This window comes from Diachasma alloeum, unplaced genomic scaffold (genome assembly GCF_001412515.2).
Source record: "Diachasma alloeum isolate Michigan unplaced genomic scaffold, Dall2.0 Dall_scaffold_00674, whole genome shotgun sequence".
NCBI lineage: Eukaryota > Metazoa > Arthropoda > Insecta > Hymenoptera > Braconidae > Diachasma > Diachasma alloeum.
In genome coordinates, this window is record NW_021680806.1 from 100,531 (window position 1) to 171,295 (window position 70,765).

Consider the following 70,765-nt stretch of genomic DNA (forward strand, 5'->3'; position numbering starts at 1 on the left):
CAAAATATCGTTATTTTTACTTTTGTGATTCTCTCAGGGTCAACAGTATAACGCGTTTATCAGACAAACCCTCCCGGAATTATTGGACGAGATACCACTGCAACGTAGTCCAACTAAAAATTTCATATTTAAATTTGGTCTTTGGGTTTTTAAGAATGATTCGGTGGGCGAGGGGATGATAATGAAGCGTTTTAATGTCAACAGGTTGGTAGCGTGGTAACAGACCCAACAGAGCACGTAAAAAAAAACAGAAGAAAAACAAAATAAAAAATAATATTTCATTTTCTAATTCCCAATCGGGATTTTGAAAATTATTTGGCGGGCGAGGGGGTGATAATGGAGCGTTTTAAAGTCGATAGATTGGTAACAGACTTGATAGGCAACATAACGAGATGGAAAAACATTTTCAAGTATTTTTTTTTGGAATTTTCAAAATTATTTGCCGGGTGAGGGGCTGATTATAGAGCGTTTTAATTTTGACAGGTTGGTAGCGTGGCAATAGACCCAACAGACCACGTCAAAAAAAAGAAGAAAAACAAAAAAAAATAATATTTCATTTTCTAATTTCCAATCGGGATTTTGAAAATGATTTAGCGGGCGAGAGGGCATTGGGGGAGCGTTTTAAAGTCGATAGGTTGGTAACAGACTTGATAGGCAACATAACGAGATGAAAAAACATTTTCAAATATTTTTTTTGGAATTTTCAAAATTATTTGCCGGGTGAGGGGCTGCTTATGGAGCGTTTTAATTTTGACAGGCTGGTAGGTTGGTAACAGACCCTACAGACCACGTAAAAAAAATGCAAGAAAAACGAAAAAAAAAATAATATTTCATTTTCTAATTCCCAAATAAAATTATTTGGTCGGCGAGGGGGTGATAATGAAGCGTTTGAATGTCAACCGCATGAAAAAAATTCCCAAAAAACAAAAAATTATAATATCTCATTTTCTCATTTCCTTTTTAGATTTTCAAAATAATTTTGGGCGCGAGAGGGCAATAAGCGGAGTGTGGTTGATGTGAGTCAATATTCCACCCAAAAAAATGGGTAAAAAAAATTAGGACCCCTTTTTTAAAAATAAAATTCGGCCCTGAAACAATAGTCACATCCAAAATAAAAAAAAGAGTTAGACAAGAAAAAAAATTGTCTGATTCAAAAACTGAAGAGGAACTTTCCTCTTCAAAAAGCTCCCTCTTCAACACCTTTTCAGGATTATGGTCGGTTGTGGGACACCCTGTTTTGAAAAAAATCTCTTTAGATATAAAGTTGAATATCTGCAAAACTAATCATCCGATTCAGCCCATCTTCAATACGGAACATTATAGTGATAAGAGGAAACTTTGTGGAAAATTTCAAGTTGATATGTTCATTTCTTCAAAAATGAGAGCTCGTACAAGGATTTTCAGCGGAAAACCGAAAAAAACATTGTATGAAGACATAGATATATTTTGATTGATTGGGATAGACGCCATCAAGACAGATATTTTGAAAAAAGAAAGTTGAAATCGGTTGGATAGTTTCCGAGATATTTGCGAAAAACGAAACAAACGTCGATTTCTTCAAAACGGCTGGACCGATCGGGCTGAACTTAAACACAGAGTTAGTCCTTATTAATCCCTATAATCTGACAAAATTTCAGATTTTTTGGAATTATTTTAGCAGTTTATTTGTTTAATTTTCTAAAAGTTGACCATCAAGTTGACCGATTCGACCACCCGCACATACACACATGGTCCTCAAATTTTGTATTTTTACATTTCAGACCATTCTACATCATTTCCAAGCAAAATTAGAAAATCGAAAAATTGAACGATTTCAATGCTTCCATTCGGAAGCAATATCAAAAGTAATTAATATTATTATTTAGCTTTAACCTCTTTCCCCCCCTGCTCCAAAAGAGAGAAAAAATGATTAATGTTATTATTTGGCTCTACCCGCTCCCCCTCCACCCACTACTCCAAAAAAAAATATCAAAAATAATTAATATTATCATTTGTCTCTAACCCTTTCCCCCCACCCCACTGCTCCAAATAAAAAATAATCAAAAATAATTAATATTATTATTTGTCTCTAAACCCTCCCCCCCTGCCCCAAAAAAGAAAAAAAATATTAAAAGTAATTAATATTAGTATTTAGCTCTAACCCCTCCCCCCCCCTGCTCCAAAAAAGAAAAAAAGGTATCAAAAATAATTAATATTATTATTTGTCTCCAACCCCTTCCCCCCTGCCCGAAAAAAGAGAAAAAAGTATCAAAAATAATTAATATTATTATTTGCCTTTAACCCCTTCACCCCCCTGCACCAGAAAAGAAAAAAAAATATCAAAAATAATTAATATTATTATTCAGCTCTAACCCCTCCCCCCCTTCTGCCCCAAAAAAGAGAAAAAAGTATAAAAAATAATTAATATCATTATTTGTCTCTAACCCCTTCCCCCACCCCACTGCTCAAAAAATAAAAAATAAATAAAAAATAATTAATATTATCATTTTTCTTTAACCCTTTCCCCCCACCCCACTGCTCCGAAAAAGAAAAAAAAAGTATCAAAAATAATTAATATTATTATTTGTCTCTAAACCCTCCCCCCCCCCTTCCCCAAAAAATATCAAAAGTAATTAATATTATCATTTGTCTCTAACCCCTTCGCCCCCCTTCCCCTCCTCTTCAGTTACCCTGAGAAACCCCACTAGATTTATCCCACCCCCTCACCTTTACCGCCCTTCCTTTTAACCCCCCGCCCCTCCCTCCCTTTCTACCGCCCTAAAAGGTACCAATAATGACAAAAGAAAAAAAAAGAAAAAAATAATTTTGAAAAATTAAGATTCGTAAAGTATCTTAATCATAAGATACATGTGCTGTCTGAAATTCAGTCACATTTGTCTACTTAAAAACTGTGACATTTCCTACTTAAAAAATGGGACAAATGTATCTTAAATTTAGTAAGGACTTTTTGTAGTGTATACTGGGAAAAATAATTTTTTTAGAAAATTACGACTTTACTAATATCAAGAAACTCGTGGCTTGAAAATTTTCAAGTGCAAAATATCTTGCACTAAGAAAAAAAAATTCCTCAAGAAATTTTGTGCTTGTCCTAAAGACGAGAACAATTTCTTGATGACAAGAAAGCAATTTCCCATACCAAGTTAAATTGAATGAATTCATTTACTAGTTTTTTAGCCTCAATTAAAATATTTTAAGGCAAATACCGCTTCAATTGATTTCAGTAGCGAAGTGGTAAAAGGAGATAAGTCAATTTTGACTATTGACCAGTTTTCAATCAATATCGCGGAATCTCAGGGAGATAGCAAAATTTTTGTTATACTCTTTTTTATGGAGCAGATTGAGTGCTACAACAAATGTAATACGAAAATTTCGCTATCTCCCTTAGATTCGGAAATATTCCACAAAAACTCAACTGGGAGATAAGTCGACTTATCTCCGTTTACCACTTCACTACTGATTTGAGAATTCTTTTTCTTGATATGAACCAATTGCGCTCATCGTTCGGACAAGTATAAAATTTTTTGACGTAAGATTTTTTTTTCTCAGTGTGAAATATTATGCGTTTGGTAATTTTCGAGCCATGAATTTGTTGATATAAGTAAAGACGTACTTCTCACAAAACCCTTCTCTTCTTGGTGTAGGACCACTGGCGATTCGGGAGGATTGGACCAGACAGATTGTCTCTCTCCGCTCCTTTTTTTCCTCAGTCAAACCGTCAATGCTGCAACGAAGTGGTAAACTAGGATAAGTACAATTTTTTTGAAAATTTTTCTGACGCTTGAATCGAAAATGCACGGACGAAAAAATTTAATAGAAAAACCTATCGAATTCGTTAGAAAATTCTATTGAATTTCTATTGAACTGTTCTATTAGTTTTTGGCCGATTCTATTGAAATGTTCAATAGAAAATATTCACTAGAAAAAGTCAATAGAATTCAATTTTTCTATATAAATTATTCTATTGAGATATTTTCTATAGAATTTCCTCGGCTCAAATTTTCCAAGTTTTTTCGTTTGATTTTCTTGATGAGAAGAAAAGAAAAATAGAATGAAAAAAACTTAGGAAATTTGAGTCGAGCAAATTCTATAGAAAATATATGAAAAGAATCAGTTATATAGAAAAATCACCCGGTGGCTTGGCGCAGTGGTTCATTGTTCATTGCCTTCTCATGCAAAAGGTTCCGAGTTCAAATCCCGGCCGGGTAGAATGGTGCGATCTAAAGTCTTGATCATCATCGCAGTATACCCTAACCGGGTCGAAGCGATGTAAGATAACGATAAAAAAAATATATATATATAGAAAAATCTGTTGACTTTTTATATTGAATGTTTTCTACTGAACATGTCAATTGAATCAGCCAAAAACTAATGGAAAGTTTAATAGAAATTCAATAGAATCTTTTTACGAATTCGATAGGTTTTTCTATTAAATTTTTTCGTGCGTGTGCTCTCAAACGTGGTCAAATTTTTTAGCTCTCCTGAAAAAGTTCCATTTTTGGACTTATCCTAGTTTACCACTTCGCTACAGAATGTATGAATCGAGGCTTTCCGATCACTTAAATTCGTGGAATTCGTACCCCCGGAGATAACCCCATGGTTTCATGATGATAAAGCATTTTGTGAATTACCGAACACATACAATCAATGTATTCAACCCCTAGATATCCCCCTATCACGCAGCCCTCTGTTGCTCACAAACTTCCTTTCATGCTGCCCTTTTTTTTCTTGTGTTACTATTATGTTGATACGCTATGAAAAATTTGTGTCTCAATTTTTCGTGCCAAATTCCGGAAATTTTTATCGTGTTCAAGGTCCACTGAAATGTCAGAAAACCTTGTCATTGAAAAACCAGATATTCCATTAATTTTTTGTTCAAATGACCTAATAATCAATGAAATACTTGATTTTTCAGTTCCATTATTCTGTGAAAATTCAGGGAAAATTTGAAAATTCATGTCATTGTTTCTCTGAATATTCAGGTGCCACTGAAAATTCAATCAAGTTGTGAAATTTCCATTTCACTCCCGCTAAAAACTCATGAATTTCCGTAAATTCTACTTAAAACTTGAAATTTCATAAAATTTCTAACAGTGTAGTATGACTTTTCTCTCTCTTTTAGTCTCATTATTCCTTTCCGTTCTTTTTCTTATTGTAAGCCCTGCGTACACATTATTTTCAATTTCCTACTGTTCTACTTCAGTTATTTACGGCCTCTGCTGGTGCCTTATTATTTACTTTTATTTTTCTGCTGTATAACTGTCATCATTTTTTTTGTGCAACACAATGTACAGTGAATAACATTTCTATCAATTATATTCAAAAGAATAAATGAATGTACGAATTATTACCAAATTTGACGAAATTTTACCACTGAAAAATTCATGACTGTCAATTTATATTTAGCTAGTTGGTTCGAAATAGCGGAGGAAAGTATCACCGAAATTATGACATGAGAAAAATGGACATCACGTGATCACGGTATGACGGTCATTTTTTCTAACCTGACGGATTTGAAAACGTGTCGTCATTTTAAATCCCCGACGATGCTTCGAATCTACTCAACAGTCATCCTCTGGCATATAGATGAGACTATAAAGAAAAATTATCTTTATCCAAGTTAGTCGAAGCGAGTTTGAATCATCAACTATACACGGTGTCCTGAAGCACCGATATCTTGGGGGATGAAAGAGGTGAACATCTGAGTGGGAAGTTCCCCGTCGAATATTGCCTCCGGGGCTTAGTTAACGAGTTGTTAATTAATGAAGTTGAAAAATGATGATGGCGTCGGTTAGATTTACATCGGAGTAGCGACAGAGGGATAGCAACAGGTGTGTAGGGGACGCGAGGGTACTTCCGAACCGGATATCCGAACTTTCCGAATTAATCTGGTTCCCCCAAAATAGGTCGGAACAAAATTGAAAAAATGAACTGTAATGAAAATAATTTCTATTGTAACGATGGAATCAACCGAGATACTGATGCAACTTTAAAAAGAAAATTAAATTCTCAAATTGAGACTTTCGAAAGGATCAAATAGAGATCAAATGGAGATTTTTGAATTGCAATTTAAAATCGTAAGTCTCAAATTGAAATTTGTTTTTTTTTGGGTGTTGGTGGACTAGGCTGAAACCCGCATCGTTTTTGTAGTCAACGTGTAAAAAATGACTGGAAATAAAATGATAATATTATATTAGAATATTATTATATTATATTATAATTGAAAATCAGAATGCTGAACTTCAAAATTGGCATTGAGAACTTTCAAAAACACTGAGGCAAATTCCGAAAATTCAGAAAAAGAAAAAGTTGATACTCCACGGAAGATTTATAAAATAATGAATTAGGTTCTTTTCACACACCTGCACGGAAAGTTCGTACTTTGCTCCCTGATAAGCGGGAGGAAAGTGAGTATACTTCCCGCCCTCGGGTGGAAAGTACTCACTTTTCTCCCGCTCATCAGACAGTAATAGTATATTTCTAACCTAGGGAGGGAAAATAAAGGACCCTCAGCCGGGTGCTTACCAACCTCGCCTTCGGCTCGGCTGGTAATTGCACTGGCGGCTGAGGGTCCTTTATTTTACTTCCCGTGGTTAGAACGCGATTTTCCGTCTCGGCGTAGGCGCAATGTCAGAGTTCCCTCCCGCGAAGCGGGAGGGAAATGTAACTCTGCGCCCGTCGGGACGGAAAATACAATAGTATATTTCTCACCTAGGGAGGTAAAATAAAGGAGCCGTGCCCACGTGCAGAATTACCACCCGAGCTGAAGGCGAGGGTGAGAACGTTACTTTTTGTTACGGCGTAGGCGCAAAGTCAGATTTCCCTCCCGCAAAGCGAAGCGGGAGGGAAATGTGTGTACTTTGTTCCAGCCGTGGTGAAAACTTTTCTTTGCAGGCGTGTTAAAAAATACCATGTGCACCCCGGGTGGGCAAACATGACTTTCCGCCCTTGATGCACAATATACTATTTCACCTGCTTTTCCCTATACCATAGCTATATTCTTACCCCAAACCTGATGTTTTTGCCGAACCCATACCCTTGAGAATACATATGAGTAAAAGCCCGAGAACTGAAACTGTGTAAAACAGTCGTAAGTTAACAATAGACACTCTGCTGCCTCGTTGTATGATTTACGTTAATAAAAACATTTAAAAGTTAAAAAAAATTAAGTAATTGAAAAAGTGCAATTTTCCGAGCAAAACTCATGGTTTTGGAATCGTAACAAATTTGTTCATATTCAGGCAAAAATACGGTTTTTGAAAGTCTGAATGATTTTCGTTATCCTTTTATCTTCTCATTATTCTATTCGAGCAGTTGATGAGATAAGAGTTGTTGCGCCTACGCGATCAAGTTACAAACTCGAAGTTTAAGGGGGGACCCTGGTGAAATTTGAAAGTCTTCGGGTGATGAAAATAACTATCGATCGACTTTTGATATATCATGGAGTACCTAGAAAACTAAGAAAAATGTCGTACCCAACCCATGTTGGGTACGGCATCGGTTCAAAACCAGCCCAAAAATCGGCTTGAATCAAACCGAAAAATCGACTTGAACCAAATCGCCATCTCCTACCTGGAACAGGCAGAATTTCGGCTTGATTCAAACCGATGTCGACTTAAATCAATACTTTTTTTGGGTGCATTGAGAAAGAAAAAACATTTGTCAAAAAACTTCGTACATGTCCGGAAGAGGAGGAGCAAGTTCACAACAAGAAAGTGATTTCTCGAACCAAGTCTAGTGGTTTTTGCATTAGAATATTTTGGATTTGAGACGAAAAAACTATTAAATGAATTGATTCAACTAGAGTCGGTTTGAGAAATCACTTTATTATCATTAAAAAATTATCCTCATCTTTGGGACAAGGACTAAATCTCTTAACGAAAGTTTTTGTTTCTCCAGTGTAAGTCATTTTTTCGTTGTTAATTTTCAAGTCATGAGTTTCTTGATACGAATGAAGACGTACTCCTGAAAAAACTTTCTTACTCCTCAGGGTAAATTCAGGGGAATGCGGTCATTCTCACGGGCATGGATGAAATCTAGGAATAAAATCTGGATTTACGTAGCCGAAAGGTTGCTTGAATGATCAAATCTGTTCGAAACGTCAATCAAATCGTAAGACCTAATGGAATTAATTGAGAAGTTTTGCGTGAAATCGAACTCATTCTGTTCGAATATGGCTCAAACTTATTGCTCTAGATCAAAGCCTACTTCGTCCAAATAGCTTCGGATCCAAATCACGAATTTATTCAATCATCCAAACAGCCTTCAACTATTTCAATCAAGAATTCTCCTCTGACTGGAATGCTCAGTGCATTCCAAACACTCAGTATCTGTTTGATTTTGTTCGAGATCTCATTGTTTGTTCAGGTAGGCGAAAAAAAGCCCCGGAAGGAAGGGATCACGCACCGATCACGTGCTAAAACCCATGCGATTTGTGCTTTTTTCCCGCAGGCTAGAATCATCTCTCCATTAATCATGCTCATAAAAAAAGGTGTTGAGTAGCTGAGTGTGACGAAGAAAAATAATTATACTCATCATTGATAATTTTTTATATGAATTCCGAATTCGGTGAATTCAGGAAATTAATCCATCAAATTCATATTTCAATTATTGTTTTAAACAATAGTTTCTCATCTGCGTAGGGTGTTTCGATCAGTGGCAACCTTGTACGTTCGGAAATATTTCGCTCCCCACGGCATGGCCAACGTTTAACGAACGCAATGCTGCCACTTTCACAAAACCCGCTATTTCGGGGCACCCAGAAACATAAATTATTTCTTGTCATTTCGGTCGAAAAAATTCTAGCTCATATGATTGAAGCCCACGCCTTTCGCTCGGGCTGCAAACTCATATTCGGTAGAAAAGTTGTTATTTGACAAGCCTAATGACGAAGTGTACTATATTATACAAGATTGACAATAATTTTTTTAATGGGCATAGAATTTTAATTTTTTCTGGTTTTTCAAAATTTTTTTCTTGATTTTAATGCAATCTAATCTGATCTAAAAAATTAATAGAAAATCTTAGCGAATACGTTAGAAAATTCTATTGAAATTCTCTAGAAATTCTATGGGGATTCTATTAAAATTATAGGAAATTCTCGTCAAAATTATCTTTGTTTTTTGCGCAGATTCTATTAGATATTTGATAGGGAAAAGTCAATAGATTTCGATTTTTCGGTTTTAATTTTTCTCTTGTGACTTTTACTATTAAAATAATTGGGCACGGATTTTCTACGTTTTTTCCGTTATATTTTGTTTTGTTTTGCATTGCAGGATTCGAGTGAAAAAAATGTAGGAAATTCATGCCCAAGTACTTTTACAGAAAAAATTTCAAGAGAATATTCATGCAGAAAAATCGCAATTGACTTTTTCACAATTCCCTACAATTTGAATAGAATCCTAATCGAATTTTCTAGCGAATTCACTAAGGTTTTGTATTAAATTTTTTCATGCGTGTTAAAAAGTTCATCTTTCCATAGGAATGTATTATACTATTCGAAATTCGAGTTTCATTCATACTACTTTAAAGATGAAATCGATGATCATCCCTCTCTTTTGCACGCAGAAATAAGTGGAGAAAAATTACCATACAATCAAGTAATCGTGGAACTGTATATGAAAAAGTACTGTAATCGATTTACAGTACTTTTTCCCCTTAAATAGAAGAAAAAGTGCGAGATTAATCGTGAATTTTACTCTGTTGGGTCAGTAAAATTTACTAAACGTGAGGGTGATTTGTACTGAAACTGTAAAATTTACCGTATATCCCATCAAAACTTATCCCAGTGACCGTGAATAATTGCTCTAATTTTTCGTATAATTTTTCTGTAACGAAGAATGATTTTTACCGAATCCGTTTGCTGAAAATTCACTTCCGCCCGTGCCCATGACTTTCAGACGGGTACAAAACAAACAATGGTGCGGAAAATTTTACTCAACAGGATGATAGTTTTTGCATCCATAGATATATTGTTTTACCGAGAAAATCGTAAGATTTCGAAAATCGTAAAAACCAGTATTTTTTCACTGAATTACATCTCGCTCCACGATTACCATTTGTATAGTATAATTTGTCATGATTTTTTAGGCAATTTTTATCCAACTTTTCTCTCCGTGCGTGATTGACTATAGCGAGGAGCTAAGTTTTATGTGATATTAATTTATTTAGAATTCTTAGTATCAGAATTATTCATATTCGTGACCGAGGGGTTTTATTGCAAATATAATACTTATCCCTTATCGTTGCTGTGCACTAAAGCTTGAGGGGAATATCCGATGAATTTTGAAGGTCGAGGAGTATTCGAAGGATTATTGCTTCCAGTCTGGTCTCGGTCGACCAGATTGCAGTATTCGGGGTTATATGACACATGTACCACCAAATGTACTCATATTCGTCAAACCAATAGAAAAGAATTGACAGGCTACAGGTAAATTACCGGTCTGATAATTTCCCTGTCGCCGGAGAAATTATCAGTGTGAAACGTGAGATATGACCCCGAATACTGCAGTCTAATTAGTCGAGATCAGATTGGAGGAAATAATCAAGAGAATAATCTATACAGAAAAATCGAAGTCTATTGAAGTTTCTATCAAATATCTATTTACGAGTTGCATCACAAATTGCACAATTTTCAATAGAATTAGCGCGAAAAAAATAAATAGAAGTTTTCAATAGAATGTTAATAGATCTACACTGCTAAAAAATTTTGTCTGAAATTTTACCCTTTTCGGAAACTTTTATCGAATTTAATTACCACTGAAATTTCAAGGAATTTGGTCGGTGAAAATTCAGAATTTCGTGGGAAAATCAAAGAGTACTGTCAATTTCAGTTCTATTTTTCCCTGAAAATGAATAGAAAACCACAAAATTCCGGTAAATATATTCTTGAATTTTCAGGACAGTGGCACTAAATGCGATTTAGAGAAAAAATCATGAAATTTCAGATTTACCTGAAAATTCAATATAATTTCACACTGAATATTCATATTAGATTGGAAATGCAAATAAATTGAGGAATTCTTGTCTTCATGCTACTTAAAACTCTGGAATTTTACTGAATTTTCAGAGAAACTTGAAATTTCATGATTTTTTCCCTAAATTGCATTCAGTGTCACTGTTCCGCCCATGCGTTAGTGGGAAGGTACACTAATTTTCGAGAGATTTTTTTCTCCGTGTAGTTTATGTGCTACCTTAAGATTATCTCCCCACCTGACAACCAGAGGTTTAATATCTCCGAGCTTACGAAGCAATCGGTTTATCATTCATACCCACAAGATATAGCACTAATTGTGATTGAATACTTCTAAATCTGGTGAAGATGCATTACTGAATCAGACAGGTCATAAAATTATAAGAAATAGAGTAGCGCAAGACGTCTATCGCGCCTCGCCTAGCATCATCGATCCGTATCCGGGGCTTTGCAGTAAGTGAGCGTTAAAGCGCGTGAACCGTCTCCAACATTGCTTTCATCATTCCCCCGAGCACAAGACCACCAGTAACGCAAAGACTATAAAGATAAACAATTGATTTACCTCTGTTCTCGTTCTGGGGAAGGGTGAGCGCCAAGATGATCATCAGGTAAAAGACCAAAAGCCGGTAAATGTTCGTTGCCATCTGAAATGAAAAAAAATGTGTTTTTCATTTTCAAAATTCCTTTTTTCCAAATTTTCGGGAGAGCGACAGTGAATGGAGGAAAAAATCATGAAATTTTCCGTTTCCCTGGAAATTTAATGGAATGAAAATTTCTGGGCGGCAAGAAAACGAGAATTCCGCAACTTACTTGAATTTTCTACAAACAACAAAACATTTAAATCATAATTTACTACCAAATTTCACAGAATTTTCAATTAATTGAAAATTGAAGAATGCATGAATCTTAATCTCATTGATTTTCGCGAATTACCATGAAATAATTGAACTGAAAAAGACAATTTCCATGGATTATTTCATCAAATTGTGAATTTGATGAAATTAATTTAATGACGAATTTCATGGAATGTGTCTTAAAAATGTCGTTGGATGAAAAATTCCAAGAAGTGTACCAGGAATTTCAGCCAAAAATTTCTAACAGTGAATAGACAGATTACAGCGTGTTGGTGTAGAATGTTATTTACGCTAATCAGATTTATGGACTTGAGATTAACGGATGGTCCATCGTCAAGAGTTGTTCAGTGAAGATGTATCTTACGTTTGGCTTTATCGCATGTTTCACGCAGGCACTTGTTAGTTTCCCAAGGCCCGGGTGAGCCTCAAGGTATACCGTTATCCAACCGAGTATGGCGCTCCAACGAGCGCCTATGACATATATAGGATGTTAAAGAGACAGCTATCATTGTAGCCAATACTACCTAGTCAATGATATATGAAAAGAGAAACTAGTGACGATTTGTTTTGGTTGTTAAACAAGTATTGAGTTTCATTCGGATACGTGATCGATTGGATTTGTTGAAGGGATTAACGACCGTGAGAGGAAACTATATTGCCCGCTAACCCAGTTACAAATCCTTTTCTATTTTATCAACACGTCATTGTCGTGACAATCATTGTCGTAGTTTTGGGTCATTTGTGATTCATTGCATTTCATCGTGAATTCAGACAAATTCATTTACTCGCTTGTTTTTCCATTAATTTTTATGCCTCTGGATTTTATGTGCTTCGCTTTCCATCCCTCTGATTATACAATTTTCTCGCTGGTTAATGTAGGCGTCAGCAAATTATAATATCTGTAATAACAGGGGTTTTACTGGACGAACGCTCATCTCTCATTGCGGAGAAAGCGTCGTTCCTGATTCTGTTTGGTTTACCCATACCGCCTTCTTGTTGGGACCGGACCGAGAGTCGCAATCTGGGTGACCCGATTGCCTCCACCACAACAATCTCATGATGAATACATACAGAGGGAATACCAGAACTCAATTCTCTTATTCACTCGTTTCTCAGGATTTTTTTTTGGTTCTTGTAGTGTTTTCTTTTGGTTTTTAAAAATCTCCTTTTTAATTTTTTATTTTCGTGAATGTCTTTCATTTCTTGAAGCTGTGTTGTGGGAGAAGAGAAATGTCTCTTGTGTACTGCATTTTTTTTTAATGCGGTGAATACACACTCAGACACAAGTGGTACTTCTACGCGACATGAATGCAAATTGATGCGTGAGCTCGATTAGTAGGTTGCCCGCAAATTGCCATGAATATATTTCTGGGGCTCACGTTTTTTTTTGTCGTTCCTCGTGATGGCTTGAAGTTGACTCATTTTTCATTTCGCTAGCCGGGTGATTCGGCGGGAAAAGGCAGGGCTGATTTTTTGCTTGGTCACTTGTTTATTTTCTACTTTCCATTTTCCATCGGCTATTCACTTTCTAAGTTGAACAATTGCCGTTAGATATTATTGCCGGGGATCTTGATTGTCTCGAGTTCAGGTGCACAGTTGGGTTTCGCGTCGACATTGTTTTTTACTTTGTGTATGATTTAATGGTGACGATTCTCGGCAAGAACACGCGCGTTTGATTTTACGGGTTTTCTCCGGTTACATTTCTTTTTGTTTCAATGTCATCATGATATCGTTGCCGTATAGCTAAACGGGCGTAAGCGGTGTGTTGTGTGATATTTACATTAGAAATCAAAATCACCTTAAGAATTTAAGTTCTTAGCATCAGGATGATTTACAGGGGATCACCCTTGAATAATCATGTAGAGGGTTGGTCTTCCAAAATTCTGTTTTTTCATCTTAATTCTTGTAAAAAATATAATAAATTGCAATAATTTGAGTGAATGGAAAAAAAAATTACTTAGTTTATTTGAATGGAGTTAATGAATGTTCTACTCGAGTACACGGTTATTGCACGGAGAAAAAAACGCACACGAAAAACTTTTATCGAGTAACTTAGCGGATTCGCTGAAAAATTCTATTCAATTTCTATTAAACTTGCATTAAAAAGGCTATTAATTTTTGCCGATTCCGTTTTTTTCCAATGGAATTATTTTATGGAATAGTATATTTTGATACAAGTACGACGGGGTTTTCACGAGTGTGAAGTTGGAGGCCCCAGGCGAAGCTGAGGACTGCCGATTACACGAGCTGGAAAATCCCCTGTCGAACTATATTTTTTTCAGTGACGAGACCGAACGCGCGCTACTGCACACTGTAATTGTAACAATCATAATTGAAAATCTCAAAATTGAATGAATCCTAAATTAAAATTAGCCGCCTAAGACGACTGTGAACCAATGAGGAATAAGCGTGACAAACTTGCGAGATATCGATAGTTATCGACTTCAAGTGCATGTTCTTTCTAGAACAGGATCACGAGAACGGACGCGCGCTGCAGCGCGTTGTAATTGTAACAATCATAATTGAAAATCTCAAAATTAAATTGAATTCTGAATTAAAATTAGCCGCCTAAGACGACTGTGAACCCATGCGGAATAAGCGTGACAGACTTGCGAGATATCGATAGTTATCGACTTTAAGTGTATGTGTTTTTCAGAACAGGCACTTTTCGGTACGAGGTGATCGTAGCAACAGTGAAAAAATAGAAATTTTTTGTTATTCCGGCCGGATTGTAGTCACATGAATCAAAATAGTATAGTATTGTGCACCAAGGGAAGAAAACATGGCATTCTAACCCGCCTGTTGATCGTCTCCCGAGACGAAGCAGAGGATAAACACTCGAGTTAGAATGCCCTGTTATTCTTCCTCGGTGCACACGATATTTTCCGTCATAACTGCACGATTAAGTTCGATTTTTCTCCGTAAATGAAAGGGAGGAATGTGGGTTATGTCATTCCGAGGATCTTCTAAAACAGTAGAAATCCGAGGAATAAAATAAGCCACTTTCTTCCTGTCATTTGGGGAGGAAAATCGAACTTTCCGTAGGGATATGATGGAAAATACTCTTCTGGCCGAGTGGCGAACTAGTATATTTCTAACCTAGGGAGGGAAAATAAAGGATCCTCAGCCGCCAGTGCAATTACCAGCCGAGCCGAAGGCGAGGTTGGTAAGCACGCGGCTGAGGGTCCTTTATTTTACTTCCCGTGGTTAGAACGCGATTTTCCGTCTCGGCGTAGGCGCAAATAAGTCAGAGTTCCCTCCCGCTTCGCGGGAGGGAAATGTAACTTTGCGCCCGCCGGGACGGAAAAAATGTTATGTCGGTAGAGCTGAAAACCGCGATCTTACTGAACGAAGTGAGGTTAGAATCGCGGTTTTTCGGGCCGAGTGACATAAAATATTCTATAGAGAAAATCAATAGAATTAGATTTTTCTATACAATTTGCTCCATTGCGATATTCTCTATGGAAATTCCTAGGCTCAAATTATACAATTTTTGTTTGTTTTTTTTTTTAATGCGGGGAGGAGGAAGATTAAAAGATTAAGATTAAAAAATTATGTTGAGGAATTTCTACAGAAAACGTCTCAGTATATTATTTTTGGTTCCATATGTATATCCTCTCGGGTTTTTACATTTTATTCCCTTCTCTATCAGCGTTACCATGGGCCGACTTACTTTATCCCCAACTGCACCCATTCAGGATTGGACTGACAGGGAAACCATGGAAAATCTCAGTCGTGCAGCCGGCCAATAATGCCACACGGAGAGAAATTTTTGATAAAAATTATCCTACCGTTCTATAAAAGTGTATCATGAGTCATCGTTTCCTCATTTCTATCTCGAAATTTAGTAAAAATTAATATATGATGATCAAATTTTACTTTACGTTGGAGAAATTTTATTCTGATAACAATAAAAATTAATATGCCGGCAGAGTAAAAATTACTGTACCGGTAGGGTACAATTTACCAATCGTTCTAGAATTTTCGTTGTTATCTACATAAAAATTATTGGACTGGAAGGGTAAAATTCATTATGCGTCAGTATAAAATTTCTCAAACGTAGAATAAAATTTGATCATCATATATTAATTTTTACTAAATTTCGGGATAGAAATGAGGAAACGATGACTCATGATACACTTTTATAGAACGGTAGGATAATTTTTATCAAAAATTTCTCTCCATGCAGGATTCCACTCTGTCCATTGGTCACACTGACTCAATGGGCACAGTCAGCCCATTGCCCATTGAGTCAGTGTTCTCTACATTCGTGCCTAGCGACTGTAGTCCCACGCGGTTAGGTATGCCTAAGCGGACACCCAACCAAGTATTGGGCAGACTAAACGCTGCTTAGTTTGGATGACCGCCGGAGCCACACACTCCCCGCGTGACCACTACCGTCACTTATAAAACCTCTCAATAGAAAGAGTTGTATAGAAAGAGTTAGTCCTATACATTTTCTCTATAGAATAGTTTCTATTAGACATTTTAAAAAAGTGCAGTAAAGCTGGGGAATTTTGCAATAGAATCGGCGAAAACTTAATGGAAATTTTAATAGAAGCCAATAGAAATTCTACATGGAGAGAAAATTATACAGTCACAAAAAAATTGCGATGTGGCATCCGAATTTTTAAGAGACACATACGGAAAAGTAGCGTAAGATCTTCAAAAATTGAATCACGGAAAAAATAGACTAGAGGAAATTTTTAAGTTCGATGGGTTTTAACCTTATCGCACTCTGTTTTTTCCGCCTGCCTCAAAAATTAGAGTGCGACATTCACATTTTCGGGTGGACATTGATTTTTGAACGGAATCGCACGGGATTTTGATGTATTTTTCCCTCCGTGTATTGCCTCCTATTTTGTAGTAATTCGGTAGGTTTTTCTATGGAATTTTGTCGTCTATAGGAAAAATCTCAGTATTAGTACCGTGAAATGAGTTCATATTGACAAACCTGAAAAAAGAAGGTGCCAGCACCAGAACACTTAAAAATTCTCCACTGATATCTGCGGTAAGAGTTTTGGAAATTGCTTACAAATAACATTTTCGCTCAGATTTCAAGGAATTTTTTCATTGAAAATTAATAATTTCTTTAAAAAATTCGTGGAATTTTTGCAAATTTTAAAACTGTAAATTTTAATTTACTTATTCCGGGAAAATGAATGAAAAATCAGGACAATTCAGAGAAATCTCTCCTTGAATTCCAGATTCCGCTGAATTTTCAGAGAATTTCTTGAAAATTCCTGGAATACGGAGAATTTTGAAGGAATTCCCGCAAAATTCAAAGGAATTTGGCAGTGAATATTTATTTTCACTTAAAAATTCATCTAAATTGTAGAATTGCCGTCTTCTTACTGCTAAAAAAATGGGACTTTACTGGAATTTTCGAAGAAATCTCAAATTCCATTGGCTTTTTCTCCTTAAATCGAATTCGATATATTTTTCCGGAAAATTCAGCCAGATTTTTTTAACAGTGAACGCGAAAAATTTCTCCATGTCGCAGCAAAATTCCCGGCACTGACACCTGAAATTTTCGGGTTTCCGCGAAATGAGCCCGTTTTACAGTGTTCCTCAGTAATTTTTCCTGTATTTTTGTCTCCGTGTGAAATTCAAGGATAATTTTCAACAGATTTTTGTTTATGTGGTGGTTCCCAATTAATTAAATCAGGTATTTTCATCAATATTTATTTTATGCTTTGATTTTATTTCATGTCTAATGATGGTAGGCGGTGTTTTGAAGAGAACTTGGAGATGGAGAATTCCCGTAGATCCCAGTAACTCAGCTAGAAGAGCACCCGCCACAATAGTGGGAGGTCCCGGGTTTGATTCCAGGCTAGGACTGCGGGATTTTTTATCTCGATCCTTCTAAATCTCTTTGATGTTCATCCATCTCAGAAACATAATAATTAAAGGCGAAAAGTTCTCTCAGCAGCTGACGAAATTCTCAACCGGAAAGGTCTTTCGACTTTTCCCCTGTACCATCATCTATTGTCAAGGTAAGTAGGAAGAACCGCAAGGCGTGTAATATTAGTCAAGTCTTTTATCACTTCTATTTCCGAGAGTTAAGTAGCTTATAGCTTTAGTTTTTGTCGTGCGACACGGAACGCTGAAAAATGACTCGTTTTAAGTCGTAAAAATTTTTTATCTGCTGATGTATCTGAGTGATTGGAGTGCATATACTTAAAAAATTTTTTCAATACGAATAAAACAATTTAGTAGAAAAACTTCTATTGGAATTTTATTAGAATTCTTTTGAAATCCTGTGTTTTTTTGAAAACCATGCGTTTTTCAACTGATATTTGATAGAAAAAAGTTAATCGATATTGGTGTTTCTATGGAGACTTACTGTATAAAAATTATCTGCCATGAATCTCGTATTTTTTCATTCATTTGGTGATTGAAAATTTTAAAAATAGCTGGGAAAAATTGAAAAAATTATGCGCAGAAATTTCTTTCATAGGAATTATGTGGTAGAAAATAATCGAAATCGGCGCAAAAAAATTAATTAAGTACATTTTTTTAGAGAAAGCGTTCAGTTTTTCTTGCTTGTTTTAAAGGGTACCAACGTGAAATTTGAAAGTCTGCGGTTGATGAAAATAGTTATCGAGCAATTCTTGAAATATCATGGACTACCTAAAAAAGTCAGAACAATTTTAGACTCAACTCATTTTACCCCCTAAATCAAACGAAAACGTCGTTTTTTGTATTTTTGGCATTGAAATGGTTTTCGCACCGCAATTTTCATCCGACTTAAACTTTTTTTTTCACAGTATTCGTTACATTTCATAGAATAAAAAAAAGTAAATTAAATTAAAAAATTTTTCCTCTCGCATACCCTTTCGGGTTTTTACGATTTGTTCCCTTCCCATCTCCCAACTCCCTGTACCGCATTCGACGAAGGGCAAGGGAAAATCTCATTTGAGGGAAAAACCTGCTCAGGTACAGTCGTCTCTTGTGAGACTCCCGTTCGACAATGAAACCATGAGATTTAGAGTGTCACAAATTTTGGGCCCCCCAGCCGGGAATCGAACCCGGTCTCCCGCATGCCAATCCGATACTCTAACCACACAGCCACCCCCGTCGGTAATAAAAGTAAGTAATTTTTTTTTCATTATCTCAAATAGATCCTGATGAAACAATTTTTTTGGTTCACTCATTGTTTTTGTTTTTGCATACCACTTAAAAATCACTGTTTTAAGTAGTTCATTTTTCATCGGCCTCATTATATTTTAGTTATAAACACCTTTCATTTACTATTTCAATGTTCAATTATTCAAAATTATGATTTCAGTTACACTGTTAGAAATTTGTTGAAATTTCATGGAAGATATTATAGTAAATCTCATGAGAGTGACGTTGAATCGAATTTAGAGAAGAAATGGTTTTAAAATTTCAAGTTTTATTTAAGTAGAATTCACGGAAATTCATGAGTTTTTAGTGGAAGTGAGATGGAAATTTCACAACTTGATTGAATTCTCAGTGGAACATGAATATTTAGAAATAAAACGACATGAATTTTCAATTTTTCCCTGCATTTTCCTGAGTTTTCTGAATCTTCACAGAATAATTGTACTGAAAAATCTAGTATTTTATTGATTTTGAGATCAGTTGAACAGAAAATCAATGGAAGATTTGATTTTTCAATGACACGATTTCCTGAAATTTCAGTGGAACTTAGACACCATAAAAATTTCTGGAATTTGGCACGGAAAATTGAGACGAAAATTTTTAACAGTGTATGGCATGCAAATGCTAAATACATGAGTAAACAGATAAAAATTAATTTCCCTGATCTAATTGAGATGTTCAAAAGAATGCCAAGTTTTATTTTATGGAAGCTAATCAACATTCCGAAAAAAATAGTATATAATAATAGTAATAGTAATAGTAATAGTAATAGTAATAGTATATTTTAACCGAGGGAGACGTGCGGAATTACTAAACACGTGGCTAAGGGTCCTTTATTTTATTTCCCGTGGTTAGAACACATTTCCCGCCCCCTAATCGGAGGGGAAACGTAAACTTTGCGTCTACCGAGGCGATAAAAAAATTTAAATCTGATCGAAATTGTCCTGCGCAGAGTATTTCAAAGCCTAAAATGAGTTGGATCCAACATTCTTCTTACTTTTCTAGGTACCCCATGATAAATCAAGTGTCGCACGATAACTATTTTCATCAATCGAACATTTTCAAATGTCATCTTGGTACCCCCTTAAGTTTTTTCATGTTCCGCACAATAAATTGATTGCCACCAATCTCATTTTCGAAGAACTTGTTCATTTCACCTCGTCCCCAGGAATTGGTTTCTCCCATTAATTCATTTCCCTCCAGTGCACCCCAGAGACAATGCAACAACGCGAAGAATCTATTTCATTATTTATCACTTCCCTCAGTACATCCTCCCTAATTTTTTCACTCATTAACAAATGAAAATTTGTTCATTAGCACAGAAAGCCCCGTGAGAATGAGCGAATTTATTCCAGCTGAAAAAACCGTTAACCACCGACTCCGACACGCGTCAAATACACGTTATGTACTCATACCATGGTCCGTATGTACTCAACGGCACCTCACACTGCCCGTTCATTTAGTTCGGCACGTGAGAAATCGAGGCGTTTCGTTTCAATTCCCCGACTAGAGGTTGAAGAACCCCACTGAGCATTTACCTAGCTCAATGCCATCAGATGACGAAGGTGGATTAACCCAAGATGACTGGGTTAAACGTTTCAAAATACCCCGTCATGTGTTTTGTGGGTGTTTTAATGCGGTAGGTACACGCGGTCGGCTTCGATCGACCAACGACCGAGAACCTGATCTTGAAAGTGGGCCAATGTTACTTCAACGTGACGTTGCTCTCACGTCTCTCCCCTCATTCCTCTATTAATTCATTTCTGATCGATCAATCGAGATGCCTCAGATGCCTCAATTCCTCCTGAAAAATTTCTCATCCATCGAAACAAAAAAAAAAGAAACACAAATTTCATAAAACAACTCACCTTGATTATCCTCAAATAATCCTCTTCCAAAAATTATTCACACTTTTCCAACTGAGCAAATTCCGAGCATATCACGTCTCCTGAATGTCAAACAAATCCCAATTATCTTCACAATGTATAAAAACAGTTCAACACTTGCACAGATAATCAACGAACCGTGAAGGATCTACTTTAGGGAAAAAGTATCAATGGAAATTTCAAGTACTTGAATTCATTTATATTGAATTAATCTAGTCAAGATGACACTGGACCGATCGCGTCAACGCAGATTTCAAATGGCTATCGATCCATCCGGCTAGTCAGGTGGACGCTACTCGTCTGACCGGCATGGCTAGCAGCCGGGATGTGCATCGTAATGTCATGGGAAGGCTATCAGGATGGGGCTCTTTTGCTATGGGGCACATTGGTTGAGGATAACCACCAGCACTCATTTAACCATTTTACCTCTACATTAACATCTCTTCCCCACCCCCCTCCATCATCATCATCCACTTCCACGTGGTTTAAGCACTGACTTCGGAGGATATTTCTCTAAGTGGTGGTGGACAGCATTGATACCCGGAAGAGTTGCCGAGGAACAGAGAGGACAAACGAGTTGTTACTTCTCTCGATTGAAGCGGAATGAGTGGGGAACTGGTGGTGAAGAGTGATTGGAGGTTTATTCAGAGTGGGGGGTAATTGAAATGTAAAAAAAATGAAGGAAGAGGAGAGAAATAAATGGAGAAACTAAAGTGGGCCAGTGGCCAGGTCATGCCCATGGAAGAAGGGGAGCAAACGCGCACGACAGCGACACACTGTCCTACTCACAGCCGCCTCGTCGCACACTCGAATCATTATGTCCATTCAGGAAAACCGTTTCCGATATGCCATCCCTCCGGTGACTACAGGTTTGATGCATGGTAATTTTAATTGCCGGCTTTGAAGTTTAGACGAAGTGGCATGGGCAGTTATTTTTATTGTACACAGAGGAAAACAAGTGCGAAATTGCTCTTGCATTGCATATAGGAGTTATTTTTGCTAATAAATTAGCAATATGTATCATGTATATTCTATCGTGTACAATTCATTGTTTATTTCATTTTATTAAATTAAATAAGATTTCCTTTTACCTACTTTTGTCAGATTTTCAGCTTCGTTGAATGTTAACAGCATCATTATTCTTATTATCCCTTTTCTTCTGTACAACCAATTGTCTATTTTAGAGTTCTATCTCTCCCCTCAGCCCTTCGATAAAATGTTAATGGAAAAATTTTATTTACACATACGTGAATGAATGTGAAAAATCACATCTGAAGAAACCATCAAAACGCTTACTTTCAGAAAAATTCATGAAAAATTCAAAACATTCAACAATCGTCAGAAAAAACAAATCAACTAATACAGCTATTGTAATCATCTTTTAACTTCGACTTAATGACATTAAAACAAACATTTTAAGCTATGATTGAATTCATTTGAAACATGATATTCAAAGATATCTCGGGAATTCTGATTTTCAAAAAATACAACATTTTTGAAAATTTTCGAATAAATCAAAATAATGATTATTACTATCAGAGGACGTCTTTGGGCTCGTCGTCAGCGTGCTGGCCCTATAAACCAAAGCGTCCCAGTAGCGCAGGTTCGAGTCCCGGTGATGAAAGATTTTTTCATCGCCGGAAAACGAACCCAGTGCATGTGGAGTTAGTTATGTGGAGTTAGATATAAGTTAGCTTAGAGGCAAGTGCGGGTAGGGAATTAGGCTGGGGTACCGCGTAGGTACTGGGACGGGTAGGTAAAAGACCACAACGGTCATACTATCTGGCACCACCCAATTATTACTATCGCCTTCATCTTCAAACTCGGTCAAAGGGACACCCAAACAAATTGTTCAAGCCATCATTCAATCAATTCAGAATATTTTTCTTTTAGTTATCGTGGGACAACCGACTTTCGAAAAAATTAAAAAATTAAAAAAGCTAATCAATGAATTAATTCCTAATTAATGGTGATCGATAGGGCTCAACAATACCTACATTTGAAAAAAAAAATTCAATTCCATCCATTCATTAGCGAACAATTGACAAAAAACTGTATCACACATATAGATACACACATACGTACCGACACCGTCTAAAAATTCCATTTTCGGACTTTTTAGATCATAATGGGTCGATATAACATAATAAATCCAAAACTTAAATTTTAACGATTACAATTCTTCCATTCGGAAGCAAAAGTTTTGATTTTCAGGAATATGTCACCGATTTTTAGTACTCTATCACCAATTATTGGTGATTGTGGGCGTGACTAAAATGACCCTGATTGTTGATGATTTTTGTCACTGAAATTGGATGTAGATTTCTAAAAATTACAGATGGGTACCAGAAAATCGGTAAGATTACGTTGAAAATTGGTGATGATGTCCCTGAAGAAAATCACTGAATTTCAGAATTTTGTTCTCACAGAATCTCACAATCGCGAATCCCTAATAATTGGGGATGAATTCCTGAAAACTAGTGACATGGCTCTGGGAATCAGCGATATATATTCCTAAAAACCAGGGGCATGTCCCTGAAAGGCAAAACTTTTTTTCTCTCTATGATCAAGGAGAATTATTCCTTTTCGAAGAATTGAGAAAATTGAAGGTTGTTTCTTCATCTGAAGGACGGGGAATCTTTTTTCGTTGGAATCATCTTCAATATTTGTAGTTCAACATTAGAACTTCTATTAAGGCGCCTTTGTCTTTAGACCACTCAGCATTTCACAATGATTCTATTATTTGAATTGAAGGTTGACATTTTATTTTCGATTTTAATTGTTATGAAGCATTTTTGAAGTATAGAAAATAGCTGACAAATAGTAGTCTTCAGAGGTTGACAAACTATTTTTGAATAGTCAATTTTTTACTTAGAAAATAATTCTTTCCGAATTGTAACAAATTCAGTAGCGAAGCGATAAAACGGTTCAAGTCGATTTTGACTATTGATCATTTTTCAATGAACATCCCAAAACCTAAAGGAGATGAATTTTTATCATAACCTTTTTTGTAGCCCTCACTTAGCTCTACAAAAAACGTCATTACGAAAATTTCGTTATCTCCCTTAGATTCGAAGATATTCCTCGAAAACTCAGCTAACGGCCAAGTACACTTGAACCGTTTTACCGCTTCGCTACTGAATTAGTAAGAAAAAAAGGGTTAGAAAGTTGAAACAGTTTTCATAATTTATTTCTGATAATTAATTTTATTTTCTAATTAATTTTCAATGTTTTCAGATTTATTCAGATAGTAATAATAAACTTGTACCTCTGTTGATGGCTCCGTACAGGAAGATAAAAACATTGGGCTTTTTGATTTAATTTTGACTTTTTCTCCAACATTGAGACGCCAATAAATGTCACTCAATTATTTATTTATAGAAAAACAGGTTTAGAGATAAAGATTATTTTTTGTAGAATATAATTTGAATAATGTCGATTATCCATGAATGTTTTCCCAATTTTTCTCACACAATTTAATTTGCAAATTTGACTAACAATCTCTAAATCTGTAGTATGGTCCATCGGAAACTGTGAAAGGTACTCGGGTATCCATAAATTAAAAAAAAATGTGACCTCTTTTATCCCGTTAGCTACGGCGATATTGTGAAAATCATATTTCATTCTTATGATAGTTGTAAAATCGTTATATTGTGCTTTGCAATCAACGAGAAAGTGCATACACACCACTTGTACCAAACGTGTAATACTAAAAGGTGTAGTAGAGCAATAAATAAGTATATAAAGTGAGATTAATCGAACGGAGATCTTTTGACAAACCATATTTTTTCTATTTATCGATTTTTCCAGTATTTTTATGACATAAAAATGAAAAAAAGATTCTCCATAATCCTCAATTTCAAAATAATTTGCTCTCAATTAACATTCTGCACTTAACTGTTTAGTTAATACCGACCGTAATGGCAATTAGAACTCGTAGCGTTAAATATACTGGTGTTTATTCACCTCTGGGTTCAATTAAATAGTGATACAAACCTCTCGGGCACTTATCGCAGCATTAAATTACGGGTAATTAGGGGAAACATGAGGGTGGAGTAGGTGAATGGTACTTCTGGTGATTTTTAAACTGATTTTTTGCGGTTGTCGGATGGAATGGAATTCTTGTGAGGATTTCACTCCATTTGCGAGTCAATGGGCGAGCCATTTTTTTTGGGTGGTGGACGCGAGGTGATTGCTAATGGGGCTCCAGTTACCCGGAGAATAATGTATTGTAAAAACGGTCCCGAAAATGTCAGGAAAAGTCGCCGAACAAAATTTAATCGTGGAACAGAACGGAAATGTGACGCAAATTGCTCTTTGCTGTCGTGAAATTTTCACAAATTCAGGTAAAACTTGACCTTTTGTATACAATGTTTAAAAAAATGAAATTCCATGGATATTTTAGTATCTATTTTCAGGAAGACTACATAAAATTCAATGTAGGGGGCAAAGAATCATAGAATTTAGAGAAATTTCGGTATTTATTCCCTCATTTGAATGTTAGGAAATAGAAATGCAGCATTTGACGTTCTGTGGAGGGCTGGGGGTACCATTATTTCGATAATTTTCGGTTATTTCCATTTCAGTATTGAAGCGATAAAACGATTTAAGGGTATTATGGCGAATGCAGGAAGAATTTGAAAAAAGCAGAGAATTTGATAAAATGTTTTTCACACATTATCCAATCCCTTCAAGAAGCGTGTGCAAAATTTCAAGAACCCCATGTACACAACAATGGAAAATATACACGCGGTTGAACGGGGTATCGATAATTTCAGTGTTTGCCCTACGTTATCCCTCGAGGGATAACTCTACTACTAGTTCAGATTTTTTTCCATTGTTATTGTGTACATAAGATTCGTGATATTTTGCATCCTGTTTTTGAATACGTCAAATAATATGTTGAAAAATTTTCATTCAATTCTGTGATTTTGCGGATCCCGCCATAATACCCTTCAGTCGACTTAGTTCTTAACTGAGTTTTCTGAAGGGAGTTTTTGTTTTTTCCTTGAAATATTTCCTTCATAAAAACTTCCCTGCATAGGAAAAATGTACCAAATTTTCAACCTGCAAAATTTGACACATTCTTTCTCATGCAAGAAACTTATTGGAAAATGATTCATAATTTTGGAGCACTTGTGTTATTACTAGTGACTAATACATATCATTTTTGATCATTATTTATTCATTGATTCATTTAAAAGGAGTTGATGGCCTACATTTGCACATTTGCGCACAGTTAATTTACTACTTTTGCGTTCTATATTTTGACATATATCTTCCACATATATATATATTTTTCATAAGCACAGCGGGATGAATTTTTCGTAGAGAAAAAAATCTTTCATTCCACATTTTTTTACTCATTTCCAGATTAAAAATTGCGTAGTTCCCTTCACATTTATCATCAACGTTAAGGTAATCTTATTACATTTTTCTGTCTTCATACACCAGGATTATTATTCTATAATATTTATTGAAACGAGCTTTGTGCACGGGGTCTTCATTATTTGATGATACGGATGAGCTTTGAAGGCATAACCGAGAGTTCCATAAATCGTGATGACTGACGAGAGGTGTATTCATGAACAATCGGCTCCGGTTATACAGGTGGTCAAGAATGCGTAATCGATAACGGTCACTCTACGACTCAAGGCGCCCGTGTGAGCAGTAGCTACGGCACTCGCTGCACTTCCACAGAAAGTTGAAAGGCGAAAATCATCTATGCCAATAACATCCCGCAGTGAATCCCTTCCTCATTGGACTTTAATACCGAAACTCGCAATTGACTCAGTTTTATCATTACTCTAGCAACAATACTCTATTATTTGTGTGAATTACCAACTTCCCCTCAATGAAAACTTCAGCTCTGTACATTCCTCGGTAATTTGTGAGGAAGGTAACAGCTGCGAATGAAATTCTCTCTCCTTGGCCTTGTGGTTATTCAACAAAAAAAGCCAACTTGCAGAGCTGGAGCCGAAAAAATTTACCGTATAGATAGAGCCCGCGCGTATGTGTTCCTCTCGTGACGACAGGAATTCGGTTTCTTTTCTTACGGTAAATTCGTGGGATACTCAATGCCGGGACCTTTGACTCTCGATTAATCAAGTGGATATTTGTAATTCTTTGAATCCATGCGCACATGCCATAGAGGCGGTAGAATTTGCTGATAAAGATTATTTCGCATTTCATTTCATGAGAAAAATAAATCGTAACCTTTTAATGATTCTATAGTTTTCTCATCTTGTTGCAAAATTCATTACGAAATTCATAGGTACGTAGAAAAAAATTGCACGAAGAATTGCTGTGTAATCTAGATAACCGGGAAGCGAAATTAAATTTCATGAATCTTCAATGAAGAAAATTTCATTGAATTGTGAAGGCTGCAGATCTCTAAAAATCTGAACTTTTTTCTCCTCAAGAATTTTCCTATTTTTTAACGTGATTTTTAATACCGAGAGCTTTGATTATCTCGATTAATCAAGTAAATATTTGTTTCTTTTAATTCACACTCAGAGGCCGGCGATTGATTTTGCTAATGAAGACTATTTCGCGTTTGATCTCATGAACGAAATAGGACATAATATTTGAATAATTTTATAATTTTCTTATCTCGTTACAAAATTGATCACGAAAGCCATATATATGTACGGAGAAAAAAATTGCACGAAAAATTACTGTACAATCTAGATAATCGGGGAGCGAAATTGTAGTTCATAAATCTTCATTTACAATCATGGACAAAAGTGAGGCAAAGAATAAACACGTAGAAAATTATTAAATTGTTAAGGTGGCAGATCTCTAAAAACCGGAACTTTTTTCTCCCTCTGGATTTTTCTCTTTTTAACGTAATTTTTAACTTGGAAAGCTTTGATTCTCTCGATTAATCGAGTGAATAGTTATTTCTTTTAATCCACACTCACGCACCATGGGGACAGTAGAATTTGCTAATAAAAATTGTTTCGCCTTTGATTTCATGAGAAAAATAGCACGCAATTTTTTAATGGAGTGTACGAAAAAATAGCCGAAGAAAAAAATAACTGATGGGTGGTAACACGCGTTGTGTGTGGTAGTTGACAAAATGACCGGTCATTTTTTCCGCCTACCCTTTTAATAATTCTATAATTTCTTCATCTTGTTGCAAAATTTATTAGGACATTCATATGTACAGGGAAAAAAATTGTACGAAAAATTTCGGTGCAATCGAGATAATCGGGAACGAAATTATATTTCATGAAAAAAGTGAAACGAAGGATTAAATTATAAAATTATTCTCCCTATGGATTTTTCTCCTTTCAACGTAATTTTTAATGTCGAGAGCTTTGATTCTCGAGATTAATCAAGTAAATGTTTTTTTCTTTTTATCCATACAGACGCCACAGAGGTGGTGTAGAAATTAGGTAATGAAGACTTTCGCATTTGGTTTCATGAAAAAATAGAACATAATCGTGGGATAATTTTGTAATTTCCTTATTTTCTTGTAATCTTAGTTCTCAATTTCATATGCACGGAGAAAAAACTCGCAGTAAAAATAACTATGCCACCGAGGTAATCGGAGAGCGAAATTGTATTACAGGAATCCTCATTTGTAATAATGGAAAAAAGGAAGGCCAAGAATAAACGCAGAAAAAGCAAAGTTTTATTTTTTGTGATATATCCGCAATTTTCAAAAATCGATCCTTAGTTATTTTTAACGATTTTTAACGATTTTCGACGATTTCAAACATTTTCAAGTTTCAATCATTGAGATGTAAGGACAACCGTCCTAGAATGTATGATTATGTCACTGGAAAATAATGACAAAATACAGACTAACATCACGTGATTTTAGAATTTCTCATTTGTTAAATTTAAAAATGCCACAGATCTCCAAGAACTGAAACTTTTTGCTTCCGAATGGAATGGGTTTTGACCGATTTTTCGATTTTCTAATTTTGGTTGCAAATGGTCTAGAATATTATGAAACGTGAAGAAATTATATTTTTAGAGTCATATCTGTATGTACGTATCCGACAACTAGGGTTTTTGGTGATTAATTTTGAGAAAATTCAACATAAATACGGGGAAATTTGTAGATAAAAATTTGAAACTTTGAGTCATTGTAGCTATTATTGAGCCCAACTTTGACGCACTGTTTCAGCCCAATCGGTTTAGTAGTTCCTGAGATATCACAAATTGCTTAAATTTCGTTTTTTCTTAATATCTCAAAAACTACTGCACCGATTTCAATTTTTTTCTTCTCAAAATACTCGTCTCAATGGTCTCTATGTAAGTCAATCAGAATATATAGACTTTTCAAGACAGTTTCAGGGATAGCAAAATTTGTAATATTTTATTACTATTACTTTTGAGCCCTTAAATTGAAAAAACATCAACCTTGTAATTTTTGAGTAAATAAATATCATCAATTCAAATATTCAAATTTTAAGTATTTTATCAATCTCTAATTTAAGGTAGGACGATTGACGATTACTTGGGTAATCGACAATTTAGGTAGGAAGATTGACGATTACTTGTGTAATCGAAAATCCCCCTTTCTAAAATTTGAATTATTCACTTAGTAATAAATTTACAGTTGTATATTAACAAATTTTAAATATTGCATTATTCGTAAAAATCAGATTATTAATATTATAATATTGGAAAAATTGAATCAAAATATTTTAAACCTTCAATAATGTAAGGGCAAATTTGGGTAATATTACTGAAATTTAATATTGATGGGGATCCCTGGACAGTTTGGAGATATTGCGGTTTTTCCATTTTTCATGAAAAATCTTGTACGCACGATAACTTGAGAAAAAAAGGATATACCAAGTTGAAATTTGGTGTAATTCTAGATCTTATAATACTAAAAGTAGGTATTTTGTGTGGGCCCAATCGGCTCAGCGGTTCTTGAGATATGCAAACTTCTGTGTAAATATATTTCTTCAAATATCTCAGGAAGTACTTGACGAATTTAATTTTTTTTTTAAATACTCGTCTCGACGGCTTCTATCTGGATCAATCAAAAAAGATATATCCGTTCACACAAAGCTTCCGACATATTCTCGTTTTTTCAAATTTTTCATTCTTGTACGCACGATATTGTGAGAAAAATGAAAATAGCAAGTTAAAATTTGGTATCATTATAGCTCTTACAATATTGAAGGTTGATATTCTGGGTGGTCCAACTGGCTCAACAGTTACGGAGATATTTAATCTTTTGTATAAGTCTATTTTATTTGCAGATTTAATATCTTCCTATAGACACCCTGTGTGATTACGATTGTATACCTGTATACAACCGTATAAGGACAGGGGATTGCTACGAATCCATTCGGGAGCTTACTACCAATGGAATTGGTAGAAAAAGAAATAGACAATACCCCAAAAAGCAACGGTCACCTGCCTTCTATCGGATAGGCTCGTACCCCTGCTGGTTTTACTTGTGATTTTTTTCCCATTAACATTATTATTCAAGAGCAAAAAATAACATTTATGAGTTGTGGGCGAAAAAGTTTAAGAAAAATTGATGAATTTTTCAGCAATTTTGACTGCATTCTTCTTGCCATTTTTCATAAGTTTATTTCCTTTTGATCCCATGTATTTTACACCATCAGAAAATAATGGTATAAAAACATATTAGTTTGAAATATCCCACAAAATATTTCTTTTAACTTTTGATTGATAACAAAAATGAAAAGAGAAAAGTATGTCAATAAATTAAAAAAAAAGAAATTCTCTTCCACCTCTACATCATGATTTCTCCCACATAATAATGACGAATCCACCCGCTTATAAATGCCTCGCCCATATAAAGATGAAATAAATCATCTTCAAAAAATGCTGAACCGGCTTTTTTATAAATCAGGGCTCATCGATGACGTCTCTGGATACCGGTTTATCAATTCCAATGGCATTTGCGGTATTCATCGGTGGACATGGTTAAGGTATCCAGGGACTACAATAAAACTGAGTATGTCCCTGATGCATACACGACCCTGGCCCGGAGTCGAGCCTGGGTTAGCTCTATCGAACCAACCAGCCCCCGCTTTTCGCTTGCATCACGCGTTCACCCACTGGGCTACAACCGGAGCCCCCACAATTTTCCCATGCAGCTCCACGTTACACTGATTGCGAGACGTGATTTTCATCTGGCATGTCGANCCCCCCCCCCGGCCACTCCTCTCAACCTTTGCGTATCACGAGTCAACCTTGTTGACCCTCTCCCGCCTGAATCATGTTTGTGAGGGACCGAGGGAGGCAATTTTTTTAATACCCTTTTTTCAGCAGACGTGAGGATGACGTAAAGTGGAACGATGAATGATTATGTGCTACTTTTGCGCATGGGCTGAATAAGTTGTACGAGCAACTTCTAGCCCCTGGACAATTCTCACGATGAAAATTATTTCACATTATGCTTATGAGGTATAACAACAAGGGACGGGTTCCACCAATCTTCATAATTGATTTGCTTTTAGCTAGATTATTTTCGAATTCTTTCATCATGAAACCACCGCATGAGTAATTGAATTCAATGGGGGACGATGATTAATTATGATGGAGTGAGGAAATGAAGTGATAAACTTCTCTCGTGTTTCATGGTGATTTTTATTAATCACCACCATTGTTGATTATACCCCAGCAGAGAATGCGTGTAATTCAGGCAGTCGTTAATTTAACCCTGTCTTCTATTTGCCGCACGACTTGAGATTCATATTCCCGATAACGTGGATATTTTTTTTCACCTTTATACCTCTTTTGTACAAGTGCACGACGTCGCGTAGCGATTGATTTTTCGACAAGACAAAAGGTACAACGAGGGGGACAGAGCAAAAGTCGGTTGACTTTCACAAAAGCCACTTAACCCGGTCCAGTAACATCCATTGGTACGTCACACCCGTGACAAAAATGTTTTTTTTTTACCGTCAATAATCTTCATTCTCCACTAGTAATCGAGTAAAACATGTTATAAAAATGATCGAGAGTTCTCCGTACTTATCCCGTCCTGCGGTATATTAAAAAACCATCAGGATTCAAAGTTACCGGATGTCAAATGGATTGGAAAAGTAACTGGTAAACAGGGGAGGGGGAATTAACCGGGTCGTCTCCATCTTCTTCTGATAGTATCTAGGTTACAACAATTAGTTTTTGCAGAATACTCTCGACTTCATTCTCTTTAGACTAGGCTAGATGATTCAATCGATTGTTTGATTGGGCCGAAGGATCTTCTTCCCCCCCCCCCCCTCGTCATCAAAATTATTCCCACCGTTTCCGTTCGTTATTAAAAACTCCTCACTTTTCAGCCATTAAAGGTCATCATAGCAAATTTACAATAAAATAATCGAAGAAAGGAAACAAGAGAGAAAGTCCAATTTTTCCACTTTTGCCACCGTTTCGAGCACTAAAGTGTCCTTCATCAGGGAATCCTGTTTTTGATCGCCACGAAGCGGCGACAATTCTAATTGACAATAGATCACCAGTACCTTTGGAAGAACTTTCCCATTATGAAAGTTTTTTCATAATTCTTTTTCAGAGAACTAATGGGGTGGAAAACACCGGTCACTGCAAGTAGTTTGGATTTCTTATCATTCTTTTATTTCCTTTCATACACTAATCAGTAAAAACCTACGCACAAATTCGGAATATTTACAAATAGACCCTCTCCAGAGAGAGAAATAGTGTTTTTCGTTTATCAACAGAACATAAGTTGACAAGAATTAATTTATAGGGTACTATTGTCCTAGAATATTTCATAATAAATTAAGTATCTTGGGCAGTATTCGTTTTTTGTTCTTCCCCACATAATACATATACATGGATAAAGACATTTCCACGGGGAATACAGGGTTACAAGTGGTAAGAGATTGATTTATTAACGTGCCATTAGTATCTGGTAGTTTCTAATCCTCCCAGTGAGATCAATCGACCGCCATTGAATTTCAGATGTCTGCCATCGATAACAGATGAATAATGGCACGAATAAGTTCCTACTTCCTCTCTGCAAACCACTTGTTGTCTCCCCCATCTGAGCATTTCATTGCGATTTAATTGAAAAATTGATGTAATATTACATTGTCCGATAAAGAATACCACGTCACTATCACCAGTTATTGTTTTCCACTCGTGGGTCTATTCCTTCGATCCACAAGCGATTAATCTCAGATGATTAGCTGAGATACAGTGAGATTCTTGAACCATCCATCAGTCGTTGGACTCTTTTTATTTCATGATTTATTATGTGATTCGTTGGCTCCTTCAGAACTGAAGGATTTGATTGATCCATTCTCTGAATTCGGAGATTCTCGTGTAAACTCCAGGCTGATTAGGCTCTGCGCAGCCAATTCCCCAGCTTATGACACCTGCGAGAATCCATCGCCTGTCGCGTGGCCTTTGGATCACCAGGGGACCACCACTGTCACCCTGAAATCATTTTTTAATTTGGTAGGATGATAAGGGGTTCTTCATGTTTTATAATATCATGTTCTATATTAATCTCGAATAGGAATGCTTTTAGGACGAAATGTTGGGTGGTGTGGTTTATAGCTGAAGGATTTTTTATAGTAATGGGTCTTGATGTACACGGAAAAATGGAATAGAAATTAATGAAAGATGTACCGTCAAAATTTGCTGGAAATGCGGTAGAATTTATATTTTTTTCGAAACTTTTAAACCGCAAAGTCAAAAATTTCACTGTTCATTTGAAAAAAACTGTATAACAAAAGGAGAAAAACTACATAACGAAAGGGGTTTTTCTTTGTCTTACATTTTTTTCTTAATTTCAAATAATGATTCTTTAAATAATTTTCAAGATTTTTTATATATGTATATGCAGATCCATGCCAAATCAGCAGGCCAAAAAAGTCGATGCTGGGGATTTTTGTCTCATTTTTTTTCTGAAAAGATGGTGATTAGATAAAAATTTTCAAAAAAAGAAAGATTGGAAAATATTGATAATTGAGGGAGTTACGATTCTTTAAAAATGACTAGTTTTCGTCGAAACGATTTTTGGTCATTTTTAATACTTGTCCAAATGAAAGAAAGAACCACTGGACTGGAGCGAAAGGTAAACGCGAATTTCCGCCAAAATTCCTTCCATTTTATTGACAATTTTTTGTGAAATTTTCAGATTTGAAAAAAAAAATTTTTTTTTGGTAATTAACGACTGAAAAAAAAACGTTTTCTCATATAAACCCCGTCAAACTGAAGATAATACTATGTATGACGTCGCATTTTGAAGGGTTTTTCATGTTCTTTGAGTGTGCCGAAGGACGATTTGATAGCTTGAAACCCGCAGAAATATTCAGGCCAATTTGGAAAAAAAAATTTTTTGCACAAAAATTTGCCATTTTCAAAAAATCATAACTCCCTCAATTATCCAAATTTTTCAATTTTTCTTATTTTTCAAAATTTTTGTTTAATCGTCATGATTTCATGAAAAAAAGGAAACAAAAATCCCCAGCATCGGCTTTTTTGACCAGCTGATTTGGCGTGGATCTGTGTCATATATGATTCATATACGTATATGTTTCCATGTAGATATTCATATAGGGTGAAATGTAATGTAGAAATGTATAATATATGTGTGAGTCATATACTTGTCATTTATGAAACGGTACATAATTCTTTATATATAATTCATTCACGACTATGGGCTAATTTACTATATTTTCACATATACCGGCATCTATGTCCTATATTTTGACATATATTTCCTTTATATGATATGTATAAATTATATAGGCTCATATATTTTCGCCATATATAGTTTTCCATGGGGGAAGCATTAGGAAGTCTAGAAGGCTTCTCATTGTTTCAAGAAACAACCGGAGAAGACCTTTAGCGCAGACGCAGATAAAAAATCAATGTCCACTAGTCTTCAGTGTTACTCCGAAATTGATCCTAAAAAGTCAAAAAAGTATAAAACTATTGAATTGACCAATTCTAAGTCTTTGAAATAGGGTTTTTCGGATGCATTTTTCTGCTCTTCAGGCTCATGCTTTGAGGAACACACACTCCCTTGAAAACATGATCATAAATGTGTGACTAAGGCTTATGACCATTCACCGTTAGACTTGAAAACTCGCTCCATAATGTCAAGTAATTTTGGCTGATTCTTTCGGCACACTTTTGGGAAATTCACAATTGGATGAAAAAATCTACGGAAACTGTACATTTCATTTAAATTATTCCAGGAAAATTAATAGAAATCAGGGCGTTCCGGTAAATAGATTCTTGAATTTCTCATCAATTGAAAATTCAAGAAAGTTGGAGAAGTAAACTCTTGAAAAGTTTAATATTTCATTAAATTTTCCGTTGTAATACCCCGAGGTCTTCAAAATTATCGGTTATTTTCTGATAACTTGGTTGCATAGGAAATAATATGTGTTGAATTTTTCTGCAGAATAGGGCACATTTTTTCTATGCAGGGAAGTTGGAAGAAAATAATCAATAATTCCGGAGCAGTCTTGCAATACTTAGTATCGACTCCTCTTTTGATGACTCCGAGACAATTTATCTCATCTCGGTTTCCAGTTTTTCGCGTTTTTTATATGTAGAAAATCTAGACGAGACAAACCGAGACAAAAAACGAAATTTTACATTAAAAAGCACAAAAAATTTAAGAGCGGGATGAGATAAATTGACTCGGAGTCATCACGAGAGGAGTCGATACAGCCTATTTCAATAGTGAGATAAAGGCAATGATTTTCATGTTAATTGAGACCAAGATCATCTCTCCAAAGTTTTGTCTCGTAAAGTGGCTTGCGGTATCATTACCCCGGTCTATCTACTCGGTCAAACCTTATATATTTTTAAAGTATAAATTACATGGAAAATGGGATACTATATGCTATCCTTCGACTTTCCGGACCTCTATATGGTGGAAACACTTAAATAATTATCAATGCACACATTAAAAAATGCAGAGTCAGACGGATGGTTTCATACTGATTATTTCCCCCATCACCCTTCCGAACAATAGGATTGCGGTATTCGACCTCTCGTGGACCAATTAGAAGAGAATTATATCGATTTCTTCGCCCATCACCCTCCCGATCAATAGAATTACGGTATTCGACGTCCCGTGGTCCAATCAAAAGAGCATTATATCGATTATTTCCCCCATCACCCTTCCGAACAATAGGATTGCGGTATTTGATGTCCCGTGGACCAATCAGAAGAGAATTCTATCAAGAATTTTTCCCATTTAAATTTCAGCCAATAGACTTGCACTATTCGACTATTATTTTATATAGTCAACATAGTATTCAGTTGATAATTTTTGATAATTCCACTGGTAATTTTTCATATTGAAAAAGAAAAGATTTCCTCGTCGAGTGAGTCCCCCGTGGAAACTGACTCGAGCTTCCCTGCAAAAAAAAACGAGTGTGTCAAGTTTGCAGAAGAATCTCTCGTGCTGCGCATTAGGGATTTTTACGTTCATTTGTTTACAACGACGAAGCTTTCAGAAAATATCCGATAATTTTGAAGGTCTCTGGGTATTACAGCTGATAATTCCCTCAAGTTTTCCTGCAAATTAACAATCAGGATCAGCTTTGTAATAAAACCCCTCGCGCTATGCGCTCGGAATTCTAATCTGCAAAACTAATTCAGATCCCTCTCGTCGCTATGCAACTAACTATGCTATCGGGAAATATGCGATAGTTTTGAAGGACTTAGGGTATTATAGCTGATAATCCACCGGACTACGGGTGAATTATCAGCTATCAATTGTTTTCCCTTCTTTTGATAAATATTCCCCACATTTGGGTGGAAAGAGTCACGTAACCCCAAAGAATCCCGCACTAGAATCTATTTTTTCCGTAGTCTAACATGTTCTAACATGTCTTGGATGTGTGAACTATTTGTTCCTGGTCTATTTTTTCCGCCTACCAACTCCCAACACCGCACTCTGCTCGGCCAAAATCACAATTGAGTAAATTATCCTCCGAATTGCCCTCGACCTTCAAAATTCATCAGATATTTGACGGTCCCTGCATACTACAACTGAATACTTCTTTCATTCGCATCGGTCGATCCATCGGAGTGCGATATTTCGCGGAAAAAACAAATGCAATTGCGAAATACAATTTTTGGTTAGCCTTGGATATTGCGTTCTGATTAGCTGATATCCGAGAAAAATAAATATTCAGATATTAGAAGTTTTACGATCCCCCATAAATCAAATTCAATCGAGGGTCTACTCACTCCCGAAATCACGGCACCACTCTGACATGAAATAATTCCGAAATCACTCCGAAATCACGTAAAATCGTCTGCAAACCAATGAAATCACCGAAATCAGTGGCGCACTGGCGTAGTGTGAACCATGCTACGAAATTCGTGATTTTGAAATTGACACGCCTGTCAACGATGATAATAAAATGCCGTCCTCACTGTCATAGCAACATGGTAAAATGGACCGCTTTTCATCGTTATTAGCTCAAGATTGGCGGAGTGGAATCCAACGAATTTGTTATTATTTGCCAGTTATTATTGCCAGTTTTGATTTTCATAATTTGACACAACCTGTTTTGCTCCACCTCTATTATTTATTACCTTTATTTTTCTGAAATCACTGATTTCGAATTAATGAAATCATTCATGATAATTCAATTTTTTCTCAACAGTGTACAACTCTTAGCTAGTCCTATCATTATTCGCGTAAATAAATCTTTTCAAATCTTCAATAAGTCACAATCCTGCAATGTCTCTGAGATATCCAATCCCATAGCATCCCTCATAATCCATATTGATGATATGCACTAAATTAGGAACCTTGAATGACTTTATGGGCTGGTGGGAAAATCTCACTGACGCTTATCATAAAAAGTCTATTTGACAGTATCCCTTGAAATGACGTGTCATTGGAAGCACTTCGTATTCAACAAGATTCGTCAAATGAATTTCGTATGTTGTCTCCACTACCTTGAAATAGCGCACCCAATTTTTTATGATTTCTTTTTTCACCATTACCTCACACGAATCGAATCCTCCTTTTCTCCACCCAGCGCAGATGAATATGTGCGGAATGTGCTCGATAAATCCAGCCTGTTTGTACATCGATTCGCAAACAGTATTATTGATAACAGGTACAGAAACTTCCTGCAGAACCGATGGCAACGGCCCATCTGTAATTCAAAGAAAATTTAAAATTTCAGAATGTGCGGAACACTACGAAATTGGTAATTGTAACTTCGACAATTACCTTCGTACAATCTTCCCCATCCCGTGACGTACGCCGTATGCCCCACATATCCCTCATCGTCATCGGGGAGACAGATTGGCAAGAGATTCGGTTGAAACGGCAACAGTGGCTCGTAAAATCTCAACAAAGCGAGATCATACTCAAATGTCCTTGGATCGAAGTTTGGATGACTCGCAACAATTTGCACGCGTCTTTCTTGGAAACCATAGGGTTCGTCCTCGTTCGCCAAGTCATGCTCACCAATTCGGAGTAAAAGGTCGCTCGGTGGTACACTAAAGTGGAAATATAACGTTTATCCTCATCTGATGGATTTGTGTTTGCGAATGGTATCTCTAGAGGTAACTTTCCAGTGGAAGACAATTTTCCCTTGAACACTGATTGGACGATTTTATTCAACACGAATTCAAATTTTTAAAAGAATGTTCAAACTTTTTATGATTTTTTAAGAAAGGAGATCGAGTCCTCGGTGCGCATATCAACACGATACCATTCTCCATTCTAATACAATGCATTGAATAAGTGAATAATTACTACCAATTTTTATGCAACATTTCGAACTGAATGTGAATGATAAGAAATATTTTCAATTGTCTTCTTTTTATTATAGAGAAGAGAGAAGAAAATAAACGTGTGACACATTTTGGCCTTCTTTTTATTATAGATTTTCTCTTGTCTTTAAAGATGAATTGAAGATTATCTTTCCGGGGATTCCAACGAATTTAACTCGTTAAATTCGAATTTAATTGGGAATTCAAGCAATTTCTGCAAAATAAAATTCCGTTAACGGCAAAACTGTTGTTTACCCACGTTTTTTCATGGAAGATGGATCAAGTGTATTTTCAGAAGATTATTCAACGTACTTTTCAACACAATGAGCTGCAGTAATCGCCCAATTCTCGTTTAGCAATGCAGCACCGCATTTGTGTAAGTATGCAGATGTCCTCCATTGTCTCAACGATATCTAAACAAATAAAAAAATTTAATCCCACTTCAAATAAAAAGAAAATTGAATTGAAACATACCGAGAAATGATAATTGAATTCCATCATGAATAATATTCCGCATGATTTGTTTATTTACCTGCCAAGGCCACTTTCCAAATAGACTTCGATCTCCACCCACAATTCTAGATTCGGGAAACAATCTTCTTCCGCATACTGCAAGAATAAACATTGTTCGGTTAATTGCCTTAATAATATTCATGGTACCTAGTGCCCCAGCCATATTGTTGAGCACCCGACTGAACAGATCTCTCATTCGATCGACCGGATCAACCGGTACCCCCCTCGATTTTTTTTTTCTCATACTGTCCCAGAACTTTTCTTCAGTGTCCTTAAACTTAACCAATTCTCCATTGTCCTCGAGAGACGTGTATACTCTAATGATAATTGTTTCAAATAATGTTTATTATTTAGATACCCACCTTGCTTGTAGTCGGACATATTGAAACTGTCGAGTGTGTCAGGTGTTCCAGTGGTAACGGCCGGGACTGTTGAAGATGTTGCAGTCGGTACTGTCGGCTTTGATGTCGTGGGCTCTGCACTTGTCTCTTGCGTTGTAATTTCGACTGGAGAAATAAGAACAATATGAAGAATTAATTATTGTTGAGAGAATTGTAAAGATCATGGTAAAGACATTATGATGAGTCAGGTGTATGGCCGAGTTGGTAATATGTCCGCCTACAAAGCCACAGGTCCTGGATTCGCAATCTGGTACCGGCGAATTATTTCTGGATTATTTGATTTAGTCAAATAATGTGAGGACACCATTACGAATATTTGAAAAAAACGTGAAAATACCGAGAGAAAATAGAATTGAGCATGTTCGAATTATGTACACTGATAGAACGGATTAGTTATTGTTAACGAATGGATTTTGGTTGAAGATTAGGGTCTATTCGGTCCCACCAAATGTTCATTCGTTAATAGTTAACGAATGTATATTTGAAGAGCCTTGTTTGACTTGACTTTCGCCATTCAAGTAAACCATTTGTTAACTATTAACGAATATTCATTTGGTCATATTCAACTCTACCATTCGTTAATAGTTAACGAATCTCGTTTGGAATAAATTAATCATTTTATCAGTGTACATACAACCTAAAGTTTCACGTGTCTCGGAAACCTAGTTGACTACAGCTGATTCTCACTATCATGTGTAATTGCATTCTGATCTTTCACTGGCAATACTGTTCTAACATAGTAACCTACAAGTTACAGAGGAAACAGTTGTGAGCTCTAACGTCATGAAAGAGTCGCGAGCCCGTCACTAATAACCTAGCTGTTGATGTGACGTTAAACCCCAACAAATAAACAAATAAATAAACGTTGTGATGAATATAGGCGTGATGTGGAGAAGAGGCGTCTACAATTCAATTTACAATTTCTTTATCCTATACTATCAACGCCCCCATTGTGGATCCTGGGTGTCGTTAAGAGTTGGTAGGAGTTGAATTTTGACGTCATATAGTGCACATTCCTTTATCCGCAGGCCTCGGGACTCGGTCGTGACGTCATTTTATGTGAAACGCAGATAAAGGAACATCCCCACTCGTCAAGTTTACAGCAGCATTATAAGAGGGAAAGGGTCGGGAATAGTGGGGGGAATCGTGGCAGTGGTTTACATTTGTGACCCACTGCGCATTTCATAGCGCATGGCGTCAATGAGAAGAATGCACGATAGATATGGAGTGGTGGAAGGTTTTTGAGGGGCAACAGGCCTCGAGGGGAGTGAGCGCAGATTACGGAGTCGGCGGATAAAGGAGAGTCCACTGTATCATGCTTTTGAATTAAGAGCAAAAATAGTATAGGGGAGGTAATGTCTGTACCACTCACCTAAGGAACAACGACAATTCTTGTAGCCCAAATCATGATTTCGGATAAAAATTCCAGTTGCATAGTATTCTTTGGTTGTTCAGGTAGATATTTTGACATTACAGACCCCAACTTTTTGGTGAAATTTCGATAATTTATTAAAAAATGAAGACGGGCGTTGAGTGAGCGGTACTGGCCGCATGCAGTCAATACCGTTCACTCAACTCTCGTCTTCGTTGTTTGATAATTTATCGAAATTTCAGCAAGAATTGAGAGTCCATGATGTTAAAATATCTAGCGCAATAGCTAAAACATGCTATGCGTCTATAATTTTCAGCCGAAATCATGGGTTGAATGCAAGAATTATTGTTATTCCTTAGATGAGTGGTATAGGGACTAATTTATTGGCCTCAAATTACATGGTGAAGGCCCGAAAACCATGGGGTGCTGTTCTCGTAATTTAAAGGGGTGAAGAAAGGGAATAACATATTGATAGTAGACCCTTCATCACATTGAGTGAGAAATTTTTTTGAAAAAGTAAGTGGTTATGGAAAAAAACCGGCGAGCGGTATTGGCTGATGAGCGGTACAGGCATCGCTACCTCCATTGTTTTACTAGTGCGGAATGTTCGACTTTTTTGCATGCATGTGCAACCTACCCTATTTTTTGTGATACTTGCCGAGTTCGACGTACGGAACAGTAGTGGTTGTTTCTTGTCACTCAGTTCGTGAAGCCTCGCTTTACGCACGCTGCGCGTGCTACAAGGTTGAACGTTTTGACAACAAATATGCTTCGTCACTGTGCCGAAAAAAAAATTCTGACGAATATGCAAGTGCATTCGCCTCGCTTCGCTCGGTTAGATCGCGGTTTTCGGGCCCAACGACATAAAATATCGTATGTCACACGGCGATAAAAGCATTATCTGGCGAATGTGGGTTTATAATCCGAGCCGAAGGCGTGCAATACTTTTATCGCCTGATGACATAATATACTATCGCGCATGAGTGCGTAAACTTCAAAAGTGCGCGTAATAGTACATTATGTCATCAGGCGATCAAAGTATTATATGACGAATGTGACTTTATAATCCCAGCCGAAGGCAAAGACTTTTATACACGGAGAGAAATGTTCAGTAAAAAGTACGGAACGCACAGTTCGCTCACCGATTACGAAATTGACTCAGAAAATTTAAGTGACGGTATCGTAATTTTTCACAGGAGATTCAGATAAAAATTACGGAACGCTCTGGAAAAATTCCATGATTTTCGGTAAAAATTATGTGACCATTCCATAAAATTTCCTACAACCACATTGCGCTCCGGAATTACGAAAAAAATACATAATTGCGTTTGAATATTTCTCTCCGTGTAATCATATGAGTCAGATGATAGTTTTATCACCGTGTAATATACAATATTGTAAGGCACTGGGCCCGAAAATCGATTAGAATCGCGGTTTTTCGATCCTAGTGTCATGAAGTAAATTTCGAGTGCGTAAAGGAGATTCTACAATGAACGCAAGGTAGGCTTGACGCAACGCTTGCACTTGTTAAAATAATCGAAAAATAGTTGATTGATTGATTCAAACAATTGCAAACGTCGCGTTAACCCTTAACTGGTCGCGCGTTTTTAGCATACACCTCATGAAGAGAAAATAAAGGGCACATACTTTATTTCTTAAACGTTTTATCACAAAACTAATTAATATTTCACTGAATTGATATTAGGGAAAACATTAACCTGGGGTTTCAGTAAGGAGATATATGAGAGAGGAGACTGAGGAGGCGACGAAATAAATCATCTGGTCACGTTAAGTTGATTTCGTGGTTGCGGGGGGGGGGGGGCAAAGAATGCCGAAATCGTACGAATGCGCGATCGGGTCCTAGGATTCAGGTAGAGCACCGGGAAAATTTACCAACCCCACGGAGAAAAGTGAATGGTAGGGGTTACTTTTGTATGGTAGAGGTTACCATAAATTATGATAAAAGGGTTTCTAAGTCAATCTCAATAGTAATTTTTACTATGTTCAACAGTAAAGTGTACTATGTTGTATAGTAATCAATACCATTCGAACATGGTAGGCATTACTATACAATATAGCAACGACAACCATTATTATAGGAGAGATTACCATGTGGATGGTAATCAGTACTATTTATACATGGTAATCTCTCCTTTTCTCGATATCGTAGAAAATATTAAAAATAGCCATCAAGGCACAATTAAAATTGAATTATCGGTTACTCATCAACAAGTCTTTACCACCACCTTTTCTCCCTGGTCCAGCTCTTAACAAGAAATTAGAATTAGATTCAAATTATCGTCATTTTCAGCCAGTTCTCCCGTCCAATCGATCTAGTGATATTACAATAGTAAACTCTCAATTATTTGGGACATGATATCAGGGAAAACGTAATATTGATGATGCCGACCGAGGCTGGTCCTCAATTACATTTGATCAATATCGTAATCCTAGAGCCAAATAATCAAGTTATTCTTGTTACTCAACAATTACAAGAATACTCCTTTGAAAGACATTTCCAATCCTATGAAATTGATATAAATGATAAGAGGTGGTCGACATTAACATTTCGACAAATGAAATTTTGTATCCTATCGTATATAGCTACCTCCGGGAATGAAAAGCAATACGTTCCGAAACGTTGGGTCTAAATTCTCATGCAAAGTTGTTGAGTTTAATTACTCACATCTGAATTTTTTAATAATTTTTATAGCACCGTAATGCCAAAAATTCTTCCAATGATTAGGTAAAATTTGGGGCAAAAAATCCCACTATTCTGTAGATATGTATATTCTGATATTAAAATACTGATGTAAATATGTTATTGTTAAATATGATCCTTAAGATATTCGATATGATTAATCTAGGTATATTGATGATTATTAATAGGAAAGAATCCAACATTATAAGAAAATACTCTGTAATTATTGAAACAGCGTCGAAACCAAATACGTTAAATATAAATATATATCCCACTTGAAATTTCTATCTCATTATACTCATCATTATCATGATATAGTTTAGTGATCATTATCTTTTATATTCGTGACATTTTATGACTTTCACGTTTTACCATATAATATAGGTCATGTTACCATAGTGTATGGTAATCTCTCCTATAAACTATGGTAAACTTTACCAAACGACTATGGGTCCCTTTGCTATAATTAATAGTACACTCTACCCTGTAACATGGTAGAGGGTACTATTCAATATAGTAATTTCTCCTATGTTCATAGGCTTCATTCCCATCGAGAGACTTACCATGGCCCATAGTATGTAATGCCATACCCCATAGGAATCATTACCATAGCATAGTAATGCTTCCTAAATTTTAGAAATACATACAAGTCGTAAATTTGACATGGGACTCTTTCCCATGGCTCTTCTCTCCGTGCAGTATCATAATTTTTCACGTATTTCTCGTAAAAATTTATTGCCGCTTCGATTTCACCGTGCTGCACTAGAATTTTTCCCCACATTTATCCGAAAAATGACTCGTGCAACAGTACTTTTTCCTACTCCTTGCGGTACATTTCGCCTGGAAAGACCATCTGAACCCACTTTACTGTGTGAGCACGGTAATTTTTCTCGTACATTTCTCTCCGTGTACAGTGGCGCCCTATAGGTTGCGTATGATTTGGCGGGGATTCTCTTACGATGCAAAGTTCACGAGCGTGCGTTAGGGCTATGCTACACTGAATGCAACATCAGATATACGCAACGTTTGCAATTATCAAAACAATCGAAAAACAGTTGAACGAGCAATTTTTAATAATTTCAAGAGCTGCGTCAAACCTACGTTGCTTTCATTGTAGAATCTCCTTAAGAATGATGCCATAGTGGATGCACCCCGAAACGTACGCAATGCGTGAAACAATCCTTGAACCATTTTTCGATTATTTGTGATAATTGTAAGCGTTGCGTACATCTGGCGTTGCATTCATTGTGGCATAACCCTAACCCACGCTCGTGACCTTTACGCACGCCGTGCAGAAAACAACGGTTTTCCTTACACTAAACCGTTCAGAAACGTACAGTTTTCAAGCAGATGTCACAAAAACTATATCTGACTTAATTAAAAAATTAATTGCCTTTAGAAGAAAAGTGGCGAAATGGGTGGTCCCGGATATCTATCTCCTCATCCATGTCAATGTATGGATACACCAAAGAGTTATAAATTCACAATTGCCGAGCCAATCTCGATACCCACACTTGATGGATAGTGAACGCTATTGAACATATTACCCGAATATAGTCGGTCCTGCGGTTGAAAGAATAAACGTTTGACAGTCAAATTTGTTGACTTTTTTAATACCTTCGATCGCAAGGCCGACTATATACATCACAACTCATCCCGAGTAGAAATTTCGTCGGTTTATCATCAGTTACCTATCAGTTGCAACCGACATGGTAACCGGTTCCACATAGGTTTCAACCTACAAGGAACTCACGGAAACGTCACGCAGTTACCTCACAAGTTACACGTAGGTTGTAACCCATCAAAAACCCGCATAATTATTTATTCATCTAATTATTATCAACAATTTGTCAATGATGAATAACTCATTAATGGCCATGGAAAAGCATGCCCAATGATAAGAATCGATTTACATACGCAGAAAAAGAAAAAAAAATCACGTTTCCGGTGAGTGGTCACCCATCCAATTCTGAACCGTACTTAATGTTACTTAACTTTGATGATCGTCTGCTGTGCTGAAGTCCAAGTCCACTATCCTGTAATTCTTGAGAATATAATATTCCGATATGCTAGATAAGGCGAGGATTCATATTCTCTGACGATTGACTTATGATTATTATGCCTAAACCTTAATTCTGACCCTTATTTTTTACCTTTATTTCTGACCATTATTACTGGCCCTTATTAATGAACCTTATTCCTGACCCTTGAGACCCTCAATATTGAATTTCCATTCTGACCCTCGTGACCCTTATTTCTGACGTGTATTTCGGCTCTCATTTCTGACCCTCATGACCCTTATTTTCGACACTAATTCCTGATCCTTATTCCTGACTCTCGTGACCCTTATTCCTGACGTTTATTTCTGATCCTTATTTTTGACCTTCATTTCTGACTGTTGATTTTGACCCTTATTCAGTGTACTGATAGTTCTCGACCAGTTATGCCCGGCTGGACTTGGATCATTGAATGCCGTTAACAGTTTAGAAGGAACAAATAAGTTACAAACGGGTTGAGCTACGTGAGTTAGTGATCGGTGGTGAACTCATCTGTAACCGACAATAATCGTCCCTACGAGTATTGTTGCAGTTGGAACCTACGGGTTACACGTCAGGTACAACCGACGAGTCAGTAACTCGCAACAAACTCATAGGTTCCCAATGCACGTTGGGGGCTCCCGACGAAATTTCTACTCGGGATAATTAAAACTTTATGAACGAATGAAGGGAGCTAGAAACTTCAAAGAGATGTTGATGTCTCACCTGAAATTGTAGGTAATGATGTTGACGTGACTTTGCTACCTTCTGTCACATTCTCAGCTTCAGGTCTCTTTGTGCTCGGAGATTGGATGATTACCCAGCCGTCGGGAGTGGTAATAGGCGACCATTGAGTCTCTGTCACTTCTGAGAAAAGTGAGAAGAGAAGGGTAAAGATTTTTAAAACATTAAATCACTGTTTCAGTACGGAGGTACAGCAATCTAGGTCGACTTAGCTTTCCGTTCAGTTAAAAAAAAAAGCATTGAAGGGAGATTGCATTATTTTCAATAACATCTTTTTAGCAACTATCAATTTTTTTTAGCAGAAGTCGTTTTTAGGAGAAGTTGATTGATTCACCATAGCAAGTTCGATAGAAAAGTGTACAGATGAAAAAATGTAGAAAAAGCTGTCTCAATAGTAAAGTAGTAAAAGTCGATTTCACTCAGACTTCAATTTTTGATAAAAATCTTGCAATTCGACACAGATTCCAGGTTTTTTAATAGATATGTTTTTCTTTAGTTCATATTTGCTCCAAAGAGAACTTGGTGGGAATTTCTCCGTCTCCCTCATACCCAAAAATATTCATCGAAAGTTCACCCGGGAGTTGAGCTATCTCGTATCGTTTTATAACTTTGTTTTACTAATCCGTAAACATCAGTATAATAGCATTAGCCTATGGATCAGCAAATCGATAGCATCTTCTCTTCTTGCTTCAAATTATTAACAGGCGTGAATAAACCATTCAATCACAAAACGAGATATATACTACTATCTCAATAGTGACGCGAAAAAAATCGATTTTCTTTAGAGATATTTATTCAATTATTTTGTTGCTTTCACTGATCCTGAACAGGTCCTTATAGAACTATCCTCATCCTTCTGATTCTACTTTGCGATTGATTAAAAAACATGAGAATAATGCAAGTTATGGATGGATCGAACGAACGATTGTATTTTGTCGTTTCGTTTTAGAATAACAATAGGACTGAGTAGACTATTGGAATACCATTCAATCGACAAAAACGGAATATAGAACACTATCTCAATAGTGAAATGGTAAAAGTCGATTTCGAGAGGGAATTTCCAGCAAACACTTTCATTTGTAGCTTTTATCTGCCTCGAACACCTGTTCTTCGGCCCTGTGGGACTGTTGGTATCTCCTCCAAATTCGAAGATATTAATCAGAAACTAGGTGGGAGTCGAGCTGTCTCGTATAGTTTTACGACTCCGCTACTGATTCAGAAACATTAAAGCGAAAAGACGAAAATGTTTGGATCAACGGATCATGTGGAATACTATCGTTACGTCTTGTCTTGTCATTATAACAGGATTGAATGGACTGTTAAAACTCCATTCAACCGACCGAGACAAAATATAGGAAATGGATTGAACTTCAGAACCCGTTACGTCGGAATTCCAAGTTAACACGGCATTTTTAACTCAAAGGAAAATCCACTTAGTGACCCAGATTGAACGTTAACGTACCTGGTTCCGTTGTTGTTGAGGTGGTTGATGAGGTGCTCGTAGGTGTCATGTCGTCATCGGAATTCGAGCTCCAGGTGACGAAGCCCTCGGTCGAGGACGTGGGCGGTGGACTGCTGATGTTTTCAGTGGTGATAGCGATCTTTGGAGGGAGAATCTCATTTGTTAGAGTGACAGGTTCCTCTGTTGTGGTTGTTGTGGTCGTAGTCCTTGTAGTTGTTGTAGTTGTGCTTGTGGATGAAAGTTTTGCAGTTGTCGACGTCGAGGGAGTAGTTCCAGCAGTCGAAGTAGATGGAACAGTAGTCTGAATGGTTACAGTTGACCCAATAGTGCTTCCTAGTGGCGGTTTGCTCGGCTTTCCAGGTTTGCTCGGCTTTGAAGATGGTCTCGGCTTTGTCGATGGCTTGACCGTCGTCGACGAAGGCCTCGGCTTCACTTTATCTCCAATTGTCGGCTTTACTGATGTCTTCGTGGGTTTGGCCGACACCACAGTCGTTTTCGTAGGTTTGGCCGACGTCACAGTTGTCTTCGTAGGCTTCGTACTGGGCCTCGGTCTAACTGTCGTCCCAACGGTTCCTCTTGTCGGTAAACTCGTGGGTTTCGTAATCTGCTCTGTTGTCCCAACACTCGGCTTCTTCGTCGAAGTCAAAAGGGTTGTTGTTACGTTAGGTTTCGGTTTTGTTACCAGAACAGTTGATGACGAGAGAGTGGTGTTTTGGGTAACAGGTTTTAATGTCGAAAGCACAGTCGTCGTAACAACGGGTCTTGTGGATTGAGAAGTAGATGGCTTTGATACACTTGCCGTCGATGGTTTCGAAGAACTGTTCGAGGGTTTGAAGGAACTCGCATTGGTGGGCTTGCTAGGCCTCTTAGTAACCAGCGTGGGTTTCTTCGGAATTGCAGAGGTCAAAGGTCTTCTGGTTGTCGTCGAGATGGGTCTTCTGCTAGTAGAAGCTTGAGTAGTCGTTGCATTTCTCGGTGGAAACCTCGTGGCTGGAGCTCTCTCCGTCGATGTGATTTGCTGTATTGTGATTTGTTGTGTTGTGGAGACTGACGAAGAAGTTGTTGGTCTGTTGACAAAAGTCTCAGTCGTCGCAATCTTCTGTGTCGTCACAGTCCTCTCAGTCGTACTAGGTCTCGAATAATGGACAGTCGTCGGTGCCTTGGTTACTGTCGATGTCTTACTGTCTTGAATCGTCTGGAACGTTGATAGCGCTATCGAGGGGGGAATCGGAGTCGTGGATGTTCTCGTCATTGTCGTCGTCATTTTCACTGTTGTCGGTGTTGTATAAGTACTCCTAATCGGTTTTTCAGTGATCACATCATCTGGCACCTTCTCAGGTTTCGGCTTGCTGTGATAATCCGGAATGTCATTATTGTCAAGCGGTGCACTAGTCGATCCTAGCCCATTGGGCTCATCAATAGAATTATCTTGCGGGAATATCTCCGGCTCATCACTGATCTTACAACAGCTACCGAAGTAAAATCTATCCAGACAGGTCCCAAGATGTGTTCCATTAGCTTTAACACAGTTAAAGGCGAACATACAGACACCAGTTTCTCCAGTCTTCAGTGATACGCATGGTAAATGCCGGATGTTTCGCCCAATACCTAGAATCATTGATAATGATCATTAATTCGTTAATGCATTATCATTAACAGCGGCATTGGAATTGAGAAATGTCTGTTACAAGGTCGTGATTGCAATCCTAACTGTGAATTTCATGTGCCTTAAATATACCGGTATCTGCATTCCTTACATTCCAGATTCTGTAATAATAATTCTTCCTCGTTTTTAATCTTCAGCATTAATTCCCCCTTCCTCCTTCCTCCCATACCATCTATTCAATATTAAATAACGAGTTTTATCAGTGAAGTAATGAGTCGTTTTACAACCGAGATAAGAGTCGTTTTGGAGCTCAGGGCAATCCTTCAAAGAGGCGAGAATACCTGTTTCCACCTCAGGTAGGCCAGACTAATGGAATGCGTAGGGCTTGGATCGAAAAACACTTTGAAAAAAAGGAGAAAAATGAGAGAGGTGCATCGCTGTAAATTATTGAAGGCAAGAGGGGAAAGGGAGACTGACCGGAGCAAACTGAGATTACGAAGGAGTCGAACCGGGAAACGAGCTGTTACATTGGGCTATGACTGTGACCCACATCGTTCCCTGACTAGCCTTTCATACATTGAAACTTAACGGTATATCCCCCGTCGTCTTTGGGCTCCCCGTATTCTCGTATTTACCCGTTCTTTTATCCATTCGAAATTGATTCAATCCCAAAGCGCCAACAAATTTCTCAGCCATTAGCATTTATTTTATCATGAGTTTATTCCAATGGAATAATTTGCACGTGACTGACGTACGAGTCGTTCCACTTTTTACTACTATTTTGTTCACGATGAGTCATCCTGGGATATTTCGTGACACCGTGACCTGGATTCACTCGGAATAGAATAGAATTCCTTTTGTTTTTATGAATGGCATTTATCAGTTGTTGGGACGGCGTTGACCGTTAATCCCAGTGGATTCAGCGAATTGTTGAGATGACCAGATTCGCCCACACATTGGGGGATTTTAACGAGCACTAACGGAGGACACGGTCAATGTCGCCCATGCCTTACGCACCTTGATCATACCCGCACTGATTTCCGCCTTTACTTTTCTTTCTCGCTTTCACGCTCCGACGAGTGTGAGATATCTCTCTTAGAAACGTGATTTATGAGTCTCTTGGGGAGTTAAAAACCGTGTAAAAATCATGTGGAGGAGTACTCACCTACACCGGAGAATGGCGATGTGTAGAGAGGAGTTGCTACTGTGCTCTTGAGGACATTGAGAAGAAACAACAGTGACCAGACGCGTGCTTTGAGAATTGCCATCTGGAATTTAATGAAAATTGAGAGTTTTAATGAAAACGATATCATGGGAATGTTACACAATTGTTTTCCTTTCTTAATTTCCCTGGGGAAGTCCAAAAATGAGGTAATTTACTCGTGTTTGAGTGGTAATGTTCAGTCATTGTCCTCAGGTTTGTGTTTCTTTTTCGCATTATAGCAATGGGAATATTCCCACGAGTTTAAAGCCACGACTTCTTCACGCGTTCCAACATCAGATAGACAAGACTCATGATGATGTTTATGTTGGGTTGTTGGGGAGGTTTTTTTAAAGTGGCTTTTTGCCAGAAAAATTCTCGACTTCCGCCTAGGGACCTGTTCTGCAATCACGCGATCTGCAGTATTTTTTTTATCGAGTTTAAGTTATGTTTCGCTTATTTCCGCCTTTAGACAGCTTTGTTGATAGTGTCATTAGTTCCACGAGTCCTGACGCATTTTGGGTCGTGATAACGGTATCGGGACACTTTCATTGGGGCCCCGGGGTCGTTTGACAATAACTGTGAAGCCCAAGTGACGAAGTTACCTCAAGAGAAATGATTTCTCTCTGGAAATGACGTAAAAAATAGAGATGAAAAAATTAAACGAGCTTGACAGGTCGCGTTAAACTACCACTGGAATAGGGGCGATTTTACCGTAATGTGTAATGTATTGTCGGTTTAATTTATGCTGATAGAAAAACGTCATCGACCCGGCGTATTTGTGAAAGTTGAGTCAAAGGTGTATAACACCTGGGCAACAACTGAAGGTACCGCTATCCATGGACGACATACCGTCGAGACATGGTGGTAAGTTTGCCGATATACCTGACTAGCAATAATACTTAGAGACAATGATGCGAGGACGTCCACGTGACAGTGGCTCAACAACGAGATAAGTACTGGGGATTGTTGTCTTACCTCAATTGCTTTCGAATCCAAGTGGTTATCAGGGGTTTCTGATTCTGTTGATTAACTTAAACACTGGTCATGGTGGTAATTGTCTTGATATTGAGATCACAGAGAGAAACTATTTCTGCAGTTTCAAAAAATTTTCAATTGGTCAATTTTTTTTTCAGCAGTTGCAATTGAACTTTACGATTTATCTCGCAGGACTCGTCTAGTCCTCAGGCATTGGCTGATCACAGTCTTCCCAACAACATCGGCTGGTACCCCCACAGTTAAAATATACAACACACTTTTATTTTTATATGCAGCCTCAATAGGTCTCTCAAACCCTCGATATTTATTCCAATCCACTGGGTTTGTCTGTCGACAATCTCATCACGAGAGTGAATGGCAAGTATACGCAACGGCTACTGACGTTGTGGCCCCCATGGATGGGACCCAAGAGGTGGTGGCAATGACCGTTCTCTGTCTTCCTCGGGACTCCAAGCTTGAATCCCCCCACCCTGATCGCCTCATTTTCTTCTTCCTTGGTACGACCTCAGGCGGGGGCCTCCTCCGCCCCCCCTCCGGGGGGGGGGTGGTTGGCGGGGGGCACCACGACCACCGTGAGTCCACCTCTATACTCTTATTTAAATTTTTTCTTCTTTTGTTTTTTCCTCTCATTCTTGTTACGGATGAGGTCTCTTCGTCCTCTTCCCAGCTTCCTCAACTTCCCTTTCTTTCTAGCAACCTTGCACGCCCTTTCTTATGTTTCATTCCAGGGCCATCAAAGTTATCGGAATAGAATTTATTGCAGGCGACATTTTGATAATTCAATTGACGATTGATGAATCATTGAGTCAGCGATTATGAATAAATCGGAGATAATGATTGGTGGGTAGATAATGGTCTTTCAATCATCAGAAAGCTCTCTTTCAGGGAAATCCATGAAAAATTCTAAACTTTAAACAATTCATCACAAAAATCAAATTAACCAATATAATTATCATAATTATCTTTTAACTTCGACTTGATGGCATTGAAAGAAATATTTTAAGCTATGACTGAATTCATTGGAAGCATGATATTCAACGATATCTCCGGAATTCTGATTTTCGAACAATACAAAATTTTAGAAAATTTTTGAGTAAATAAAAATAACGATTATTGCTGTCACCTTCATCTTCGAACTCGGTCAAAGGGACATCCAAACAAATGTTTTAAGCCATCATTCAATCAATTCAGTACATGTTTTTCAGTTGTCGTGGGACAACCAATTTTCTAGAAAATTCACAAAAAAAAAACAAATCGATGCATTAAATTTTAATTAATGGCGATCGATAGGGCTCAATAATACCTACCTTTGAAAAAAAACAAGATTCAATTCCATCTATTTATTATCGAACAATTGAAGAAAAACTTTATACTCATAATGGGTCGATATAACACAAAAAATTCAAAACTTCAATTTGAACGGTTACAATGCTTCCATTCGGAAGTAACAAATATGGAATGATATGGAGAAAAAGTAAAATTTAGATAATTTTCATGGTATTTTTTCGCAACTCATTTCTTCATGTACAAGTGTGGTTCAATAACGGATAGCAACCCCTATGAAGGTTCATATAGTTTATATATATTATATGGAAACTGATATATGCGAAAATGTATTCAAATATATTATATATTTCGACTCCTTTCCGGTGGTACATTTGAGCATTTGCATTTCAAATATTCTTTAAATATTTAGGGAAAATGTTCCGTTAACTTCTTGGAAATTTATATGAATTGACAGTTTTACTGAAATTTCAAGCAATTTCGGTATTAAGAATGCACCATTTGATTAAAAATCAACGGAGATTGAATTTAAAACGAAATATTTTATGAAAACTAATAGAAATTTTCACGATCTGAGTGGGCATTCAAGTAAGTTAAAGAATTCTCGTCTTTCGGCTGCTGAAAAATTTGGAACTCCATTGATTTGATTTTTCCCCCTAAATTGAATTCACTCTTCTGAAAATTATGACTAACCTGTACATGTACAATTATTTATTAATGTTCTGAAACGAAATACATCTGATGCTACAGAGATAGGCCAAACCATAATGCAGAACTGAAATTATTGCATTGAATTCAGAAAATCAATAGACAAAATCAGTTGACTGTATTGTACAATTTTTTCCTTTTTTATCAAATTAATCACTAATTAACTTTTTTATTTTGTCAAATATTTTATAAATCAGTAATCATATTCGGAAGAATAACGATTATTCGATTAATCGAAGAATTAAACTCAGAAATTTGAAATTAATTGTTTAATAATAATTGAGAATTAATTTTTTTTTCAATTTTAATAAAAATTAGTGAACTTCGATTAATTTCAGGTAAACTTCTTTTAATATTACTAAAGTAGTGATTTTCGTCGATCCCTGAGATGCAAGTTCGGATTGTTTTCAAAACATCAGTAAACGAGTGTACAATCGTCAAAATAAATTCCGCCAGTCCGCGAAGTTAGCTACGAACCGCTCCTTCGTTTCAGTTCCATACTCCAACCAGTAGCTAACTTCACGGACTGGCGGAACTTATTTTGACGATTGTACACTGATAGAACAGATGGAAGGATTCAGTTGCTATTGAATGTACGAAAAAATATCCGAAGGAAAAAATAGTCGATGGGTACAAACACGCGTTGTGTGTCGTAGCCGATAAAATGACCGATCATTTTCGGTCTTTTTTTCCGTCTACCGTTGCGGTTAACGAGGTTTCTAACCTATTAATGCGATTACTATAGTTAAGAAGCCTCGTTATATCAGTGCAACTTTAATTCTTCCTTAATAATGAAGCAATGATTTTAGAGGACTGAGTTGGTTTAATAAGACGGATTGATAATTTTAATATGATCTGATCTCAACATTGAATCCATTTCTTATGTATACATGATTTTCTCTCAATTAATTGTTTTTTAGCTCCTCAAATTTGGGACAATTGACGTCATCCGCAGGTGAAATTCTCGGAAATCTCAACAGTTTTCCAATTGTAATGACTCATAAATAAGTTTTCAATTATATCTTACCAATTTGTCGATGCTATTCATCATCTCCCAGCGATTGAAGCCGTGGGCGGTCGTGAGGCATCTCACCTCGTCGCTCTACATATCGCGTGTCTAAAAGTAAAAGGTCGTAAACCCTAAAAAGCTACTTTATGTCGTCAGCCCCGAAAAAACCACGATTCTAACTTCGCTTCGCTCGGTTAGATCGCGGTTTTCGGGTCCAACGACATAAAATATCGTATGCCACACGGTGATAAAAGCATTATCTGGCGAATGTGGCATTATAATCCGAGCCGATGGCGTGTACTCTTGAGGGTTAAATGGGAGGGGCAGGTACAGCACAGAGAAAAAAAGTGGATTAGCATTAGAAACTTGTTTCGCGATTTTCGAAACTCCAATTCTTAAGCTTTATCGTTGATGGGATCAAAAAAATTAACAATTTTGAAAATTGTTTTTAAGAACAAAAATTATCAAAAACCAATGCTGAATTTTTTTTTATTTTAGAAAATTTTCAGATTGAACTAAAAAATTGCGGTCGAGGTATTTAAAGGGCGTAAGTGCCCCATACATAAGGAGGGGTGTCAAAAATATCGGAAATTTCAGATGTGAGAAAGGGGGATTATGCGAAGAGGCGGAGGGGGGGGGGTGTAAATGTAGAATTCACAACCAAAAAAAATGAGTCGGTGAGGTTTTCAGAGATATCTCCGAAACTGAGAGACATAACGAATTTTTACTGAAAAATTGCGGAACGAGGAGTGGGGGGAGGAGGGTTGTACATTGAGAATTCAATAAAACCTCGCTCTCCGCCAAATTTTCAGTAAAAATTCGCTATCTCCCTTAGTTTCGGAGATATTGTTGAAAAGCTCACCGACTCAATTTTTTCGGTTGTCAATTCTCAATTCACAACCCCTCCTCCCCCTCTTTACGAAATGCCCCCTCCAAAAAAGAAAGAAATTCTCTAGATTTTAGAAAACTAGGCAGGACACGCGCTTCGCGCGCGCTAGCTAGGTTGCATGTACCTGATACTTATATTACATTTTCAATTTTCATTTTTCTTGCCCTTCGACTGATCGACAACTGACCGATTACTATTTCTAAAACGTGTCAATGTTATTAAACCGAAATACATATTTTGTATTAATATATACCAAATATGTTGTTGTGCTTTCTATTTTCAATTCAAATTGGTTGGGTTGAATTAAATGAGGTTATTAATCAGGTAAGTAATGCACCTAAATTTCTATTTCTCTTATTTCAAATTATTTTTGTTACGTTTTTTTATTTATTTTTCAAAGACCATTTCCTGCCTAAAATTTTGAATTGTCTTCTTGTTTAGATAGTGTGAGTTGCTTCACCGTATTAGTGCGTCATAAATAATAAGTGCATTATTATTGCGTGTTATTATTTTTTTGTTCATCTCTACAGTTACATATGAAATGAATTTATCTTCAAGATATATTTTATCATATATATATTATATTGTATATATATATTATATTATCTATTAAACAATCACCCGTCTTACTCAGAATGTAATTCAAGAAATAATATGGCTGGTCTGCAACGCCACTATAACCTTAACTCTTTCTTAAAATTTCATAAACAGCTTCATTCTGTTGATAACTTCACCATGAATAAACAAATTCAAAGCTCCAAGTGAATGGAATAAATAAGACGTCGTTTTGTATCTCATTTAATAACTTTTTCAACCCATATGTGATATATGTTGATATAACACTTACTATAACAGTCTGCGAAGAAAAAAGCAATTCTTTTCATATTATTGATGCACAATAAATCCCCATTGGTCAAGTCGAAAGCCTAGACAATAATAATTGATGAAGAAATGTAAATTTTAGAGTACAAAAACATGAAAATTCGTTCTTTCCTAAAAAGTCCCATAACTCATTCAAAAATTATCCGATTCAAATGATTTACCGCTCAATTTGAAGCTCATTTAATAAGCTTTTCAACCAATATAAGATTCATAGTGATAGTCGACGGAAAATAGAGCAATTTTTCTCAATTCTGTTGAAAAATCTCAAAATTTCAGTTTGTGACATGCGAAATTCTACACATAATCACCCATAACAGTTGATCAAGTGGATAGAATAAAAAATATTATACACCATTTTGAAGATCTCATTGAGATCTTCAAATTGGTGTATGATAAGTACTCACTGGTCAAGTCCAAAGTCACGATAATTGATAAAAAATGCGAATTTCAGGGTGTGACATAGCATTCAGAAGGGAAACAATATTCACTAACTTCATGAAAAGTTAACCCAGTCGCATTTAACACATCTCAATTTGAAGAACGGGAAATGCCCTTTAAAATGATATACAAATATTCTCATTGACTTGAAATGTAAATATCTAAAAATCCAATCAAAGTTGAATTTTCAAGTAAAACACGAAAATTCGTTTTATTCCTAATAAGTCTCATAACTCGTTGAAAAATCATCAAAATTAAACAGTTCACCTGTCAATTTGATGGTTATTTAATCATCTTTCCAACCGACATAAGATTCATGCTGATAGTCGAAGAAAAAGAGAGCAATTCTCGTCAATTACGTTGAAGAAAACAAAAATTTCAATTTGTGACATGCGAAAATCGACACATAATCACCCATAACTATTGATCAAATGGATGGAGCGAAAATTAGCATACGCCATTTTGAAGATCTCATTGAGATCTTCAAGTTGGTGTATGATAAAGCCTCACAGGTCATGTCCAAAGTCCCGATAATTGATCAAAAATGCGAATTTTAGGGTGTGACATAGCATTCTAAATGGAAACAATAGTCAATAACTTCATGAAAATTCAACCAACTCGCATTTAACATATCTCAATTTGAAGAACGGAAATGCTCTTTAAAATCCATACAAAGATATTCCCATTAACTTGACTCGAAAATATAAAAAATCCAACCAAAATTGAATTTTTAAGTAAAACATGAAAATTCAATTTTCGCCTAAAAATCCCATAACTTAATGAAAGATAGCTGAAACCGAATCATTTACATGTCAATTGGAAGCTCATTTAATAAGCTTTCGAATGAGTATAAGATATATATGGTTCGTCTAAGAGAAAGAATGAATTTTAGGGTCAAAACCGAAGAAAGGACCACCGTTACGTTCACGGATCGTTTTCTTTCGGATATTTTTTCTAAAATTAAGTATATTTAGTAACGGAGCTGGAAAAAATCGTTTAAAATTAATGATCAAAATGGAATTTCATTAATGATCAAAATGGGGCTTAATTTTAAACCATTTTTTTCTAAAACCTAGAAAAAAGTTCTAGATTTTAGAAAATTGAAGGTTAGAAACCGCAGTTTCGAAAATTTAGATATTTTTCTTTAAGCCAATCCATGTTTTCTATCTGTGTATGCTGAACCATGTTTCGAGGGAGTTTGAAACTTCTTCAGATTATGCTGATTAACACTCGTGAATTCATGGGCGCATGATCATTCAACGCATAAAGGAATTATATTCCTCATCTATACATCTGAAGTATTTATTTTCCCTCTTTGTTTATCAACAATGATAGTTTTTCAATCTTCTTGATCTCCAAAATCCTTACTACTACCATAATTTTTTATATTTTCCAACTTTTCTTTGTATGTAGGGTGAACCAGCCAGTTTGCTAACCCGTCGTAGTCCGAGTGATAGAACCTATTTATATATTTATAGCGGAAACAATACTTAGTGTAGTGGAATGGTACTTTCGTTTATATGGAAACAAAACTGAACACTTCGATAGACAAAATCAATTTTTTTTCTATTTTTCTGATTAACGATGAACTGGCAAGGTAGAGGAAATTGAAAAAATGCAGCCAAATTCATGGAAATTTTTTAATACATTAACGACTCTATTCAGAAAGGATGTTCAAAATTTCAAATAGCCTAGAAGCAGGGCAACAATAGAAATTAATCGAGTGGTCGGCAATATAGAGAAAATGCCAAAGTTATCGATGCTCTATTCAATCTCATGTATGAGTCGTAAGTTTAGAATTTATTTTTGTTGTTATCCTGCTTCTAGGGTATCTGAAATTTTGCACATCATTTTCTGCCGGATTCATCAATGTATTGGAGAAAATCCGTGAAATTGGCTGAATTTTGTCAAATCCCTCTGTCTTGACTTTATGAACGCATCAAGGGGCAATTGCGAATTTCAACCGTGTATTTAAAAAATATTTCCTATGCTCATAGGACCATTTTCCATTCACATGGTAGGCATTCCTATATAACATATAGTAACCATTACCATGTGATATGGTAAGCATTACCGTGAGACATAGTATGGATTACTATGTAGGGTCACTTGAAAATCCTTTTGCCCTACTAGAATTTACGTACGGCATACCGGTTCTAACCGCCACCGGATTCGACGCGAGATTCGGTTTTTGTTAGGCATGTCGGATAAGGTCTGCCTCATCAGGGCCTTATGAGAACCAGACACGGCATACCCCATCCGGCATGCCTAACAACATATGAGGCTCGCGCCGAATTCGGTGGAGGTTAGATTCAGTATATAGTACGTAAATAAGCATTTATGAAAGGCCCAAATACCTGTATGTATAAATAAATATTTCACAGATACTTAACATCAACATTGTTTTGACATGGATTCGGCAATTTGGTGGGAGCCTAATCATGGCCTGATTAGGCAAGGTCAATATATTCTGGATATGTTGAATATGTCCAACATGTGAATTTTCCGAAAATGTGATCATTTAGATTGAATTTTTCATGACATATACGAAAAAAGACTATAAGAGATCCTACCGAATTTGTGAGAAAATTCAATTGGATTTCTATCCAATTTTCAATGAGTTTTCCGCCGATTTCTATCGGAAATTCCCACAGTTTAGGAAGATACTCTATAAAAAAATGGAATTCGGGTTTTCTATACAATGTATTTTATTGAAACATTTTCTACAGAAATTTCCCAGCTCAAATTTCCCAACTTCGTCTGTTGGATTTTCTCAATTAAAAGAGAAGATAACTCAAGTAGAAAACACTTGAAAAATTCATGTCGAGGGATTCGTAAAGAAAACAATGGAGAAAATTATATAGAAAAATGAAGTTCTACTGTTTCTTTTCCATAAACGTGTTGCTCTTGAACATTTTCTGAAAAAAAAGTGAAGTACATCTCTGCAACATTCTTAATTAATACTCTGATAGGACCCTTGCCGATTGCTGAATATTTGCCGAACCTTTGTCGTAGGTGGGGGGAGAGGGAGGGGGGAAAGAGGATGGATTCATAATTATTATCAGGTTGAATTATACAAATGTTAGGAAAAAATGATAGAATGATGCATATGAAGCCTGTGGTTTATATAGACAGTACGAATTCCCGAGTAGAGATTTTAGCACTTGGCTGGTCAGGCCCTGGTCCGCTGTGCCGTAGAAAAGAACCGACCCTGTTACGGTTACCACATCAGGGCCTGATAGGAAATGTAACGCTAAGCATGATCAGGACCTGATTTCTAAACCTGATAAGGGCCGTGACAGGCGGCCTGGTTTCGCGCTTCCCTGGCATAGACTTTGCTACAAATTAATAAATTGCCAACTGAATTATTAAATTGGGCCAAAAATGAATAATAAATAAATAAATAGTGGTCCCAAAATCGGCGGGTCGAGAAAAAAAAGAAAAAAAATCACCCAGAGTGGGACTTGAACTAGGGATCCTCCGCTTAGTAGTTCTGTACCCTATTGTTTTTTTTTCATGGTTTTTATTCATTAACAGTCAATATTTACATATTTACATAACTTAAAAACTAGAATCGAAAAACTTTTATGATTTTTACGATTTCGTAAACTTATGGTCCATTAGTGACTCTCAGATTTAATTTTATATTTATAAATTTGATTTCATAAAAACATATTTTTTTGAAGTGCAATTAACAATGCTATTAATAAATGAATGTGTAAACATAATAATGTGCCTAAAAAATTTTATTTTTATTTTTTGCTGTAAGTGAAAAAAAAAGGCACGGCAGGGTATCCGCAAGTTATGTACCATATCCAGTCGACCACCGTACCATTCTTAAAAATGATCGTTTGTTTTGAGTATATCAATAATACTCCCAATAAAATTTTAGTATTGAACTAAATCTAGAATAATATCAATTAGTATAATTTTCCTGATCATCCCCCCCCCCCCTCCGACCCACCCCCCTTTACCATTTCCACCCCGACTCTTGGTGAAAATTTTTCTAAGTCCCGTACGACATGCCTTATCCGGACCTGATCATTGCCGGATCAGGTTCGCGCGTATTGAACTTATAGAATTTTCGAAGTTAAGGATTCCCGGCATATCTTACCTGGTCCTGATCATGGCCGGATCGAGTTGGCCGTATCCGGTATACTCAACAAGCACTTGTTTTCAATCAAAACAGGCTGAAAAAGACCCCGGAATTTCCCTTATCACACATGCCTGATGTAACTTTAATTTTTCTCTAGCACGGTACGCTCAAAAGGCCCTGACTGGGGCATGATCAGGCATGTTTGCTTAAAGTTTGGAATTTATTGGTAAGGTGAACATGCAATGGTCCCCTTCAGGCCCTGATCTGGCATGTCGTAATCAGGTATACCGTATCGATACCGGAGCAGGGCCTTCTATGCCAACAGGTCTGCCTGACTAAATTTCTACTCGGGTTGTGCAATATACGAATTGCGCGGTAGGCTGGTCGGCTAAGGCGTCAGCCCTTTTTTGATCATCTATTTTTGGGGGCACAATAAACACAAGAGAGGAGATAACCAATTCATTCAGTATTTATTCCATAAATGAATAAATACTCATTTAAACTGTTCACTCTTCAAAAACGGAGTATAATTATGTTATAAACATTAAATATTGTATTGATTCTGAATGTTGTTAGAACTGTGAATCATTTAAATGTAATTGATATGAGCTTGAATACGTTAATTCATAATTTGAATTTATTATTGTATTATGAAGGTGAATAAATGTATTATTAAAAAAAAAAAAGTCGGCTAAGGCATAGGCTTAGTAATCTGTACGTCCTGGGTTCGAAACCAGTGGTGTGTGTAATTTTTTAGGTTTACAAAAATGGGTTTTTCAGTGATAAATGCGTTCAGAGGTCAAGACTAATCAATAATAAATGATTAAATCAATTAGCAAATAGTTGTTTTTTTTCTGTTACATTATTCGAAATTATAATGGATAGTCTAGTCATCAACCACGTATATATTTGCGCATATAGATTTGGACAGGTGTCAGTTGAAAGTTTTGGGAATTATTTCGAAAGTGAACATTGAATTATCAATAATCAACAGAAAAGTACAAATTAGATCAATTATAATTTTAATTGGCTTCCATAATTCGGCTGGCATGCGGCAATCGTGATCCGGCCCGGATCATGAAAACGCGTAACGTTTTTTATCCGGGCTGGACTCGGTTGACCACATCAGCACCGAACGTTAGGCTCGGCATACCGAATCAGGGCCGAAAGGTTTGCCGAGTGAAATTTATAGTAGAGTGCTATATTGCCATAGCATTCTCTGCTATGGCCGTGGTAATTTTTACTGTTTAATTCTCTCCCTGTAAAGACATGAAAGACGTGAAATGTCCTATTTTTTACGGGGCCAATTCTCGTCGAGGGAATTGTCAACCATTCCTACCTTTAAATAGACCTTTCATTCTACAAATCTAGGGGAAATATTTATTTCAATCATACAACTGAAAAATCTTGGGAAAAGAAACTTAAAAATTTTGACAAGTATTGACAGTTAAGATGGTATACATTTGAGCGCTCAAAAACGATGATTGATACGTAAATTAGGTACAAGTGTCCGAAACTCCTAGAGGAATTAAAATGAAAAAAAATGGAAAAGTGTCCGAAAATCTAGTGAGTCGTATAAGATGAAAAGGTCTACACAGTTAGAAAACGAATCTTGGAATTTAAAGTAGAAAATCTTGAAATTTTTAACAATCACCCATTTACACGAAATTTCCATGTATTTTGCTATTGAAAAATCAGTTGAATTCTGGAGTATTTATTAGAATTGCAATTTTCAGGTTTACATGACAATGAAAATTGTTAAATAATTTGAAAATTCGAGCAACAATTTCCTTGAATTTCAGCAATGAATTTGAAAATTCTAAATGTCATTGAAATAGCAGTGACAATTGCCTCAATTCAGATTTTGATCAATCAAAGTGCAGTATACGGGGTCACGTGAAGCGTTCCACACTGATAATTTCCCCGGCTGCAGGGAGATTATCATACTGCTAATTTCCCTGTAGCCTGTCAATAGTTTTTTACGAATTTGACAGATATTCTTCACATTTTGGTGAAATGTGTCCCGTAACCTCGAACACTGCACCCTGATCGGCCAAAATCAGAATTGAAGAAATTGTCCTCCGAATACCCCTCGACCTTCAAAATTCATTGGATATTTCCCTCAAGTTTTCCTGCATATCAACAATCGGGATCAGTTTTGCAGTAAAATCCCTCTCGTTGCTATGCAACAAAACATTCGGGAAAGATCCGATAATTTTGAAGGTATAGGGGTATTATAGCTGACAATTGCCACAATTCTAATTTTGATTAATCAGAGCGCAATATTCAGAGTGATGAGATACGTTTCACACTGATAATTTCCTTGTAGCCTGTCAATTGTTTTCTACAAATTTGACAGATAAACAGAGAAAAAAAGTAGATTAGCTTTAGAAAAATTTTTCTCAATTTTAGAAACCGTGGCTTCCTTCTCGTTACTATGCAACAAAACATTCGGAAAATATCCAATAATTTCGAAGGACTTGTGGTATCTAACATTGGAAATCCAATTATCCTGAATTTCCAACCTGAATCTAATATTAGGGTGAGTGGGCAAGAGCACTCTTCCGACTGAGATATAATTATTCAAATACCAAATTGTTTGCATTTTTAATGACAACTTTGTAAAGAAGGCGATCTTAAAATATATGGACAAATAAAAAAAAAATGAAAAAAAAATATCCGCTCTTCTAAAAAAGTTATTTGGGGAGTGAATTTATTGAGTTTATATCCTTTCATTAAAATACTTCCTACATTTTTTTGTAATATTAACCCAAAAACATAGAAAAAAACTGAATGTGCGATACCATTGTATTCGTTTCACCGAGTACAACGTTTGTAAGCCAAAAATTTTTGGTCCCATTAAAAAAAAGAACTTGTGATTGCAGCATAGAAATATAAACACTTATGCTCAAAATATGCTTCTCATTATTTTTCCCCCTTGAAGCCCTATAACTCGGGTCTGAAACCTTTTCGCTTTCAACTACTATTTAGCTAGTTATTTAGCCGTACAAGTAATCTTGAGACACTCTGTATATGTCTAAAAATGAACAATTAGTGCAAAAAAATTAATTGTTCATTGTTCGTATTACTTTTAAAATTTTTGAAAAAATGCCTACAATACCAATTACGAATTAGTTTTTTGAAATTCCACTCCTACACAGCTAATTTCGTTCGTCCGTTGATAAAAATTCGTGCCACTCATGTGAAATAGGCAGAAAAATTCACCTTAAAATATTTAAGATATCTTCTCAATTCTTTCAGAAACAATTTTTCGACTATTTTACATGAGTGAAGCAATTTTTTTAAATAATGAAATTAGCTGTGTATGAGTTGCATTTCAAAAAACGAATTTGTAATTGTTATTGCACACATTTTTTCAATTAGAGGTCCTGAACTATGTTAACATTTTAAGTGTTTGCGAGGCAAACGAACAATGAACAATGATTTTTTTTCACTAATTATTCGTTTTTAGAAGTATATAATCGATCATTAATGTATGAGAAATCTCATTCCATTAGCCCGCGACTTTTAAAACTCATAGTAATCTCCCCTTTAAGCGTGAAATACGTTTAGTGAAATTATTACTGTTGTGACGTATTGGGATCGACCAATACGTCGATTTAGTAATTAATAATATGAAAGCATCATATTACCACTGGATGAGAGGAAAGAGAAACATGATTTCTCCATCCTGCCATCCAGACATTAGTCAGCTATACCATGGTGTCTTTTGGACACCATGGTCAGCAGTCACACGGTTTTCGCAAGTCCAGTTCAAGTGAACCGAACTGTTTGACTGTATTAGTCTGTGTCAGTAATGACACAAACACAAAACAGTTTTAGTGGAGAAAAACCGTGAGACTGCTTAGCTCAGCAAACGGAGACTTTGACGAGTTTGGAGGAGCTCCCTGGACTCCCCCAAGAGACAGAGTACGATCAGGAGCAGAGTCGAGCGGACTTCTAGCTCAGGCCTTCAGCCATACAAGACAACAACGAGTCAAAGTCCCGAAGTCGAATCAATATTATAGAACCGCGTTATACCGACCCATTGAACACTACCGTGTATAAATTAACCACCAATATATAGTTATTTTACCTACATCTAGTACGGTGGATTTAGTGTCGTTAATCCTTCCTCTATCCTTGTTCGAACATCCCTCTGAGTGAGCGAACTCCCCGTGAGCTCACCGCCGAAACTAGCCGGTCAACATAGGGTACGACGGCCCTAGGAAGGAAGGACTTATTTCTATTTGTGACTAATCCCAGGGACTAGTCACATGTTAGATCACCCAGGATTAATGCTGTGGGTGATCTAAGTCAAAACGTCACACTGTATACTATGTACTTATGAAAACACTTGGCTGAAGGCCCTCGGGCGATGGCCTATTGTAAGAAATTTTTTTTTTGTTGTTTGTAATTTTCTTGCAATAAATTCCGTTAAAAATTGATTACGTTTAGTGAACCATAAAAGACCCTTTTTTGGGCATAATTTACGTTTGTATTTTGACCGTAAAATACGCCCTTTCGACGCGTCAATTACGTCTAGCAAACGAAAGGTTGGAATTAACATCATCAAAAGTTTTTCAATTAACTTTTGCTGAAAAAATATCGTGAACAATATTCCGCTGACATTTCTTCTGGAGGTTTCTTGTCAATATATAACTGAGAAACCCTTGAGATTTTTTTTTTTTTCTTACGGCCTCGCAGTCCCTTTTCGGGTCCCATTCGGCACTCTATCCAACCCTATGCATGCGGCTGTGGATTCTACACTGTACTGCATTCGCACTCCTATAGAACATAGAAGTAGCATGGGGAAACCACAGAAAACCCATGCCGGTACAGGCGGTTCCTCTATTAGCAACCTCCCGCTCGCCAGAGCCTTCTGGCCTACAATCTAATCAGATCTCAGTTTCATGAATATACATTCGATGTGTCATCAATAAACTCGATCGCAATCATCCGTTCGTTTAAATAAATCTTTAATCAAATAAAGCGATGACTTATTCACGAGATATGTTGATACGTCTTGGGATTAACAAAAAGATTAGATTGAAAATCCTTCCAGGGAATTACTCCCTAAACCAATTTCCCACCAACGAATCAAGGCCAATCAGCACCGTGTGATCAATATGCCACAGTCAATAATGCGACCATTTACAGTTTTGGTAACAATCAAACGTATAACAAACAAACAGACTCTGTGTTAAAAACGCTCTTGAAAGATAAGAGGGGAAGGCCTTTGAAAACGATGAGAAAATCATTACTAATATTATAAATTAGTATAATATTATTATAATAATTAATATTATAATATTATGTTAATTACAATAATAAAATAAGATTATGATAGATGTAATAATAATAATAATAATAATATCTGCAGAAGAATTGAAAAACTCTGATGGAAAAATGTAAATAGGTTATTCTTTTATACGACTTATGCTCTTGAGATTGTTCCCATAACAATTCATTAGCATAAATTCGCAATGTTTTTTTTGTTGGATTTTTCAATGAGAGAAGAAAGCAAATCAGTGGAGAGAACCTGCAAAATTCAGATGGAATAATTTTTATAGAAAATAATGTAAAACAAATCAAGTATTTTCTCGGAAAGAGTATCAACACCTTGATTGTAAACAGAGGCTTTAGCGGTGGCGAAATCCATACTTGAAATCATTCGGTGATAATTGCATTAATAAGATTGGGATTTGATCAGAGCTATGTAGATGAGATGGAATGATAAATACTTTGTATAAAAGCGCATTTTGTTTTAAAGGTTGCAGTCAGATCTGTGATTTCAATATAGACGCTATGGAATCTCTTATATGTAAGCTTAATTCTGTTCTTTCATTGGATGTGTTTAATTATAATAATAGATCAAATGATGGGTTTTTACATTCTTCTAATTCTTTTTACGCTTGACTCCAGGGTTAGTGTTAGTGATTGCATTGTTCAGTGCAGTCTCAGCAGAGCAAGACATTTCTGGATGCAGGGAAAAGTGTCCAGCAGGGAACCCGAATAATGATGTTTACTTAATGCCTCATCAAAATTGTTCCCTGTTCTGTTCCTGCATCTATGGAACACCTTACGTAATGAACTGTCCAGAGGACTTTTATTATTCAGAGGTGGATCGAGGTTGCACCTTCCAATCTGACGCCAAATGCAAAACTTTTGAACAAAGTGACGAAACTACTGTTGCTTTGAGTCGATTTATTTACGACTCGAACAACCACTGCATGGGAACCTGTCCATGTACCAACTCACCTCAACTGACGGTGACTCTGGAGCATCAGGATTGTGGTAAATTCTGTAAATGTATGAATGGCGTTGCATACGAATATGATTGCCCAGCGGGTTTCCACTTCAGCCCAGTTTTGGGAGTCTGCACCTATCCGGAGAAAGCAAACGGTGCCAGGTGTTCAACACCCATACCTGATGCTTGCCCACCTCATGGATGGGGCTCTTGTTGCACTTCAACTGTAACAGTAATCGCAACTGTAACTACTACAGTTAAACCTTCAGCCGTGACAATTACACCTTCACCTGTAACGATTATTCCTACAACGGTGACAGTCACCGTCACACTGCCATGTTCTACACCCGGACCTGATCATGGACCTGTCACCGTCACACCGCCATGTCCTACACCTGGACCTGACCCTGTATTGGCGGGATGCATTGGTACCTGTCCAATCCAAGATCCAAAGTACGCAGTGCACCTAGCTCACAGCCACTGCAGCAAATTTTGCAAGTGCAGCCATGGCGTACCAACGCTGATTCCGTGTCCACCTGGTCTCTATTTCAATCCGGAACTCGAAGTCTGCGATTGGCCTCAGCAGGCCAATTGTAAAGGAATCAGAGATAAGCTCCACGTGTCAATCTAAATCCATGGAAAAAAATATTTACCAGTTTTGTAGCTTAATGAGTCGCAGTTACGAACATCTTCCCGGATATCTATTTCGTGAGTTTTAGTTTATCATCATTCAGACCGGTGATCAATTACGTGATTGCGTAATCCCATGTTTCAATAAGTTGGATAATTCGTTCTGAAAGATATCTAGGGTTCTGTTGAAATCTTTCAACAATACTAAACTCCTAAAATTTTTTCAACTATTCTTCCAGACATAATTTTATAGATTCAAACTTATTTAATTATTTTTGTTACTGGATGCATAAATTTTGTATGTTCAAAATGAATAAAAAAAATGCGAAAATCCCGCTTTCTAGGGCAATTTTCAAGTTTTCTTTTTTAACTTTAACTTTTAACATTGCAAGAAACATACATTCTTACAAATAGCCATTGCCCGAGGGCCTCCAGCCTAGTTTTCTTTTTTCCCAGGTGAATAATACAGGATTTTCCTGAAATTGTGATTGCATAGAAAATTCTGTAGAAATGGAAAAAATCTTAATGAATTGTAGTAATTTTTTCTGAAAGTTTTTCTCTTTTTTTAAATTTTCATCATCAATTTCCATAAAGGAATTCTCTCTCAATCCAGATACTTTTGTTTCAAGGTCTTCAGAAATTATTTAAGAAATCTGTTTGTTTGTGGTAACAGGAAAATTTTAATAACAAATTCAATTAAATATTAAATGAGTTATCATCAATTTTCTAATTATCAGAATAAAATAATATTTATTTTTGTTTTTGGTCCTTACCTTTGAAGCACTAGGTGCATCTGCCACTATCGTTCATTCGAGAAGAGATTGAGAATGATAATAAAATTAGGGATTTAAGACAATTAGAAGACAAAGATTTTATCAGTAACAATACTCGAATTTATTATTTTGAAAAGACTTTCATTATACAGAGAAATAAACCCGAAGGAAAGAGAGAATACGAACGACGCAAAAAAAGGGAATCAAGAAGAATAGTGATCCAAAATTTAGATTTTAAGCTAATAATTTTGAAAAATGTTGAAAAGCCAAAATGAATAGATTCTTTGACGTGTTTTGTACTAATCAATAGTTGAATTAATCCAAAATTGTATTCAGAGTGAGTTTCGATTTTTTTAAATAATGATACGACAGTTTAATTTTTTTTGATCAATGTCACTTAACACACTAAAATGTTTAATAACTTTCGCACTATAATGTTCAATAATTTCAGAATGTATCTAAGCACTTTTGTTTGATAAATTGTGTCCTTGCACAGTGAAATCCACTGAAACGTAATAAGTAATTCGCAACTTATCGACCGTTCAGCGATTCAACTTCAAACATGCACACTACGAAGGTGGGCGTAATTGTGCAATTGTTAATTACTTGGATCCTTTATCACTTGTACGTCGGGCAGTACTGATCAACGGATTCTGATGATACGAACGCGTGAGGATCCAAGGAGTTCGGTCTAATTGACGTGCCGATTTGGCATCTAAGACGAGACTGACTATAATTTCGAAAAGAATGAATCTAAAGCCCGAAATCGAAAGTGCAGTTGCGCTGCGTTTGCAATTTTGGGGTTTCGAAGGTCGCGCGTGGCGTACTAGCCCTATAAATTGAGCTGCATCGACAGCAATTCAACGTCCGGTGGGCAACGAATAAGTCGAATTTAGTGAGAAATAAAATTACAAACAAAATTAATTTTTTGAATGAATTCAAAACACGACATGTTCATGCTCAGTACGAGTACTCTCTGTGATTTTTTGTACATTTTTTGGACATTCGTTAGTGGAGATAAGTATATGTGAATAAAATTGGAAAAAAATGAATATCTCGATAAATTGATGTAAGAGTGGAAAAACAGTCAAATAAAAAATGTTAATTTTTGACTCCATTTTTCGGATGAATTTTTTATTACACTTGTAAAGCCTTTGTTCCCAAGTAATGTAATATGATGTCTATGTATATTTTTTCATGTACTGTAGTCTTTTGTCGACAGTAATTGTAAAAAAAGAGCAATTTATTTTTAACTGTAATAAAAAAAATACATAGTTCTTTAAAAAATATATACAGGGTGTTTCAGAAGGACATGTACATCTCAACACCCTAGGATCAGGGGGTGATTCTGAGCAGTGAAGTCCTCTTGCACTTTTTGATCAGACTCATATGCAGCATATGTGTGTGTGCCCGCCCCACCATTCTACGAGACAAAAAAGCGCAACGATATTGCTCTCTCTCTCTCTCTCTCTTCGCTGGAATGACGAAGAGGGGAGAATGAATGGGGGAACGTAATTCCCCCTCCACACGCAATGGAAGGACGATCAACCGATCGTCTTTCCATTGGTTACAGCGTCGAGTGGCGCGGGGAACGCGCGTCTCGGTTGAAAATTCATCCCTCCCCCCGAATTATAGCTAAGGAATGAAACTTGTGTCACTTATTGAGTATTAAATGCTCAATTCAATGACACGAGTTTGATCCTTTAGAGCCTTTTGGGGACGGAGGGGTGAATTTTTGAAAGTGCGAAGAGATTGAAAAAAAAATTTTGTTTTCAATTCAAAAATTAATTCCTCCGACCCTAACTAGGACTAAGGGATGAAATTTATGCCAACGTGTTGAGCATTTAATACTCAATGCGTGACACAAATTTCATCTCTTAGCGGCTAATAGGGAGGGAGGAGTGAATTTTTGAAAGCGCAAAGAAATTGAAAAAACAAATTTTTTCAATTCAAAAATTCATTCCTCCGACCCTAACTACGACTAAGGAATGAAATTTGTGCCAACGTGTTGAGCATTTAATACTCAATGCGTGACACAAATTTCATCTCTTAGCGGCTAATAGGGAGGGAGGAGTGAATTTTTGAAAGCGCAAAGAAATTGAAAAAACAAATTTTTTCAATTCAAAAATTCATTCCTCCGACCCTAACTGCGACTAAGGGATGAAATTTGTGCCAACGTGTTGAGCATTTAATAC

General features: G+C 36.5%; 3 protein-coding genes across 3 annotated transcripts in view; 1 reads left to right on the forward strand and 2 right to left on the reverse strand.

Moving 5' to 3' along the window:
* LOC107044084 (serine protease lint) overlaps nucleotides 1-12,227 on the reverse strand; it is a 47,345-nt gene extending 35,118 nt beyond the window's left edge. The window contains exons 1-2 of the mRNA XM_015265832.1: nucleotides 12,188-12,227; nucleotides 11,532-11,613 (exon numbers count right to left, since the gene is read on the reverse strand). Of these exons, the coding sequence (XP_015121318.1) occupies nucleotides 11,532-11,613 (82 nt within the window). The 5' untranslated portion in view covers nucleotides 12,188-12,227. The remainder of the gene's footprint in view (nucleotides 1-11,531; nucleotides 11,614-12,187) is intronic.
* Nucleotides 12,228-32,418: 20,191 nt separating this feature from the next.
* LOC107044081 (serine proteinase stubble) lies at nucleotides 32,419-50,679 on the reverse strand. The gene is made up of 9 exons (XM_015265830.1): nucleotides 50,577-50,679; nucleotides 47,806-49,413; nucleotides 46,326-46,466; nucleotides 39,452-39,595; nucleotides 39,109-39,185; nucleotides 38,889-38,989; nucleotides 38,029-38,300; nucleotides 37,797-37,951; nucleotides 32,419-33,242 (listed from the first exon to the last, which is right to left on the reverse strand). Exons 1-9 carry the CDS (start codon nucleotides 50,677-50,679, stop codon nucleotides 33,078-33,080), a joined length of 2,766 nt encoding a protein of 921 aa, XP_015121316.1. The 3' UTR covers nucleotides 32,419-33,077.
* A 16,327-nt stretch (nucleotides 50,680-67,006) lies between these two features.
* Nucleotides 67,007-67,798, forward strand: LOC107044082. Its single transcript, XM_015265831.1, has one exon. The coding sequence runs from the start codon at nucleotides 67,007-67,009 to the stop codon at nucleotides 67,796-67,798; it is 792 nt and encodes a 263-aa protein (XP_015121317.1).
* The last annotated feature ends 2,967 nt before the right edge of the window (nucleotides 67,799-70,765 follow it).

Bases quoted from the DNA above. Each gene is read 5' to 3' on its own strand.
- LOC107044082 (XM_015265831.1), top strand. From the start codon at position 67,007: ATGAACTGTCCAGAGGACTTTTATTATTCAGAGGTGGATCGAGGTTGC.
- LOC107044081 (XM_015265830.1), bottom strand. From the start codon at position 50,679: ATGGCAATTCTCAAAGCACGCGTCTGGTCACTGTTGTTTCTTCTCAAT. The intron at 39,596-46,325 runs GTGAGACATCAA...TTATTTCTCCAG, and splicing joins ATCATTACCTACAATTTCAG to TCGAAATTACAACGCAAGAG. The intron at 38,301-38,888 runs GTACGTTGAATA...TTTCCACTTTAG, and splicing joins GCAGCTCATTGTGTTGAAAA to TGTACCACCGAGCGACCTTT.